Consider the following 69074-nt stretch of genomic DNA (forward strand, 5'->3'; position numbering starts at 1 on the left):
TCAAAAAACATGATATTCAAAAAAAATTTTAGTATAAAAAATATGATTCGATTATCCGGGCTGAACATAAAAATGAACAGTCCGGGCAATACCTTGTTGTTTTTGCGTTGTCTGCGCTGAGACGCACCACGTTTCGCAGGCACTGTGTTATCTATACCTATCATTATTACAAAATTCTTTCAGCGCAGAAACTCTTCAGTGGTATCACTTCGAAGGTTTAATTACGAAAATGGCCTATCAATTCACATGAAATGAATCTGGAGGAGAACTTTCAAAAACCTGGCAATAGGTCCCACTTGCCCCTGTAAATGGGTAAATGAGCCCTTCAAATTTGATTAAAAAGCATAAAATAACAGAAAATTGTGTAAGTTAATATACAGCAATGTTAAAGCATTGCAAGAAGCAATCAAAGACAATATTTGTACGAATGGTTCATCCAAAAATAGCGTAACAAAATCAGATCACAACGGATGACTTCATAATTTATATAAAACACAGATCGTGAGCAATTACGCTGTAATGCATTATTGTAATGAGATTTAGTTGAATATGTCACTGTTTCCAATTATTGCGAGAAATAATTTAGGATTAACCATTATTTAAAAGCTCGAAAATACGAGTATGATCTCTTTGTTTTACCAAGCCCAATTCGGTAGAGCTACTCACAAGAGATAGTAACGCTATAATAACAATAACACTTTATTGTTTCAATTCCAGTTGCAAATTTGCTTAATTATATCAAATTTGCCTTTCCAGATTCAATTAACATCGTTTAGGTGTATCCAAACTGTTTGTTCCCTCATAAGTTGTGCTAATGATCTTCTTTTTTGGGTGCTTTTGGTTTAGTACTTTTCAGTTTTATTTTAAAGCTTTACTGATAGAAATATTATGTAATTGAACTGAAAATGTTCGGTAGTACACTGAAGCCGTTTTTTACGCGGTTTGTTTTTTACGCGAATTTCGGAATTTGCGCGGTTTTTTTACGCGAATTTCGGAATTTACGTGGTTTTTTTTACGCGAATTTCGGAATTTACGCGGTTTTCTTTTACGCGATTTTCGGAATTTACGTCTATTTTTTAAAAACGTCTATTTTTTCGCGTAGTGTTGAAATCCAGTTTTTTATTACGCGAATTTTTGGTTTTTTTAACGCGACTTTTGGAATTTACGCGGTTTTTGTTAACGCAAATTTCGGAATTTACGCGGTTTTTTTACGCGAATTTCGGAATTTACGCGGGTTTTTTACGCGATTTTCGGAATTTACGCGAATTTTTTACGCGAATTTCGGAATTCACGCGGTTTTTTATACGATTTTCGGTATTTCGCGTAAAAAGCGACTTGAGTGTATTTTCATCTTTGCAATGGGAAATGACTTTTAAAATCGGTTAAAATTGTTAATCCATCAAAAACACATTAACTTACCCTACTACCTGCACTAAAGCAGGTAGTAGGGTAAGTTAACCTATATAGTAAACCCTCTACCTGTAATGGACCCTCGGATAAAATTTCAGTATTTAGAGTAACGAGGGGTAAAAGTGCGATGGGGGAAAAGTGCGATTCAATGATTTGTCGGTGCAGATTCCGAGTAAATTGACTACATTAGCATGGATGGGTGACTACTTTGACAGCTTGAATCTAATGTAAATTTTGATTGCTTTCGAAGCATAGTTGCTGAGTTATGAGCAAATGTTATTTTAGGGCGGTTTTGATGTAATTTCGTTATTCTTTCGTTATTCTGCAAATACGATATCAACAAGAGGATAACACTTGTTGAAAATTTGTAGCTATGTTTTACATCAGTCATATATCTGTTTTGAAAATACGGTGAAAAGAATTTACAAAATATATTTCGCTTTTCCAGAATTTAATCAAACCCCGTCAAACGCCTAGCGGGGTAAAAGTTCAATTCACGGACGGGGTAAAAGTGCGATTCATGAACGAGGCAAAAATGTATAGCATATTATATACAGCTTTAGGCACTATATTACAGATACTAGAAATGGAAGATCTGCAGTAAACTGTGTGCTCTACAGATGTTGGCCGAAGGAAAACAATGTTTTCCGCTAATGAAACAAAAACAAACGACGGAGGCTGCTATATACCAGCGCAAAATAGGAAAGGTGCAAATTGAGAATATTCCTTACCGAAACATACCGCAGATTAAAGATAATATAGTTTTGTTAGCTACTGCTGTGCTAATTTCATGGATTCGAGCTTCGCACTTTTGCCCCGCGGTATTCGTACTTTTGCCCCGCTAGTGGGGTAAAAGTGCGAATCGGCACTTGATCAAAAGAATGAAGAATTTATTTTGCATAGCACTATTATTCCAGATGATTTATAGTTGAATGTGAAGATATTGAGTTAATGCATCACTACGAAATATATTTTGTTGTTGTCCTTCTTTATATCTCACGAAAATTGATGACAACTTCAAACATCGCACTTATGCCCCGCCCTACTCTATTAGCTTATACTTCTTATTTCTGAGGATATATGACATGAAACAGAATATACTAAACATAACACACATTTGAGTTTATAAAATTTTAGCTGCATTTAATTATTAATGCTTTAAAATCGACATTTTCGACAAGTGAGGGTCCATTATACGGTTAACAATGCAAAAAATGTCCCCATTAGCGGACCCTCTCCCTGCAAAATACACTAGAATTCCTATAAAGGACCCGGTCCTTATTCTGTTGTAAACCACAAGGGTCCATAAAAGGAAAATGGACATTCCAATCTGTTAAAAAAAATAAGTAAAATGTAGAGATTTGCAGCACAAATTGCTATATTTAGGCTTATTCGAAAGTTACTAATATTGTAAGTTCCATCGGTTAGGTGTTTAGCGTTACGAGTTCAAAATAAGATAATAAAATAATACTAAATTACTCTTGATACACAGATTGTGATAATTTGTAGGATAATTTGGAGGTCGTGCGACTACCAATTTAGACTACATACTGAAAAAAATGTGTTTGAGTATTAAAAAAAAAATATAACTTGATTCCCGTAAGTCCTATAATTTTGGTATGTTCAGTAACTTTACGTAACTTTACAGGACAAACAACTTTTCTGAAGGCACAACATTTCTGAAGTCATTATTTAAAAAGTTAGACTTCAACGCCATCTATAGGAATAAAAATGCAACTACTTAGAATTTACAGAAAGCTGCGAAATTTTATAACAAACAATGTCGCTGAAGACAATAAAATTCTACGAAGTATATGGAAGAAGTTATGAGGTTTTGTCCGAGCGCCGGTCCAGCAAACCACAAATCGTATAATAATGTGTGAAAATCATCTTAAATATCGCTAAACAAACTCGAAATCGTACATCAAGCTTAATAAAGCGCACCCTAGTTTACATTTATTCGTACAAAATGATACCCGGTCAACATTGTTACATAACATTAACCAGATTGTTACGTAACTGTGTTATGATGTGACGTTGAAGTTACGTAACCTGAGAGTAACATAATGGTTGAAATTTCCCACTTTTTTACATAACATTGTTACATTACAATGTAACATTGCGATAATGTTTATGTAACATTGAAAAAACATTAAAGCAATGTAACGTTACGTTACATTAATGCCATTGTTATGTAACAATGCTATTATTTATGTTATGTTACAATATAACGACGTTTGTAACGTCACAAAAAATACTTAACTGTGACACCTCAATAATACTTGCCACCAGAATGTATGTACAGCCTCGAAAATACTATACGAATTGACTAACTGCTTGCAAGTGCATTTAAAAGCTGATCATAAACTCACGCAGTTTACGATTAGCTTGCAAGCGCATTTACTAGCAGTTGCATAGTCAATTCACCTAGTATTTTCGAGACTTTACATATATTCAGGCCTCCGTCATCAATCTTTGTTCTTTAAATAATTGACAAATAAAAAGTACATTTAGATTCCAAATCATTTATTGCGGAGTGTCCACCTATTTAGAGTCCCACGCGAAAATTATTAGCGTGGTTATTTTCTCCGTTTACCACAGATATTTGCAATTTAGCAATTTAAACCATCAGTTGTTCGTTATTGCCTCCCCACTGCACCCCTCCTTGCTTGACAAGCATAGTTTCAGTGTATTTAGGTACAGGATAATTATTATTAAAAAACGTATTTGCGTAGGACTCGTAAAATTGCTGCAAGGTACAATATTATTCGACTCCTTTTAATCCATGTAGGGTAGATGCTCGAGTAGTTGTGATAGTACCTATAGTGGTGGAAACTTTAAATATTCCGTTATTTTTGCAGATTTTGGTACAGTTTGACAAGTATCGAACTACCAGTACCAGTTTCATTTGGTAAGTATCACACGCAGTGCCTTGTAAGTCGCAAGGGCCTGCATAGTGTCGTCGTCCCGCCAGTAAAAATAAAGTTAGATTAAATAAACTTCTCGGTCGGTGGTTTTACAGTAGACGAAGGAAGAGGCACAGTTTGTGTCTAAAAATAACCTAACCCATGTCGCTAGCTTAATAAGGGGGGTTTGCAGTCTCCTTTTGCCCAGCACGTCTGTGGTAAACACACGGTGTTCAACAGTAACACAATGTTGCTGTTTACTACCACATAAGTAACATTGTAATGTTACAAGGTTATCAAAATTTGACGTAACATTTAAATAAAAAAATGGTAGCATTGTTACATTAAAATGTTACCTGTAGGTTATGTAACAATAACATTAAGTTTGTTACATTACAAACTTAACGTTCTTGTAACATAACCTACAGGTAACATTTTAACGTAACAATGCTACCATTTTTTCATTTAAATGTTACGTCAAATTTTGATAACTTTGTAACATTACACAAGGAAACTATATATAGTAATTACCCGGTCAACACTGAAAGTAACACAATGACGCTCTACTCCGTATCGCTACACGTCAGAAAACTTTACCTACAGTACAACCTGGCACTTAAAACCAACAGTTTTTGAATTCACGCAAGACAGCAAAAGGGACGGGTTTTATCATCACTGGCCGAGTCCAGTTTCTACCTAGAAATGACCGCAAAATGATTGAAGAGAGTCCTTGGCTGATTTCGGAGTCAGCCGCCCCAGTAGAAAGATACTCAAAAAACTAACAAGAAACGCAAACCGAACACATGAAAAATCCCTTCTAAGCCGACCGCATGGAGGTTCGTTTCATTGACTTAAACGCTTCTATCTTCCTACTGCAAAATAGCATTTTTCAATAATTCGCATTTACAACTGTGCCGTTTATTCACTCGAGATTTACAATACGTTTTCCCTAGGCCTAATCATTTCAATCTTTCCCATCTTTCTTCTGTGCTAGCTAGCGGTGTGTGCAAAAAAAGAACGTACGTTCGCTGTGCGGTGCGGTGGGTTGCTACCAACCGGCTGCTGTTGGTTTGGTTAGGGTCTCGGCCCTATTCAAGTCACATGCGCATAGACAACAATTCAAAAAAGAGTACTCACTCAATACCCGGGGTTTACTTGAGGTTTACCGTCGCTGCTTGGTGGTCCATGTGGTTTAACAAAATGGCGGGGTCGCCATCGCTATTCTGGGCAATACGCGATCTATCTGATCCGCGCCACGCGGATCCCGAAAATGTCTCTCCTGCTGCTGACGACGCACGGCGTGCGAAATTGGCTGGTTTTACTCGACGCTAGTAGTCTCACTCGATGCTAGCTGCTTGCTGTTGGTTGGATGCTGCCGATTGCTGTTCGGTCAGCCTATCCCGTACCGGGCGCAAAGTTGATGACGCTACCCTCGTCCGGCGTTGTAGCGGGCCGGAAAAACTTGGAGCTGACGGTGGGGTCAGAAGAAGTCGCTGACAATGTAGCAGGATGATAATCGCTTGTTCCGTGGCGAATCTACCAAAATATGAAAACCACACGAGGTAATTTTATGTACACCACCTTTTGGCAAGAATAGGTGTCATACCTCTCGCAGCACACTTGCTTGCATGAGCTACGGTCACACACGGAGAGCACTCTTAAAGCGGGTAACGTTTTGCACTGCCTATCTATGGGAAAGGAAACTATTTATGCTAACTAGAAAAGAATCTTCATGTGTTTCACCACCTGTTCGAAAGTACGAAGTTGCATTTTCGGTTAAAGTGATCTTCATCTAGCGCACGGCTTGCATCTTGCCAACCCGACCAACCCCCAAGGTTAGAGAGCAAAGTGAAACACTCTGCCGACTGCGGGCGGGTCATCAGCCTTTATCGACAGGTCAACCCCCTCGATCGAGTTAGCGATGATAGGCAAATTAGGCAACGTAAGCGAGCGTCTGGGATATCATTTGATAGCAGCACGTATGCAAATTTGATTTGATTTTGTGCGTCGGCGCGCGGTATTGCCGACCACAGATTTTTATTGAAAATTTACTAGGAAAAGTAGCGATATGAAAAATGAACTAATATTTAAATTTACAAATGATACTAACAATACTAATTATTGAATTTTGGCAAATATTAAATTAATTCTAATTACTATATATATATGTGAGTTCGTTACAAGGTATCGCATTCCAATTGTAGCCAAAGTTGCCCATTCTAAACGCACCTTTACATTAACTTTGCGTAGTCCTACGTTGAACATGCGGTCGTGTCTTGTACACAACCCCGCTGATTTTTTTCTTCACGCACTGGAGACTAAAAACTTTTTGCTCTGTATCCCAAAGATAATATCGGACAGGCATTTAGACGGCCTAAAACGATTTGCTTCGTTATCTTAAAAGTACGCATTCTGAAGTGCTCCGGCAGAAAAAGAAAGATGAAACAAACTTGTCGCTCATTGGGCTGCTGGGCAAACCATTCTATAAACAAAACTTCTGGAACTTCTGCGCTTTGCAGTAAAATCATTGAGAATTGGTCGGTGTTAAGTAAGACCGAATCAAGTGACAAAACTCTGATTTCGAGAAATGTCCCAGCTACCATTTCCAATTTGCCGAATTTCATTATCAGTTGTGGGAGTCGCGCAATAAGTCTTAGTGTGACTCAAGTACCCAATATATGGAAAATCCTAAATTTTCGCATATGTGCTCCTGTAGTCACATATATCATTTAGGCCGAGCAAGTTAATATTTTCCTGCTTGGCCAATGTCCCAGCTACCATTTCCAATTTGCCGAATTTCATTATCAGTTGTGGGAGTCGCGCAATAAGTCTTAGTGTGACTCAAGTACCCAATATATGGAAAATCCAAAATTTTCGCATATGTGCTCCTTTAGTCACATATATCATTTAGGCCGAGCAACTTAATATTTTCCTGCTTGGCCAATGTCCCAGCTACCATTTCCAATTCGCCGAATTTCATTATCAGTTGTGGGAGTCGCGCAATAAGTCTTAGTGTGACTCAAGTACCCAATATATGGAAAATCCTAAATTTTCGCATATGTGCTCCTGTAGTCACATATATCATTTAGGCCGAGCAAGTTAATATTTTCCTGCTTGGCCAATGTCCCAGCTACCATTTCCAATTCGCCGAATTTCATTATCAGTTGTGGGAGTCGCGCAATAAATCTTAGTGTGACTCAAGTACCCAATATATGGAAAATCCAAAATTTTCGCATATGTGCTCCTTTAGTCACATATATCATTTAGGCCGAGCAAGTTAATATTTTCCTGCTTGGCCAATGTCCCAGCTACCATTTCCAATTTGCCGAATTTCATTATCAGTTGTGGGAGTCGCGCAATAAGTCTTAGTGTGACTCAAGTACCCAATATATGGAAAATCCTAAATTTTCGCATATGTGCTCCTGTAGTCACATATATCATTTAGGCCGAGCAAGTTAATATTTTCCTGCTTGGCCAATGTCCCAGCTACCATTTCCAATTTGCCGAATTTCATTATCAGTTGTGGGAGTCGCGCAATAAGTCTTAGTGTGACTCAAGTACCCAATATATGGAAAATCCAAAATTTTCGCATATGTGCTCCTGTAGTCACATATATCATTTAGGCCGAGCAAGTTAATATTTTCCTGCTTGGCCAATGTCCCAGCTACCATTTCCAATTTGCCGAATTTCATTATCAGTTGTGGGAGTCGCGCAATAAGTCTTAGTGTGACTCAAGTACCCAATATATGGAAAATCCAAAATTTTCGCATATGTGCTCCTGTAGTCACATATATCATTTAGGCCGAGCAAGTTAATATTTTCCTGCTTGGCCAATGTCCCAGCTACCATTTCCAATTTGCCGAATTTCATTATCAGTTGTGGGAGTCGCGCAATAAGTCTTAGTGTGACTAAGTACCCAATATATGGAAAATCCTAAATTTTCGCATATGTGCTCCTGTAGTCACATATATCATTTAGGCCGAGCAAGTTAATACTTTCCTGCTTGGCCAATGTCCCAGCTACCATTTCCAATTTGCCGAATTTCATTATCAGTTGTGGGAGTCGCGCAATAAGTCTTAGTGTGACTAAGTACCCAATATATGGAAAATCCTAAATTTTCGCATATGTGCTCCTGTAGTCACATATATCATTTAGGCCGAGCAAGTTAATACTTTCCTGCTTGGCCAATGTCCCAGCTACCATTTCCAATTTGCCGAATTTCATTATCAGTTGTGGGAGTCGCGCAATAAGTCTTAGTGTGACTCAAGTACCCAATATATGGAAAATCCAAAATTTTCGCATATGTGCTCCTTTAGTCACATATATCATTTAGGCCGAGCAAGTTAATATTTTCCTGCTTGGCCAATGTCCCAGCTACCATTTCCAATTTGCCAAATTTCATTATCAGTTGTGGGAGTCGCGCAATAAGTCTTAGTGTGACTCAAGTACCCAATATATGGAAAATCCAAAATTTTCGCATATGTGCTCCTGTAGTCACATATATCATTTAGGCCGAGCAAGTTAATATTTTCCTGCTTGGCCAATGTCCCAGCTACCATTTCCAATTTGCCGAATTTCATTATCAGTTGTGGGAGTCGCGCAATAAGTCTTAGTGTGACTCAAGTACCCAATATATGGAAAATCCTAAATTTTCGCATATGTGCTCCTGTAGTCACATATATCATTTAGGCCGAGCAAGTTAATATTTTCCTGCTTGGCCAATGTCCCAGCTACCATTTCCAATTTGCCGAATTTCATTATCAGTTGTGGGAGTCGCGCAATAAGTCTTAGTGTGACTCAAGTACCCAATATATGGAAAATCCTAAATTTTCGCATATGTGCTCCTGTAGTCACATATATCATTTAGGCCGAGCAAGTTAATATTTTCCTGCTTGGCCAATGTCCCAGCTACCATTTCCAATTTGCCGAATTTCATTATCAGTTGTGGGAGTCGCGCAATAAGTCTTAGTGTGACTCAAGTACCCAATATATGGAAAATCCAAAATTTTCGCATATGTGCTCCTGTAGTCACATATATCATTTAGGCCGAGCAAGTTAATATTTTCCTGCTTGGCCAATGTCCCAGCTACCATTTCCAATTTGCCGAATTTCATTATCAGTTGTGGGAGTCGCGCAATAAGTCTTAGTGTGACTCAAGTACCCAATATATGGAAAAACCAAAATTTTCGCATATGTGCTCCTGTAGTCACATATATCATTTAGGCCGAGCAAGTTAATATTTTCCTGCTTGGCCAATGTCCCAGCTACCATTTCCAATTTGCCGAATTTCATTATCAGTTGTGGGAGTCGCGCAATAAGTCTTAGTGTGACTAAGTACCCAATATATGGAAAATCCTAAATTTTCGCATATGTGCTCCTGTAGTCACATATATCATTTAGGCCGAGCAAGTTAATACTTTCCTGCTTGGCCAATGTCCCAGCTACCATTTCCAATTTGCCGAATTTCATTATCAGTTGTGGGAGTCGCGCAATAAGTCTTAGTGTGACTCAAGTACCCAATATATGGAAAATCCAAAATTTTCGCATATGTGCTCCTTTAGTCACATATATCATTTAGGCCGAGCAAGTTAATATTTTCCTGCTTGGCCAATGTCCCAGCTACCATTTCCAATTTGCCGAATTTCATTATCAGTTGTGGGAGTCGCGCAATAAGTCTTAGTGTGACTCAAGTACCCAATATATGGAAAATCCAAAATTTTCGCATATGTGCTCCTGTAGTCACATATATCATTTAGGCCGAGCAAGTTAATATTTTCCTGCTTGGCCAATGTCCCAGCTACCATTTCCAATTTGCCGAATTTCATTATCAGTTGTGGGAGTCGCGCAATAAGTCTTAGTGTGACTCAAGTACCCAATATATGGAAAATCCAAAATTTTCGCATATGTGCTCCTGTAGTCACATATATCATTTAGGCCGAGCAAGTTAATATTTTCCTGCTTGGCCAATGTCCCAGCTACCATTTCCAATTCGCCGAATTTCATTATCAGTTGTGGGAGTCGCGCAATAAGTCTTAGTGTGACTCAAGTACCCAATATATGGAAAATCCAAAATTTGCGCATATGTGCTCCTTTAGTCACATATATCATTTAGGCCGAGCAAGTTTATATTTTCCTGCTTGGCCAATGTCCCAGCTACCATTTCCAATTTGCCGAATTTCATTATCAGTTGTGGGAGTCGCGCAATAAGTCTTAGTGTGACTAAGTACCCAATATATGGAAAATCCTAAATTTTCGCATATGTGCTCCTGTAGTCACATATATCATTTAGGCCGAGCAAGTTAATACTTTCCTGCTTGGCCAATGTCCCAGCTACCATTTCCAATTTGCCGAATTTCATTATCAGTTGTGGGAGTCGCGCAATAAGTCTTAGTGTGACTCAAGTACCCAATATATGGAAAATCCAAAATTTTCGCATATGTGCTCCTGTAGTCACATATATCATTTAGGCCGAGCAAGTTAATATTTTCCTGCTTGGCCAATGTCCCAGCTACCATTTCCAATTTGCCGAATTTCATTATCAGTTGTGGGAGTCGCGCAATAAGTCTTAGTGTGACTCAAGTACCCAATATATGGAAAATCCTAAATTTTCGCATATGTGCTCCTGTAGTCACATATATCATTTAGGCCGAGCAAGTTAATATTTTCCTGCTTGGCCAATGTCCCAGCTACCATTTCCAATTCGCCGAATTTCATTATCAGTTGTGGGAGTCGCGCAATAAGTCTTAGTGTGACTCAAGTACCCAATATATGGAAAATCCAAAATTTTCGCATATGTGCTCCTTTAGTCACATATATCATTTAGGCCGAGCAAGTTAATATTTTCCTGCTTGGCCAATGTCCCAGCTACCATTTCCAATTTGCCGAATTTCATTATCAGTTGTGGGAGTCGCGCAATAAGTCTTAGTGTGACTCAAGTACCCAATATATGGAAAATCCTAAATTTTCGCATATGTGCTCCTGTAGTCACATATATCATTTAGGCCGAGCAAGTTAATATTTTCCTGCTTGGCCAATGTCCCAGCTACCATTTCCAATTTGCCGAATTTCATTATCAGTTGTGGGAGTCGCGCAATAAGTCTTAGTGTGACTCAAGTACCCAATATATGGAAAATCCTAAATTTTCGCATATGTGCTCCTGTAGTCACATATATCATTTAGGCCGAGCAAGTTAATATTTTCCTGCTTGGCCAATGTCCCAGCTACCATTTCCAATTTGCCGAATTTCATTATCAGTTGTGGGAGTCGCGCAATAAGTCTTAGTGTGACTCAAGTACCCAATATATGGAAAATCCAAAATTTTCGCATATGTGCTCCTGTAGTCACATATATCATTTAGGCCGAGCAAGTTAATATTTTCCTGCTTGGCCAATGTCCCAGCTACCATTTCCAATTTGCCGAATTTCATTATCAGTTGTGGGAGTCGCGCAATAAGTCTTAGTGTGACTAAGTACCCAATATATGGAAAATCCTAAATTTTCGCATATGTGCTCCTGTAGTCACATATATCATTTAGGCCGAGCAAGTTAATACTTTCCTGCTTGGCCAATGTCCCAGCTACCATTTCCAATTTGCCGAATTTCATTATCAGTTGTGGGAGTCGCGCAATAAGTCTTAGTGTGACTAAGTACCCAATATATGGAAAATCCTAAATTTTCGCATATGTGCTCCTGTAGTCACATATATCATTTAGGCCGAGCAAGTTAATACTTTCCTGCTTGGCCAATGTCCCAGCTACCATTTCCAATTTGCCGAATTTCATTATCAGTTGTGGGAGTCGCGCAATAAGTCTTAGTGTGACTCAAGTACCCAATATATGGAAAATCCAAAATTTTCGCATATGTGCTCCTTTAGTCACATATATCATTTAGGCCGAGCAAGTTAATATTTTCCTGCTTGGCCAATGTCCCAGCTACCATTTCCAATTTGCCAAATTTCATTATCAGTTGTGGGAGTCGCGCAATAAGTCTTAGTGTGACTCAAGTACCCAATATATGGAAAATCCAAAATTTTCGCATATGTGCTCCTGTAGTCACATATATCATTTAGGCCGAGCAAGTTAATATTTTCCTGCTTGGCCAATGTCCCAGCTACCATTTCCAATTTGCCGAATTTCATTATCAGTTGTGGGAGTCGCGCAATAAGTCTTAGTGTGACTCAAGTACCCAATATATGGAAAATCCTAAATTTTCGCATATGTGCTCCTGTAGTCACATATATCATTTAGGCCGAGCAAGTTAATATTTTCCTGCTTGGCCAATGTCCCAGCTACCATTTCCAATTTGCCGAATTTCATTATCAGTTGTGGGAGTCGCGCAATAAGTCTTAGTGTGACTCAAGTACCCAATATATGGAAAATCCTAAATTTTCGCATATGTGCTCCTGTAGTCACATATATCATTTAGGCCGAGCAAGTTAATATTTTCCTGCTTGGCCAATGTCCCAGCTACCATTTCCAATTTGCCGAATTTCATTATCAGTTGTGGGAGTCGCGCAATAAGTCTTAGTGTGACTCAAGTACCCAATATATGGAAAATCCAAAATTTTCGCATATGTGCTCCTGTAGTCACATATATCATTTAGGCCGAGCAAGTTAATATTTTCCTGCTTGGCCAATGTCCCAGCTACCATTTCCAATTTGCCGAATTTCATTATCAGTTGTGGGAGTCGCGCAATAAGTCTTAGTGTGACTCAAGTACCCAATATATGGAAAAACCAAAATTTTCGCATATGTGCTCCTGTAGTCACATATATCATTTAGGCCGAGCAAGTTAATATTTTCCTGCTTGGCCAATGTCCCAGCTACCATTTCCAATTTGCCGAATTTCATTATCAGTTGTGGGAGTCGCGCAATAAGTCTTAGTGTGACTAAGTACCCAATATATGGAAAATCCTAAATTTTCGCATATGTGCTCCTGTAGTCACATATATCATTTAGGCCGAGCAAGTTAATACTTTCCTGCTTGGCCAATGTCCCAGCTACCATTTCCAATTTGCCGAATTTCATTATCAGTTGTGGGAGTCGCGCAATAAGTCTTAGTGTGACTCAAGTACCCAATATATGGAAAATCCAAAATTTTCGCATATGTGCTCCTTTAGTCACATATATCATTTAGGCCGAGCAAGTTAATATTTTCCTGCTTGGCCAATGTCCCAGCTACCATTTCCAATTTGCCGAATTTCATTATCAGTTGTGGGAGTCGCGCAATAAGTCTTAGTGTGACTCAAGTACCCAATATATGGAAAATCCAAAATTTTCGCATATGTGCTCCTGTAGTCACATATATCATTTAGGCCGAGCAAGTTAATATTTTCCTGCTTGGCCAATGTCCCAGCTACCATTTCCAATTTGCCGAATTTCATTATCAGTTGTGGGAGTCGCGCAATAAGTCTTAGTGTGACTCAAGTACCCAATATATGGAAAATCCTAAATTTTCGCATATGTGCTCCTGTAGTCACATATATCATTTAGGCCGAGCAAGTTAATATTTTCCTGCTTGGCCAATGTCCCAGCTACCATTTCCAATTCGCCGAATTTCATTATCAGTTGTGGGAGTCGCGCAATAAGTCTTAGTGTGACTCAAGTACCCAATATATGGAAAATCCAAAATTTTCGCATATGTGCTCCTTTAGTCACATATATCATTTAGGCCGAGCAAGTTTATATTTTCCTGCTTGGCCAATGTCCCAGCTACCATTTCCAATTTGCCGAATTTCATTATCAGTTGTGGGAGTCGCGCAATAAGTCTTAGTGTGACTAAGTACCCAATATATGGAAAATCCTAAATTTTCGCATATGTGCTCCTGTAGTCACATATATCATTTAGGCCGAGCAAGTTAATACTTTCCTGCTTGGCCAATGTCCCAGCTACCATTTCCAATTTGCCGAATTTCATTATCAGTTGTGGGAGTCGCGCAATAAGTCTTAGTGTGACTCAAGTACCCAATATATGGAAAATCCAAAATTTTCGCATATGTGCTCCTGTAGTCACATATATCATTTAGGCCGAGCAAGTTAATATTTTCCTGCTTGGCCAATGTCCCAGCTACCATTTCCAATTTGCCGAATTTCATTATCAGTTGTGGGAGTCGCGCAATAAGTCTTAGTGTGACTCAAGTACCCAATATATGGAAAATCCTAAATTTTCGCATATGTGCTCCTGTAGTCACATATATCATTTAGGCCGAGCAAGTTAATATTTTCCTGCTTGGCCAATGTCCCAGCTACCATTTCCAATTCGCCGAATTTCATTATCAGTTGTGGGAGTCGCGCAATAAGTCTTAGTGTGACTCAAGTACCCAATATATGGAAAATCCAAAATTTTCGCATATGTGCTCCTTTAGTCACATATATCATTTAGGCCGAGCAAGTTAATATTTTCCTGCTTGGCCAATGTCCCAGCTACCATTTCCAATTTGCCGAATTTCATTATCAGTTGTGGGAGTCGCGCAATAAGTCTTAGTGTGACTCAAGTACCCAATATATGGAAAATCCTAAATTTTCGCATATGTGCTCCTGTAGTCACATATATCATTTAGGCCGAGCAAGTTAATATTTTCCTGCTTGGCCAATGTCCCAGCTACCATTTCCAATTTGCCGAATTTCATTATCAGTTGTGGGAGTCGCGCAATAAGTCTTAGTGTGACTCAAGTACCCAATATATGGAAAATCCTAAATTTTCGCATATGTGCTCCTGTAGTCACATATATCATTTAGGCCGAGCAAGTTAATATTTTCCTGCTTGGCCAATGTCCCAGCTACCATTTCCAATTCGCCGAATTTCATTATCAGTTGTGGGAGTCGCGCAATAAGTCTTAGTGTGACTCAAGTACCCAATATATGGAAAATCCAAAATTTTCGCATATGTGCTCCTTTAGTCACATATATCATTTAGGCCGAGCAAGTTAATATTTTCCTGCTTGGCCAATGTCCCAGCTACCATTTCCAATTTGCCGAATTTCATTATCAGTTGTGGGAGTCGCGCAATAAGTCTTAGTGTGACTCAAGTACCCAATATATGGAAAATCCTAAATTTTCGCATATGTGCTCCTGTAGTCACATATATCATTTAGGCCGAGCAAGTTAATATTTTCCTGCTTGGCCAATGTCCCAGCTACCATTTCCAATTTGCCGAATTTCATTATCAGTTGTGGGAGTCGCGCAATAAGTCTTAGTGTGACTCAAGTACCCAATATATGGAAAATCCAAAATTTTCGCATATGTGCTCCTGTAGTCACATATATCATTTAGGCCGAGCAAGTTAATATTTTCCTGCTTGGCCAATGTCCCAGCTACCATTTTCAATTTGCCGAATTTCATTATCAGTTGTGGGAGTCGCGCAATAAGTCTTAGTGTGACTCAAGTACCCAATATATGGAAAATCCTAAATTTTCGCATATGTGCTCCTGTAGTCACATATATCATTTAGGCCGAGCAAGTTAATATTTTCCTGCTTGACCAATGTCCCAGCTACCATTTCCAATTTGCCGAATTTCATTATCAGTTGTGGGAGTCGCGCAATAAGTCTTAGTGTGACTAAGTACCCAATATATGGAAAATCCTAAATGTTCGCATATGTGCTCCTGTAGTCACATATATCATTTAGGCCGAGCAAGTTAATACTTTCCTGCTTGGCCAATGTCCCAGCTACCATTTCCAATTTGCCGAATTTCATTATCAGTTGTGGGAGTCGCGCAATAAGTCTTAGTGTGACTCAAGTACCCAATATATGGAAAATCCAAAATTTTCGCATATGTGCTCCTTTAGTCACATATATCATTTAGGCCGAGCAAGTTAATATTTTCCTGCTTGGCCAATGTCCCAGCTACCATTTCCAATTTGCCGAATTTCATTATCAGTTGTGGGAGTCGCGCAATAAGTCTTAGTGTGACTCAAGTACCCAATATATGGAAAATCCTAAATTTTCGCATATGTGCTCCTGTAGTCACATATATCATTTAGGCCGAGCAAGTTAATATTTTCCTGCTTGGCCAATGTCCCAGCTACCATTTCCAATTTGCCGAATTTCATTATCAGTTGTGGGAGTCGCGCAATAAGTCTTAGTGTGACTCAAGTACCCAATATATGGAAAATCCTAAATTTTCGCATATGTGCTCCTGTAGTCACATATATCATTTAGGCCGAGCAAGTTAATATTTTCCTGCTTGGCCAATGTCCCAGCTACCATTTCCAATTTGCCGAATTTCATTATCAGTTGTGGGAGTCGCGCAATAAGTCTTAGTGTGACTCAAGTACCCAATATATGGAAAATCCAAAATTTTCGCATATGTGCTCCTGTAGTCACATATATCATTTAGGCCGAGCAAGTTAATATTTTCCTGCTTGGCCAATGTCCCAGCTACCATTTCCAATTTGCCGAATTTCATTATCAGTTGTGGGAGTCGCGCAATAAGTCTTAGTGTGACTAAGTACCCAATATATGGAAAATCCTAAATTTTCGCATATGTGCTCCTGTAGTCACATATATCATTTAGGCCGAGCAAGTTAATACTTTCCTGCTTGGCCAATGTCCCAGCTACCATTTCCAATTTGCCGAATTTCATTATCAGTTGTGGGAGTCGCGCAATAAGTCTTAGTGTGACTCAAGTACCCAATATATGGAAAATCCAAAATTTTCGCATATGTGCTCCTTTAGTCACATATATCATTTAGGCCGAGCAAGTTAATATTTTCCTGCTTGGCCAATGTCCCAGCTACCATTTCCAATTTGCCGAATTTCATTATCAGTTGTGGGAGTCGCGCAATAAGTCTTAGTGTGACTCAAGTACCCAATATATGGAAAATCCAAAATTTTCGCATATGTGCTCCTGTAGTCACATATATCATTTAGGCCGAGCAAGTTAATATTTTCCTGCTTGGCCAATGTCCCAGCTACCATTTCCAATTTGCCGAATTTCATTATCAGTTGTGGGAGTCGCGCAATAAGTCTTAGTGTGACTCAAGTACCCAATATATGGAAAATCCAAAATTTTCGCATATGTGCTCCTGTAGTCACATATATCATTTAGGCCGAGCAAGTTAATATTTTCCTGCTTGGCCAATGTCCCAGCTACCATTTCCAATTTGCCGAATTTCATTATCAGTTGTGGGAGTCGCGCAATAAGTCTTAGTGTGACTCAAGTACCCAATATATGGAAAAACCAAAATTTTCGCATATGTGCTCCTGTAGTCACATATATCATTTAGGCCGAGCAAGTTAATATTTTCCTGCTTGGCCAATGTCCCAGCTACCATTTCCAATTTGCCGAATTTCATTATCAGTTGTGGGAGTCGCGCAATAAGTCTTAGTGTGACTAAGTACCCAATATATGGAAAATCCTAAATTTTCGCATATGTGCTCCTGTAGTCACATATATCATTTAGGCCGAGCAAGTTAATACTTTCCTGCTTGGCCAATGTCCCAGCTACCATTTCCAATTTGCCGAATTTCATTATCAGTTGTGGGAGTCGCGCAATAAGTCTTAGTGTGACTCAAGTACCCAATATATGGAAAATCCTAAATTTTCGCATATGTGCTCCTGTAGTCACATATATCATTTAGGCCGAGCAAGTTAATATTTTCCTGCTTGGCCAATGTCCCAGCTATTATTTCCAATTTGCCAAATTTCATTATCGGTTGCGGGAAATTTCGTTTGAGGTGGACAGTCTTGCATATTTGGTTTAGTTATTTGTACTCTTTCTGTGAGAAAATCATTTTGGTAGGTAAGTTCCGGATTTTAGTTTTAGTGTCCGCCACATCAAAGATTAGCGCTGTCAAATTAGTTCGTTTGTGAAATATTTCAACCCGCGAAATATTCCATTTTGGTAGGTCCGCGGTTGGGTAGGTAGTTTCCCTCAAGTTGTAGAGTGTGTAGGGTAGGGTATCCGTGATGACGCAGAGTCTATGTTGATGTAAACATAATCACAGCGATGACGGTGCTTCAGCTCTTTTTGTGTGTTTTTTGTAAGGAAAGGAAGGAGAGAAGTAGTTTAGCTTTTATTTTTACTACCATTTCGTTAGCAATTTAATGAGTTTATGCGGGAAAAGAGAGAGAGAGTAATATTTTCGGTTGTGTTTTGCCCTTTACTTGTATTTCGATAATTCATAATGGGATTTCCTGTAAGTACGAAAAGGTTTGGACATCTTCTTTTGCACCTACCAACACTAAAGTCACTAAAGTCCTATAATATAAGGTTTTGCACGGGCGAGCATAACCTCATTTCTTTGACGTCTATCAGTGGTTTATTTACATGGACTTGGAACATGGATTAACAAGTTGAAACTGAATATTGCTTAAGGCCTTAACGGCAAGTCAGAAAAGCACAAAAACTGCCATTCTGAGTAGTTTGGAGGGCGACACCACTGGATAATACGCTTTTAAAACGTTTAACTCCAATTTATGCATATCGCGTTCGCCTAACAAATAGTAAACAAACCACGAGTGGATGTCAAAGGCCCATACACGTACGTACATGTTGGCAGGAAATGTTGGTGATTCATGTTCGTCCAACACGCTCGCTTGTGTGTGAGTGCCACGAACCAAACTGGCAGAAGAAAATGTTCGGCTCGGCGCTCGGTCGGAATGAACCTCTAAAGGCCCCCATACACGTACGCATATGTTGGGTTGGAAATGAACAAAATGTTGGAGGTTCATTCCGACCGAGCGCCGAGCCAAACATTTTCTTCTGTCAGCTTGGTTCGTGGCACTCACACACAAGCGAGCGTGTTGGACGAACATGAATTCACCAACATTTTCGGCCAACATGTACGTACGTGTATGGGGGCCTTAACATTCTGTTCATTTCCAACCCAACATATGCGTACGTGTATGGGGGCCTTTAAGTCAAATGGGTGAATTGCGTTCATTCCGGTTCATTCGTGACGTCACCTTGCAAAACCTTATAAAGTGTAAGGTGAGCATACCCTCACTTCTTTGACGTCTATCAGTGGTTTGTTTACATGGACTTAGAACGTGGGTTAACATGTTGAAACTGAATATTGCTTAAAGGCCTTAACGGCAGCCAGAAAAGCACAAAAACTGCCATTCCGAGTAGTTTGGAGGGCGACACTGCTGGATAATACGCTTTTAAAACTACCTCTCCAATTTTTGCATATCGCGTTCACCTAACAAATAGTAAACAAACCACGAGCAGATCCCTGTCACGAGTCACGACAGTTATCAGCTGAAGCCGCCTCCGATAGCGGTGGTAATAGAGGTAGACAACAAATTTTGAAACAAAATTTAAACGAGACAACGCATGTATTTAATGCTGCGCAGTATGACGAAAGCAGCGTGTTGTTTCCCTTTTTTTGTTTATCGTAAAAAATAAGACTATCAAAAGTCAGAATTTTTCCTATCTTATGTTGCCAATAACACAAAAAAACGAACATCGTTCATTATCTACATCCTACATGCAACATATTTTCTGAACCATAAAACCCTATGATTGCGTAATTCTTACAGATGCTGTCAAAATCGAGCCAGCAAGCCTGGCTCAAACGGCTTCAAGAAAAATGTATGAGAATGACGTTCGTGCCAGGGATGTGAACACGAGTGGATGTCAAATGGGTGAATTGTGTTCATTCCGGTTCATTCGTGACCGGAATGAACGCAATTCACTCATTTGACATCCACTCGTGGTTTGTTTACTATTTGTTAGACGAACGCGATATGCATAAATTGAAGTTAAATGTTTTAAAAGCGTATTATCCAGCAGTGCTCCAGCCCTCCAAACTACCATGTACCCCCGCTGGAATGACCTTATTTAATCTGAACATTTTTAATCTGTACCCCGCTGGTATGAATGCATTCACATTAAAAATTGCTCAAGCGTCACACACAATTGGCGGTTAAGTTGACCGGGTAAATTGAAAAAAGCAAAAAAAGTTAATGCGTTAAAGCTTTGGCAATACAGCTCATATGCAACTTACCTCTCTTCAGCACCTAAAATAGACCATATTAGTTGAAACTGTCGAGCCAATTTCCTCTTCTACAATCCAGATGTGTAGAATTCGCGCATATTCGAAATGATTTCGAAACGTTTGTTTTCGTCAAACCAAAACAACTAGTTCATAGGGTGCGCACCTTGTGCGTATGTGAAAATGAATAGAGTTACCAAATATTCAGATTAAAAATGAATTCACCTAATCTGAACGTGGTGTTTTTCATATTAGCGGGGGTTGAGTGTAAACAAATAGTTGATAAAAATATTTGGAATATGACACTTTGGAAACAACACTAAATGATACCAATAGTCGAAATTTAATTTGTTTCGCCAAAATAGCTTATTTACTAATAGTGGAAATTACCATCGGCGTCAGATTTCTGCAAATAGTTTTTAGTTTTTCAATTTTTTTCACATTGGAAAGGTTATGATCACCACATATTGTCTCAAACAGCTTGGAATACTTCTAGGAGAAGAAAACTATGGATCTTGAACAGATTTTAATCGGTTTACTGGGAATTTGGCTGCCTGTTCATTTTACCCCCCCTGTTCATTTTACCCACAGTTCCCCTACACTTCAAACATGCTGCCACTAACCGATCGCCTATCGATAGCATTGTTGGCCCAGTCGGCATCCGTGTACACCTCTAAAACTTTCCTTTCATTTCGTCGGTACACAAGACTCAGAAACTTTCAAGTAACGCAGAGTCCGTTTCAAGTGTGTCCAGTGATTGTCCGACAACTTTGCTACTGACTGAAGAAGTTCACACTGGCTCCAGATCTGGTCGTGTTGTAAGGACGCGTGCAGTCACGATAGGGTTGTTTAGTGCGCTTCTCACCAACAAACATTTTTGTTGAATAACAGCTTGCGAACGCTTGTTACTTAGTAATTAGCTGTATAATGGTTGAACAAGCTACTATTAAAAAAAAATGTTTGGTTGACCCCTCGCCTTTCATCAGCTTCAGCCTATTTTCCATCGGCGTCAAATAGGGCTTGCAATCTTGCATGTTAAACTGTCAAAACATCTTGATCCGATCCATTCGTAGGACTCCCGGTTCACTTTCGTAATCGATCGATATCCCGAGAAAGCTCTTAATTTCTCCAATATCCGTCATCTCGAATTCACGTGAAAGTAAACTCTTCAAGCGTTCAAAGGCCTTTAATGTTGAACCCGCAATCATAATATCGTCTAAGTATAAATCGATAAAAATAATTCCAACGTTCGTTTTCTGTGTATAAAGACATTGATCGCTAAAGCTTCGTTTTAAGTCCATGGGCAAGTAGCCAAAACTTATATAGCGGTTGGCACTTTTAAACTACTAGGAATATGGGCAGAAGTAAATTTTAGAAAGCTTCGAAAATAGAAGTTGCAGTTTACAAAGGACCCTGAATATGAAGTTTCACTTTTCCGATTTTTTTGTTTTTCTTGAATATAGGGGAAAGGCGGTAAAGACGGACACCTTAAGGTTAAGACTCAATATCTACTCAAATATAACTGTATTGATCGCAATTGTCATACAAACTGAAAGTTTAACTTTCTGTCTAATATAGCTACAATATTTGCTAGTAAATTTCTTCCAAAATTTGTTCTTTTGAACGTCTTTGTTTACTATACTGGGACTGGGTAGCACTTTTGTGAAAACGAAAATAGAAGTGTAACGTTTGAATGAAAGATTTCAAATGGTAAGAACTACTAAACTGCTGAATGAAAGTGGACAATTTGGATGTCGTTGGATAGTTAAAAGAACCAGCAATTTTATGGAGGGGGTAAGAGAGCAATTTTATGGAGGGCGTAAGAGGGGGGGGGGGCTCCTATACAAATGAAATACAAATTTCCTCTATGACCTCATCAAGCAAATGGAACCAAATTTGGCATATGGGAGTTTTATATGGCAAGAGTTTTTTCTATGGTGTACTAAGACCCATCCGTCTTTTAACAGGGGGGGGGGGGGGGGCTCCTATATAAATGAAACACAAATTTCCTCAGAACGTGCTTTGGATTTAATGTTATTTGTGAATGTAATTGTGTATTTGTCAAGCTACGCATAATCATATTTAATACAATAATCTGTGGGCTGGTCATTCATTACTATTTTAACCTTTATGATGCACACAAATGATGTTTAATAGAAACCTCTATGTCTCAATGGTTGCAGGCGTTGTGTTTATGAATCCCCGTCCACGTATTTTCAAAACCACCATTGCATTCAATGCAGAATTGAATCTGAATATTTCGCTGTTCTCTTATAAGAACTGTTTATAAGAATCTGAGAGTGTCATTGTTTAAGTGAATATTTATTCACTTAAACAATGGCACTCTCAGATTCTTATAAACATCTTATAAACTTCACCCTTTTGTACAACCCTTAGGGCTGCATACCTTGTAGTTTTTTAATACCATACACATTGCGTATAAAAAAGAGTTTCTGCGCATGGCACATAAGAAGGGCTCCATATAAAGTAGCGGCCAAAATTGCCGAATGTCAAATTTCACATTTTAGCACATGCTTAAACGCGGTTTTGTAGTAAATTGTCTATATTTTTATGATTCGTGAATAAAATTTTGAAAGAAAAAAAATGTCATGTAGAAATAAGCCGTCAAAGTTGCCCATTTCAAAAGTTTGAAAAATGAGTCATTTTGAAAAAGTCAAAAAATTAAATAGTTATCGCGGATGTAAATATTATTGTTATATATTATTTTAAAACTGATATTTTAGCCTATTAAAAAATGAAATGAAAACAAATTTAAACTCAATGTGGTGCGCCATACGCTACTTATAATAAAAATGAAATTTTCACAAACTTTAATCAAAAAAACAACTCTTGTCGCCTCTTGTCGCCGCAGTTTCTAACAGTGCGTCTGAAAGCTCGAAGTATGTTGTATCAAAACATGAATTGAAAGTTTGCTATAATTTGACGTTTTCCGAAAAAAAATAATTTTAAAATTGTCATATTTTTAGCAAGTCTTTGAAATTTTAAGTACTCTTTCAACAAATTTGTTTATCTTTGTTACTAAATTTATTTAGTACCTGAAGAGAGTTTCAATGACAAAATGGGAGAATCCCCGCGAGAAAGAAAATTTTTTTTTGTCAAGCAAATATTTATATCGGTAACATTTGATCATTTTTCCCCAAATCACCCTAAATATGAGTTCTTATATGTTTAAATCATTTCTTTTGTTACAAATATAATCTAGATTCAATTTGAAACTAAAAAATAATTTTGGCCAAAAATCGCAATTTTTCGACTATTGTGCATGGGTGGGAAAGACGGAAACTTGATATGGAAAAGACGGACACTCGCAAAGAGGTGTTACGCCTGGTTAAATGATCAGTGTTACGATACCGCATATACGGCAACACTGCCCAACATCGCAGATGACGTTTATGTTGGCTAGAGGGGTAATGAAGAGTGAAGATAAATAAAAACTCCATCGCAAAGTGTTCTGAAAAGCTAAATAGAAAGTGTTTCGAGGCAAATCATTTCAATCAGTTACCATTTAACGTGCGTAATAGTACAGGGTTAGCAAAATAGCGCCTGATAAGTGGTAGAAGAAAGTGATTGAAGTGATACAGCAACTGTTGAAATCCACCAGTAGCCCGGGATACTTACCTGTACAGAATAATTACCGTAACCAACCGTAAATCCGTTGTAAGTAGCCTAAAACAAAATGTGTAATATTGTATACTTACCAGATTCAATCCGTATTTACAACCGCGAAAGTAAAGTAGGGTAGCGCACCCCAAGTTGACCCTAAGCAAAACGCACTTACCAAACCGTAAGTTGTAGTAAATATTAAGGCAAAATAAAATAAACGAAATTAGATATTAATAGGTATACTGCGATCGGCGTAGGATAGGAAGAAGGTGTAAACGATAAACAGTGAAACCACTTCTTGTAAGTCGAATGTATACATTTTCTGTATTTAATCTAACGCAAAAATACATTACAGTTTGAGCATTACCGAAAAATAATCGGTTGCTACAGAAAATTGGTTCGTATCCGAACATTCTCAAAAAGAAGTGACTAAAACCGGTCATAAGAGATGTCGGATGTACCCCGTGATGCACCTTCCGCTCCTAGAGCTCCATCGGAGAGCGAGTTTCTGGACTTAACTATGACCCCGTGCGAGATTTGCGGCCCGTCGACGTGTGACGAGTAAATGATTGACTGTGACAGTTGTGCGAAATGGTTCCATTCCCGATGTGTAGGAGTCGCGGAAGATTCGTTTCCGGAAAAGTGGTACTGCCAAAGTAAAGCTTGTCAGCAGGAGTACCAGAAGCAGCAAAAAGATGCCCAAAGGCAGACTCGTGGAAAAAAGACCGCCGTAGAGTCTGACAAACCCAGTGCCACCGTACGCAAGGGCACCTCCGACATCGAACAGAGGATGAAGGAGCTGGAGGAGAAGCGAAAGCGACAGGACAAAGAGCTGGAGGCGGAAATGCAGCTGCAGCAAATGGAAAGAAGAATGCAGCGCGACTTTGAGAGAAAAAAGTTGGAAATGGAGATCAGATTGCGGGACGAAGAAGAAGAAGAAAGGAGAGCTCTGCAAGAAGAGATTCTGCAGAAGAAGAGGATGCAGATCGAGCGAATGAAAGCAAGTCAGCGGTCATTCGAGCAACAGGTGGCCGAGCTCGACAGAGAATTGAAGGAGCTTTCTGTCATCAAAAACCCGATGGTGGTCGCCAAACAACCAAAAAGGGTCTCTCCAAGGGAAGGTAGAGGTGAAACGCTGAAGCAGGATCAGGCGAACGCCAATAAGTTGGCTAGAGACAAGGACGCAGTAGGGGAGTTCGATGACGATGAGTTTGATGAGGATTCGGAGTGCAGCCAGCACACCAATCCGTTCACTGGCAACAATACACCACAAAATTGTACGAACGTGGGTGTTGTCAGCCGAAACAGCCTGGGTCAACAAGTCGGGCCTACACGAGCACAGCTAGTGGCGAGAAGCGGTTTAACGACCAAGCTTCCGAAATTTTCGGGTCAACCAAGGCAGTGGCCATTGTTTTATGCTTCCTACAAAGCATCGAACGATGCATGTGGCTACATGAATCACGAAAATCTGGTTCGGCTGCAGGAGTGTTTGGAAGGTAGAGCATTGGAACTGGTGGCTGGTCAGCTGCTTCTCCCCGAGTCGGTTCCAAGAGTCATCGAAAAGCTACGGCGGCATTATGGGCGTCCGGAGCAACTGCTTCAAGAGTTCTTGGACCAAGTCAACGAGCTAGAACCACCAAAAACTGACAACTTGAAGAGTTTCATACCGTTTGGGAACACGGTGGAGCAGCTTTATGAGCATTTGGAAGCTGCGGGACTTCGACACCACCTCGTTAATCCATTGCTAATTAGGCAACTTGTGGCAAAGATTCCGGACCGCGAGAAACGGGAGTGGGTACACTACCAAAGGAGAAATGCCGGCGGAGAACCAACACTACGAACGCTTACGGATTTCCTAATGGAGATAGTCGACGATGCCTGCGATGCGAACGTCGACGTGCAAGATACACGCTATCAGTCCGAAGGTGTTCCATAGCCCAGAAGGGAAACGTCGGAAGGGAGAGGTGTGTTGCTTAGCCACAGTGAAGCTTGCAGTTCGGGTGATATTTCAAGCGAGCAAAGGGAGCTAAAACCTTGCAAAGTATGCCAGAGTACAGGACACCGCCTGCGTCACTGTGATCGTTTTGGTAGAATGCGGTATAGCGAACGTTTGAGGATGGTTAACCGGGAGAAACTATGCATTGTATGCCTAAACGAGCATGGCGGTCAGTGTAAGTTCCGAATAAGCTGCAACATTGGCTATTGTACAGAGCGTCACAATCCGCTAATGCACCCCGTTGAAAGTGCGGTAGGGATGAGCGCGCATATTCGCAATGATTCGGCCGTGATATTCAGAATAGTTCCCGTACAGCTGCACTGTGGCGAAAAGACGATAACAGTGCTTGCATTCCTGGATGAGGGTGCTTCGGTAACGTTGGTGGAGAAGAAATTGGCAGATCGGTTAGGTGTGGTTGGCGTTCAAGAAGGCCTGACCCTCAAGTGGACAGCCAATGTCAAGCGCGAGGAAAAAGATTCGCAACGGATGAATTTGTGGGCATCTGGTGTCGGTGATGGTACAAATAAGCTACTGTTGCGAGATGTCCGGACCGTTGGTAAGCTTATGTTGCCTCGCCAGAAGTTGGACAGAGAGAATCTTACCGCGAAATACGACCACTTGCGAGGGTTACCAATAGAGTCGTACAATGGTCAACCAGAATTACTGATCGGATTAAACAACATCCACTCGTTTGCGCCATTGGAAGCAAAGGCGGGTACAGCCGTAGAACCGATCGCAGTTCGATGCAAGCTCGGGTGGACTGTTTATGGAACGAATACTCTGGAAATTTCAAACCTAGAAACTAATAGGACTGCTGGTAATCTTGATAATTCTAACTCTTCAAGTCAGCGGACTGCTCCAAGAAATCTAAGCCCTGGAATATCCAACCAACAGGGTGTGCTAGGCCGCAGTCGACTGGCATCCGGTAGCGTTATTGCCTGTGTCACCACACCTATCAGTAATATCCTTCGAAAGGGCCAGGTCATTATCAAACAAGCTTTAGCTGAAAAGGCTGAGGAAAACGGCGAAAAAGATAAGGGCCCCGATAAAGATGAATTTATGAAGAAGTTTTCTTTGTTCGCTGCTGAAGTGATGCTGGACAGCCTGAAGCGACAAATCGATGAGAGGCGACATCAACAAAACCGAGATAGTTCGAAGTCAATGATTATTCCGACTGAGTCTCTGTTGGTACGTGAGTTTAGTGAACTAAAGGTGCCGAAAAAGCTCATACGTGGCTCAGTAAACAAAATTGTGAACGAAATAAAGGTCGAACTGTGGAAGCAAATTCAAGAAGATGTTAATCCACGGCAGTTCTACAATGGGATAAAGGAGAATGTGAACACCAACTGCAGCAGAGATCCCGGGTATTACCGGCAATAACGACGGTTTCTTCGAAGTACAGAAATCGTAAAAAGGTTGGTTAGACGTGTCAGATAGGCAGAAGTAAGGTGGTGGTAAAGTTAATATAGCGGTATTAGAGAATCGGTAAATCCGGAAATGCCAGATGTTACGGGCGGGGGTGTTACGATACCGCATATACGGCAACACTGCCCAACATCGCAGATGACGTTTATGTTGGCTAGAGGGGTAATGAAGAGTGAAGTATCCGAACAATCAGTATTGAGAAAGATTAAGATATTTCATCATTTATTTAGGAAAGAATCGGTTCGGGAAATACTTCCGGTTATTTTTAAATGTATAATATGTAGGTATCTGCATTATTAAATCGCTGAGATAGGCAAAAGAATTCTAAATCTTTGTGTTCGTCTCTCCCGACTTGGTTATTATCTTTTCAAACTTCAATAACTTTTTACTGAACATTTGAAAATTCACCCAAATATGGTTTTTAACGATTTACAGGCTATTCTTCGCACACAAAATTACATCGGCTAACGGCTTGCGGTGTCCGTCTTTACCGTCTATTTCAAACCCCAGATAGTTATAGTTATCCATTTGGCAGGGTGACACACGCCCTGATGTACCTGGAAATATCCTGATTTTCAAAACGAAATTCTGCTTTACGGAAGAAATTGAAATACCGTTCTGATTCAAACTTCGAACACTTAAGCTATGCTGAAACTTTGTTCAAAGAAAAATGCTCGAATTGTTTGTTATTTTACCCTCTCAAATGGTTTAACAGGATAGGTTTAACAGGTTTAAATGGACAATTGATTTATTTTCTTGGGAAAATGTTCAAAATGGCGATAAAGTGCATTGGGGACTAAAGCCCACGGTCGGCAAGGTCCATTTGCTAGGGGGGGGGGCTAAATCTCTCTTAGGGAGGGCTTAGCCCCCCCCATAGCTCCCCCTATTTCCGCCAATGATAAAATATAGTTTTACTTTTTTTTTTTGTTAGATTATAGTCACTTTAACAGCTTATGTCATTCGTGACTTCTGCGGGGTTGGGATTTGAACCCGGGTCCTCGGCGTGAGAGGCGTGAATGCTAACCACTACGCCGGGACTGACCCCGATATATAGTTTTACTTTGAAAAACACTAAAAAGGTACAATTCGGTTTTGATTCAAACTTCGAACACATTCCGGTAGCCAACTGGAAGGTGACATCGTTGAAAACAGCGGCAAACGCAGCGGCCCCATATTGCTGCCTTGTGGAACTCCAGATACGTTCGTAAATTGACAGGATATAAAAGAACCAAGCTTTACACCAAGTAATCTACCACGCAGGTAGGTGCTTAGCTCATCTCTTGACTTGCACTGAGACGAGAAAGTTTGCATAACCCCTAAGTAGATGCCTCCCGGCAACGTAATATAATTTGGTTTGTCACGTCACTCGCCCTGCAGAATAGATCTTGTTTTGGGTTTGTAGGCAGCATTAAAACGATATTGGACACATGGTTTTTCTTCAAATTTTATCTATCCCTTTTTCAAAGATATCTGGTGAAAATACCGAATTGCTTTCTGAAGGTACGTATATTTTTTCACAATTTTAAATTTTCTGGAGATATCAAAAAAGAAAACAACATTATGAGTAAATGCAAAACTGCAACACTTCGTACATGCAGGTTACTTGGCAAAATTGTTCATTTTACAAGTGCTGCACGTTATCACATTTTTTATTTATTTATTTTATTTGATACATTCATCTGACAATGTCTTAATGAAGGTCACACAAACTCTTACAAAGCATCAGTTCTTGACAATTTTTGAACAAAAATTCGAGTAGGCTCTCCAAATTCGTGCAGTTCTTCAACCCGAGTGAACATCCGGATGCATGACGTCACTGGTTCGTGGTACCCAAACGTGGTTCGGTGAAATTCCATGTGCAATAAGGCCGTAGTTCGCAGAGATCTTTGAGATGCTCAGAAATTCACTTTTGAAAGCAGCGTCGGCGAATCAATGTCGTTGTTCAAAATTTTTGCTACAAACGTTGCCTGCTGAACTTTTCTGCGCCGTTCTAGTGTGTCCAAACTGAGCAGAAGACAACGTTCACGATAAGGAGGGAGATTCTCTGGGTCTCTCCAAGGCAACTCTCTAAGGGCAATACGGATAAATCGTCTTTGGATGCGTTCGATTCTTAGAATCCAGGTGAGCTGATGTGGTTGCCAAATCACGCAGGCGTTTTCAAGCAAAGGACGAACTAGTGCACAGTATAAAGATTTCAAGCAGTGAGGGTCCTTAAAATCTCTTCCGATTTTGGAGATAAATCCTAGCTGTCGGGATGCTTTGGAAATAATATCAGAACGGTGAGCGTTAAACATAAGTTTGGAGTCGAGTAAGATGCCGAGGTCGCTAACTTGCTCTACCTTCCGGAGAGTATTTCCATTTATATTGTAGTCAAAGATGATAGAGCTTTGAGTGCGATGAAACGTTATAACGTCACATTTTGCTGTGCTCACTATCAAGTAGTTGATCTTACACCAATTCATGAAGCCATCTAACAATTTTTGGAGCCGACGGCAGTCGTCGATGGAGCGCACGGTAAGAAACAGTTTAAGATCGTCAGCGTAGATAAGTGCGCATCCAGTTTCTAGTACCATAACTACATCGTTAAAAAACAATATGAACAGCAAGGGCCCCATATTGCTTCCTTGAGGAACACCAGACTTATTTGTAAACACAGATGAAACAGTAGATTCTAACTTGACTTGCAAGACTCTATCGCGTAAATATGATTCAAGCCAAGCCAATAGCTGCTCTGAGGCTCCCAAACGATGCAATTTCCGCAGAAGGATGCAATGATCGATCCGGTCGAATGCAGCTTTTATGTCCGTGTAAACTGCGTCGACTTGTGCTTTTTCTTCAAGTTGCGTGATGCAGAAGGAGGTGAAGTCGAGTAGATTGGTGGAAACCGATCGGCCAGGCATGAATCCGTGCTGGTGGGCTGATATATAATATTTGGTATGGTTAAGCATGGCAGTGGCCACAATAATTTCAAAAAGTTTGGAAGCTGCAGACAAGCTGGTAATTCCTCTGTAGTTCCTAACATTCCGACGATCGCCACTCTTATGAACGGGAAACATAAAGGATCGTTTCCAAATACTAGGAAATTTTCCTTGTGCAAAAGACTTGTTGAAAATACAACAAAGTGGTACGGATAACTCAAATGCGCAGCGACAAAAAATAGCGGCTGGGATTCCATCGGGTCCGGGGGAATATGATCGCTTCAATCTACGAGCTGCTTCAACAATCATCACTGGAGTAATTTCGAAAGTGTCAAGGTCGACGAGTCCTTCGAGAACATTCATTGCAGCCAAACCAGCTTCTGCGTCGGAGGCGAACTCATTTGCAAATACCGAAGAGGAGAAGGATGCAAACATTTCGCAGGAGTCTGTAGTGGAGCACGATTCTGAGCCATCAAGATATACGTTGGCGGGAATAGAATTGCATTTGCGTTTCGAGTTTACAAAACTCCAAAAATCTTTCGGGTTTCTTCGCAGGTTAGTTTGCACTCGGAGAACATATGACTTATACAGGAAGGCGTTGAGCTGACGATACTCGTCACTGGTACGTTTATATTCTCGTTTTAATTCTGCGGATTTACGGCGTCGGTATTTACGTAAACAAGTATTGCGCGAACGTTTTAAGGCTCGTAAACGATTAGTACTCCAGGGCGGTGTGGAACGTTGCTTAACAAAAGGCAAATTTGATTGAAGCCACCGGTTAATAGCGTTACAGAATAAATTGGCCATGTCATCCACTTCGCTCATTTCAAGAAGATTCTCCCAGTCATAGTTAAGTAAATGTTCAGAGAGCAGGCCAAAATCTATTTTGCGGTAGTTTAATTTTCGTCGTTCATTTTCTGAAGGTGTATGAATCTCGAAGTGGTCATTTAAAGCGGGTAACGAAATCAACAATGGGGGGTGATGAGAGTCAACAGAAAGTAATGGTGCAACGCACTCGTCAACGGATACAACGTGGTCAGCAGAATAAAAAACTAGATCAAGCATGGAAATAACGAATTAGTTATTTTTCCCCAAGTTCAAAACATAAACAAACATGAATGTTGGAATGGTAAATAGTACCGCTAAGTTGGTTTCGAAATACGATGCTGGCCTTGAGCCAGTCGTCGTATGTTCGAACATCGGCTAGGCGCGCTGCTGCTATAGAGCCAGAAGGATTGTTGCACTAGCCCCGTAACTGTCCTGTACTCTAATAGCCGGCTCCCGGCTGTGAAGTCTGTCGATGAAGAAGAGTCAAGCCTTAGAAAGACGTTTAGGCCCAAGGCTTTGCCTTTTTAAACGTAGGACTACGTTTTTGTTTACTATATTGGGACTGGGTAGCACTTTGTGAAAACGAAAATAGAAGTGTAATGTTTGAATGAAAGATTTCAAATGCTAATAACTACTGAACTACTGAACGAAACTGAACAATTTAAAAATTTATATGTCTTTGGATAGATAAAACGCAATTGCAATACAATGCTATTTTATGGAGGGGGTAATTTTCCCCTTCCCCTTCTAAGAGGGGGAGACTCCAATACAAATGAAATTCAAATTTCCTCATAACTCGAGAACTAATCAAGAAAGTGGAACCAAATTTTGCGTATGGGGTTTTTTGGAGACATGAATTTAATTTATGACGGTTTGAGATCCCTTACTCCTGTGGTGGGAGGATAAGGACTATCATACAAATAAAACAGACATTAAGCTGTGTAAACTGTGAAATTAAATTAGTAAAACATTCTCGGAGCAAGAGACAGTGAATTGACGCCGCTAACTTACGTACATGTTGCCATTCATATCAAAAGAGAAGGACATTCGAATGGCACGTCATATTTGCGATGAACGTGCTTTGGCTTTGATGTTATTTGTAACCAATGGCCCTTTTAATGGCCACAAGCGAGTTAAAGTAAGGTTATTGAAACATGTCACATGTCTACGCATAATCTAAAGTGACCAGATTTTTTTTTGTTGAATGAGGGACATATTGAAAGGCTTATTTGCTAAATCGGTTCGGTAGTAAAGATGGGATTTAGAAATTTGGCACTTCATTTTGGCGATAGCGGCGCTCCTAGTGGCTGTGGATGCTAGCTCCTGTTAGCGTTGTATTATTTGTAACAGTTCTGCTCGGTATATTTTTTTCACAGTTTAAAGGTCGAAACCACGTTCGATCATCCATCATGCATGAGGAGAAATGGAAGTAATTGTGTGCGGTCACCTGCAGAATCCACCAGCGTCGGCTCGGGAGCTGGCAGGACTGACGAATTATCCTAAAAGAGCTGTGGTGTGCTGGTGTGAGTAATTGAGGGGTGCAAGGAAACTCTCAGGACTGTCCGCAAGGCGCAGGCCAGACGTTGGAGTTGAACTCTTGATCGTCAACTGCGGTTGAGGGTCATTTTAGAAGTCAAGACTGATCTCAGTATCACGGATTGTGCTTTGGCGAAAAAACTGAATACTCACCGCTGTACTGTATGGCGTATTCGTCTCGGAATGGCTACAAGTGTTACCGAGCAAGTGGGGAGCCCACAGAAGCCTCAAACAATAAACAAAGGCTAGAATGCGGTCTCGTGGGCTGTGCGGTCGGGTAGTGACGATGCATGTGTCTGACTCGATGATGAATAAGCTTTAGAGAAGACCGAGTTCAGCCAAACCCAGTCGTCGTCCTGAAAGTAAAAACACGTTAGATTAAAACTTCTCGGTCGGTGTTTTCTACAGTAGGTGGAGGAAGAGGCACAATTTGTGTCTAAAAATAGCCCAACCCAGTCGATATGGTTAATAAGGGGGGTTGTGCAGTCTTCTTTTGTCCAGCGCCTCTATGGTTCAAAGGTACACGAGTACCAGCGTGCCACACGCCCTGGCAGGTGGTGTGGGTTCAAATCCGGTTATAATCTCTGATTATAGCTTGGTTCGACCCATGCACTTTCCAGTATTGGACAAAAGATAGGAGTCACAATAACAACTTGTTAAGCATAGCTACCTATTACCCCCCCCCTTCCTTTCCACTCTTTCCCCTTCATTCCCTAAAAAATCCTTCTTCATTACTTTCCCTTACCGTCCCTTCATCAATTGTAGAATCATCGTTTCAAAAAAATATCAAACCCAGGGGTTAAATTCTTCATGCTCTGGCTTGCAGTAAGGTTTGTAGCAGATTCGAGATTGGTTTTGGGGATGGGTTCGTGGTAAAAGCTCATGACTTTGCAAGGGATCTGCTTCATTGGCATCCTTGTGAAAACCAGTGTTTTGTGATGGTTAAGAATTCGGAGATACACAGGGGAAGGTGACTCACCTGGCGGATTTTGCCTTTCAGTCCCATGATAACCTGCCGCAGTTTCAGCATGAATGCTACAATGGACAACAGGTTTTGTCTTAGGATGGCAAGCCACCTAAGTAAGTACGTAAGCTACAATGGACAATGGACTTCTGTTCATCTCAAAAGAGCTGAGTGCACCAAATTGTAATAAAGCGAAAGCTGCAGATGAAGAGAACCAGCTGACCAGCTGGTGCACCAGCTGACGAGTGGTGTCAGTAGTAGGTTTTTTCATGCAATGTAACATAATTTCGTATGTTTCATCCTTAGAAACGATTTCGATTAAAAAATTAATCAATGCGTGACACTTTCCGGGACGCTCAGTAATCCGGGATAAGTCATCCAAATCCGGGACAGTCCCGCATAATCCGGGACGTCTGGTCAGCCTAGCATAATCATATTTATTACAATAATCTGTGGGCTGGTCATTCATTACTATTTCAACCTTTGTGATACACACAAGTGATTTTTAAATGAAATCTATGTCTCAAAGGTTGCAGGCGTTGTACTTATGAACCCCCGTCCACGTATTTTCAAAACCACCATTGCATTCAATGAAGAGTTGAATCTGAATATTTCACTCTTCTCTTTGAAACATTCACTCAAACAATAGCGTTCACAGATTCTTATAAACAACATCTTTGATCTAATGATCTGATATAGTCCTACGTCACCCTTTCTTACAACCCTTAGGGCTGTATACCTTGTAGTTTTTTAATGCAACTACCTATTTGTTAGCTCATATGATACAATTTTGTATACAGGTACTAAATTAAAAATATGCATTTGTATTACCAAGCTACATACCACTTTGCACGTCCACTTTTTTAAGTCGAGTGTAAAACTACTATCGCAAATAGTTAAATGAAAACATAAAAAAGCAAATGCGTTTAAGCTATTAAAAAATGCAAAGCTGTTGCAAGTTACCCGTCGTTGCAAGTTACCCTGACCGATTCCCTGTATGCCTACCTATCGGATTTATTACGGAATTTACATGCTATCTGTAACTAAAAATTAGATAACATTAACAGTTGAACATTCCAAAAGTATGGCATGTATAAAGATAAAACGCTTAAAATCAATCATCCGAGTGTGATTGATTAACGTGTATCATGATTATATAATTATTCGTTTATTTATGTACTACGAGCTTCCGCTTCCAGGGGGAGAAATTATTCACTCAGCTCGATAGGAAACGGTGCCAGTCTTTTGCACACGGTTTTCTCTAATGAACTCTCGCCAAGCTTAGTGGTGACCTGGCCATAGGTGTAATATATTTAATATAAATCCGTATCCTCATAAGATGCCCCAGCGTTATGCACATTGTGGTGTGCATCGAATAAACTTTGTTCTATTTGAGTATATATGTCCGTTTGAACGGGAATGTGTGTGACATGATGTTGGAGTAACTATTGAATTCTATCAAACGAATAATATGAATACTAATTAGCAATTTATGGTTTACTGAGCAGAAAACATGAACCATTCATCTTCGGAACAAAACAGGTTTTTATGCTCCAATGCAATGGTTGAGAACTAATTGGTAATTAGCATTTGCTATAGCTTACGTACCCACGTAAACATATAGTAGAAGTCAAGTGTCAATTGAAGATATCTCAATAGAAATTCGATTCCCAACTTTTACCTTTATAGAATGCTCGCCGTACGGCTCGTGTTTGGCGTGGTGGAAATAATAAGCAGAAACTGGCATCAGCGAGAAAATTGCAGCCGCTGCTACAATTTTGTTACGTACTACAACTGATGCTGATATGGCAAGCTTGTAGGTGAGCATATTACTATGGAAACGGCAATTATGTATCCTATTCGCTCGAGAGAGTGATTTGTGCTAGTGACTGCATTTATTAGTTGGAATGCCATTTGCCAGAGATTAAAGAATAGTCATAGAAACAACTTATATATTGTTGTTGAGGTACATATATTGTGCTGATCGTGAAAACTTTTTTTTAAACTAACTTTAGACAACGATTAATTTCATCATTTGCAGTAGATCGTCCAATGACATTATGTTAAAAAATCTATGTTTATTTATTTAGGTATTTATTTATTTTGTTAATTCATCTGACTATAATGGTCTACATGAATATTAATTGCTATAAAAGATTGCTACTTCGTATTCTCTGCACAAGCTTATGCGATGGCTGTCCAAATTCGAACAGTTCTACTCTCGAAAACGTCCTGACGCAGGTAGTTACAGGTTCGTTACATCCAAAAGCAGTACAATGAAATGGTACCAGCAGTAAACTGGTCGATCTTAAATTACGTTGTGAAGCGCGGAAATCCATTAACGATAAAAGTTGTGGGGAATCGATTTCACCATTCATGGCTTTTTAGACTCAAACATCGCCTGCTGGATTTTACGTCGATACTACAGAGATTCGAGGTCAAGTAGGCGGTAACGATCCATGTACGGTGGAAGATCCACAGGATTACGCCACGGTAGATGTCGCAAAGCTATTCGGATAAATCTTCTCTGTACTCTCTCGATGCGCAAGTTCCAAGACGGTTGCTGTGGACACAATACTAAGCTGAAGTTCTCAAGCAGCAGTCGAACAAGGGCGCAATATAGCGATTTAAGGCAGTGCGGATCCTTGAAGTCCCGTCCGATTTTTGAAATAAATCCGAGTTGACGCGTTGCTTTAGAAATAATTGACTCGCGATGTGCGTGAAACGTTAACTTAGTATCAAGTAAAATGCCGTGGTCCGTAACACGTTCGACTCTGCGCTAATCAAGTCCATCATCAAAAGAATCGGATTTTTTGGCGGTAAAAGCTCATCACCTCGCATAGTGAACCAGTTTTGTTTACACCAAACAGTAAAAACGTCCGGTAAAGTTTGTAGGCGGCGACAATCATCAATTTTTTCAACCGCCTGAAACAATTTCAGGTCATCAGCATATACAAGTCTGCAATCAACCCCCAACAGGAAAGTGACGTCGTTGAAAAACAGCGAAAAAAGCAGCGGCCACATATTACTACCTTGCGGAACTTCAGAGATGTTCGTGAATTGCGAATAAATACAGGAACCAAGTTTCACACGCAGTATTCTACCGTGCAAATACGAGCTTAACCATTGTACCATCTGTTGAGATGCACCTAGCCGGGAAAGCTTGCGCAATAATATTACATGGTCAATTCGATCAAAAGCTGCTTTCCGTGTAAATTACGTCTACTTGCTTCTTGTTCTCCATTTGCAAAATGCAGGACGAAGTAAATTCCATCAAGTTCGTGCATACGGAACGATCAGGCATGAAACCATGCTGAGCCGTGGAAATATAATTCTTTGTGTGGCACAACATCACTCTACTCACGAATATCTCAAACAATTTTGACGCAGTCGAAAGGCTGGTAATTCCACAATAGTTCCTTACGTTTTGATGGTCGCCAGTTTTATATTCTGGGAACATAAATGATAGAATGCTTCAATTTCTTGGCAGCAGAAATCACCATGTCGGTAGTAATGTCAAATTCTTAAACTCAAGCCAATAGCCAACTAAGTCGGCCGGAACATGTGCAGCGGCTATATCTGTGTCCAAATCAGGAGCTGTTTTCTCGGCGAAGACTGATTTGAAGAAGTTTGCAAACAGCTCACAAGGCTCAGCAACAGTTTCAGATTCATTTCCGTCAAAGACGGCATGTTGAGGGATGGATGAACATTTCCTCTTTGAATTGACAAAATTCCAAAAGCTGTTAACTTTTCTGCGGAGATCGGTTTGCACACGCAACACATACAATTTGTACAAAACAGCATTCAAACGACGATATTCATCACTGCAGTGCTTAAACTTTCGCTGAGAGAGCAATGTTCTCGATTGGCGATGTTATTGGGTATACGGGAGGGTATTTTCAGCCTATTAAGCGATTGCTTCTATTTCTTCAGCCTAAGCCTTGTTCTAGTGGAAGAACAGATGGTTTTGATGTTCTTTTAATAAAAACAGCAGATTACTTACATTTTTGAGAAAATAGTTATATAAATCTATACCTATAAAAGAGGATTTCTGTCTGTCTGTCCCTATGTTCCTTTTAGAATCGAAAACTATTGAACCGATCGGAGAGAAAATTTGCATGTAGGGGTTTTTGGTGCCAGAGAAGGTTCTTATGATGGTTAGAGATCCCTCCCCCCACAAAGAGGGGGTGTTCCCATATAAATCTTCTATACCTATAAAAATGACTTTCTGTCTGTTTGCCCGAATGTTCCTTATAGATTCGAAAACTACTGAACCGATCAGCGTGAAAATTTCCATATAGGGGTTTCTGGGGCCAGGGAAGGTTCCTATGACGGTTAGAGACCCCTCCTCCCACTAAGAGGGGAGGCTCCCATACAAATGAAACACAAATTTCTGCATAACTCGAGAATTAATCAAGCAAATGGAACAAAATTTTACATATGGGTGTTTTTGGAGACAAGAATTTTTTCTATTGTGAATTGAGACCCCTCCCCACTTTAGGAGGAAGGGCTCCTATACAAATGAAATACGAATTTCCTCATAACTCTAGAATTAATTAATCAAATGGAACCATATTTGGCATGTGGGTGTTTTTGGAGGCATGAATTTTTTCTATGATGAATTAGGACCTCTTACCTTTCTAGGAGAGGGGGGCTCCCATACAAATGAAATACAAATTTCCTCATAACTCGAGAACTAATCAAGCAAATGGAACCAAATTTGGCATGTGGGGGGTTTTGGAGGCAGGATTTTTCTTAATGATGGTTTGAGACCCCTCACCCCTGTGGTAGAGGGATAAGGACTATCATACAAATAAAACAAAAATTTTTGCGTAACTCAAAAACTAATCGAACTAATCGAGAAATTTTAGACTTTTTCATAAAACACTAATCAATAAGACCACCAAAAACTGTCAATAGTAACATTAGATAATTCAGCGCGAGACGGCCACAGGCCGCGAGTATTGCCGGCGACCTGCCGTCGGATTCGCCGGCCACTGCGCAGAGACAGTCCCCCGTAGAGATCACCTCTGTCTAGGTTTATTTATTTTCCTAGATCTACTGACCTCTATTACTTTCCTTCAGTTGGGTCACCCCTGCGAAATGGTAGTTTCTACGAAAAGATTTTCCGTGAAATGGTACATCCCGCGTAAGGTTTTTCGCGAAATGGTATTCTGCGAAACAATATTTTCCGCGTTATGATCAACCAAGAATTGATGTTCCGCAAAATGGTATTCGGCGAAATGGTTTGCAATGATGGCGAATATTTAAATGCTATCCGCTTTATTTTATCAGGCTAAGCAATGGGGGGAGTTGTTTTCTACTTTACTGTGAGGAAAATTTGTATATTAAAACACCCATGAACTCCCCAGAAACTTGCAAAACTCAAGATTGTGACAAAGGTCATCCGAGATTCACGATTTATGTACAACACAGTATAATTTGTGGCAATACGAAGTTTGTTGGGTCAGCTAGTAATATATAAATATATGACATACAAATAACATATAAAAGTTGTATATCGGTTAAATATTTATTTAGCGAAAGAAAAGGAAAATAGACTGCACTCAAAAGTGGGCTAAAAATACCCTCCTGTGCCCTAATTGTCACTAGACTATTTTTTCGGCATGTTTTTTCGACCATTTCATTTCACCGGGATTTTAATATTACATGCATATGCTCATAACTGTGATGCATATAAACTTACTTTCAAGTTTTTATTTTATTATTATTAAAAGTTTTCTAATTATTTTTTTTTGTATGCCAGAAGGGCATTGGGTTAAAAGGCCACTGCGACAGTTTAATGATCGTCTTTTGTGGCAGGCCCCGTTTGCTGTACACAGTTTACGGAGCGCTCATACCCATTGATGGAGTTGAGCGGGATAGTTGTAATCCTATGCCCCAATTCGGTACTACATGGTTTATAAAGGCAATGACCATTTTGGGATTTAGGCTCCATACCTGATATGGAGTAAGAAGGAAACTTCCGAAGAAGTTGTGTCTTGAGCAAGAGCCCCGCAATTGCAGAGCAGATGCGCTGAACTTTCAGGTTCAGAGTTACAAAAGCGGCAGGTGTCGGATGATACCTTGCCGATATTCTTTAAATGATAAAGAGCGGGCTGTATCCTGTTGGGAGTCCCGTGATTGTGCGTAGTTCACTACGAGTTAAATGGAGTAGTTTTTTTGCTGCTGCAGGGTTTGGGTAGATTTCAGAAACATTCAGAAACATGTCGACTCTTCGCTCACTGATGCTAATTCCTTAAATCCCAACGCAGTCCATGTTTGGGGACTATAATCAACCTGGGCTAGTTTGGAACAGCACACGCTGTGGTCATGCCGTTCCCGATCCCGTCGAATCTACCTTCACACGGTCTAGTACTACGCTGCTGGATGGCATGTCTTTGTTGAACATGTCTACAGTTAAAAATTACCGGTATCGAATACTCGATCTTGTGTTTGTAAATGCAGAAGCTTCATCGCAATGCAGTTGTTTGGAAGCCTACGTTCCGCTTGTCGATATCGACACACAGCATCCACCGCTTTCAGTATTCCTTACATGTCCTCATCAAGTACTGTATGAAGATGTGTTTGAGGTAAAGGAGTTAACCTTTTCAAAAACGGATTTCTCTGGGCTCCAAGAAACACTTTCCCTCATTGGCTGGAATAATCTATTAGACAACACAACTGATGTTAACGCAGCAGTAGACATTTTCTCGAACACCTAATTCAGCAACTCACAACATTTGTTCCTCCCCCCCTGCCGTCGACCGAAACCGCCCTGGTCGAACAGTCGCTTACGGCAATTAAAGCGGCTGAGAGCTGCTGTACTTCGCAATTACACAAATCGGCGTGATCGCCTGACAAAGCGGGAGTTCGCTTTTTCCAGCAATAACTACAGAAGGTACAATCGATTTCTCTATTCTAAACACGCATTACGTACTCAATCAGATTTGAAACAAACCCCCAAAGGCTTCAGGTCTTTTGAAAACGAGAAGCGTAAAGAGAACGGGCTTCCTTGCAGCATGTTTCTAGCATACGAAACTTCCAGCAAACCGAGTGAGACTTGCAATCTTTTTGCTAAACACTTTTCGAGTGTATTTGCAACTGCTTCAGCTAATCCGACTCTGGTCGAAAATGCTATGCATGACGTTCCGAACAATGTGCTAAACCTTAGAAACATCCGCTTCTCAGACGAAGATATCTTTGCTGCACTGAAGAAATTGAAGTCTTCAACTTCAGCAGGGCCTGATGGAATTCCGTCAACAGTGTTAAAAAAATGTGCGAAAGCCCTATAGCACCCGTTGAAATTACTATTTAAACAGTCACTGTCGCAGGCGATATTCCCAACGCGCTGGAAAAATCGGTTATGTTTCCAATTTTAAAAAAAGGCGATAAACAAAACGTAGCAAATTATTGAGGAATTACGTCTTCATGGGTGGGCTCAAAGCTGTTTGAAATTTAACTGGTGGAGTGCTATTTCGAGAAGCTAAAGCATGCATCTCAACAGACCAACATGGATCCAGCCAGATCAACTACGATAAATTCAGCACAGTTTACTTCGTACTGCATTAATACTATGGAATGCGGAGCTCAAGTAGATGCCGTGTATACAGATATAAAAGCAGCATTTGATCGCGTAGACCACCTCATCCTATTGGCGAAAATCGAGCGTCTTGGCGCCTCTTCCAACATAATTGAATGGCTGAAATCATACTCAATTGGCCGCACCTTATCTGTAAAAATAGGCGGTCATGAATCACAATGCTTCACTTGTCGGGCGTACCACAAGGAAGTAATCTGGGACCATTTCTTTTTATTATTATTTTTCAACGACGTCTGTAAGATAATTCCATCAGGCGATATTTAATTTATGCTGATGATTTTTTTTCCGGAAGATTTGACCACTGCGACCATTATTTTGATCTATTGTGGTAATGCTGACGATCCAAAGCTTTATCTTATTGTACGCTCGACAGCTGATTGCATCGAACTTCAGTGACATCTGGACGACATTGGCGATTGGTGTGCTCGAAATTTGCTTACCCTGAGTGTGTCCAAGTGCTCTGTGATCTCTTGCTCACGGAAAAAGAACCCAATTCGCTGGAATTATTTTATATCTGGAGAACTCAGTAGATTCACGGTAGTCAAAGATCTAGGTGTTCTTCTGGATGATCAAATGTCCTTCAGGAATCACTATTCCCATGTCGTCTCAAAGGCAAATAGAAATTTGGGGTTTATTATTAGACTCGCCAAAGAATTCACTAATCCATAATATTTACGAGCATTATACTACTCCCTCGTTTGTTCCGTATTAGAAGCCTTAGCTGCCACTTGAAGCCCATACACAGCTATTTGGTCAAACAAGATCGAAGCTATTCAAGCAAGGTTCCTGCGTTACGCGTTAATAAATCTACCTTGGAGAAACCCACTGGAGTTACCTCCATATGTTGAGCGGTGCCGCTTGCTTGACATGAATACCTTGGCTAAAAGAAGAGATTTATGTAGAGCAGTTTTTGTGTCAACGCTGCTGATAGGCGAAATTGACGGCGAAACTTTAGGTCATGGGATTTTTTAAGACTGCAATATCAGCACACTGATTGCGGCAAAAACGAACCCATAAGGGTAATGTGTGACGTGTTCAATAAGTATTATGTGCATTTTGACTTTTCTCTGCCCATTGATGTGTTTAAAAATAATTTAAAGTACGTAAGATTTTTATTAAATGTTTAAAGTAGAACGTAAGTTAAATCCAAAATGTATTGCAAGCCCAGTAATGTATTATGTATTGATGTATTATGTATTCATTGTTAACCCTCAATTGATCAACCAAAAATTCAAATGCTCCGATTTTGCTCAAATTTTGCATGTTGGTTTGTTTTTTGAAAATTTATGACATAACTTTTTTATTTGGTGCTTAGGGATTCCCTTTCTGAGTTAGGGTGGTTCCAAAAATCATCATCCTTGCTATGAGATCTTTTTACCTTTGTTATACTATAACAATGGTTTAGAAATTAGTCGAAAAACACGAAGTTGATTCGAGGTCCGGAGGGTCGAGTCACATATACCAATCGATAAGGTTCGACGAATTGAGCATTGCTTGTGTATGTGTGTGTGTGTGTGTGTGTGTGTGTGTGTGTGTGTGTGTGTGTGTGTGTGTGTGTGTGTGTGTGTGTGTGTGTGTGTGTGTGTGTGTGTGCGTGTGCGTGTGCGTGGGTGCGTGTGTGTGTATGTGTGTATGTGTGTGTGTGTGTGTGTGTGTGTGTGCGTGGGTGCGTGTGTATGTATGTGTGTGTGTGTGTGTGCGTGTGTGTGTGTGTGTGTGTGTGTGTGTGTGTGTGTGTGTGTGTGTGTGTGTGTGTGTGCTTGTATGCGTCTAGAGCACAGAGACAGACAGTATTTTGTTGTGTGCTATAATGAAGAGCTAGGGTCTTTTTCTAATTCCCGTCGTAATAAGTAAAGCCATTCTAATTTTCATCATTTGTTGGGTGGATTTAATGAATACTCCAAAAGTTCTTGTGCTGGATTGACTAAAACACACTTACCTTCCGATCCGTGAACTTTCAAATCACTGAAAAGCGACTATTAAAGCATATTATTGAAATTACGCAACTAACTTTATTTCAAAAATTCGTCGTTCCGTTTTAAAATCCGTCCATCAAAATTTTTCATCGTCCGAAGTAAAAATCACAACAATGTTTATGAAGCTAACGCGCATGTATTTGTGTAGGACGGCATGACAAATGTTATTCTACAAAATTTCTGCAGGTCAGGCAGTTTTTCTGGCTGTAGAATAACGACAATGCCTTGCGTGAGTTATTTTCATTTATGAATGACGGAAATTAAAACGATTAGTCGACATTGTCTTCTTCGTCGCACGGAAAAACGTAGCTAGAAAAATTTGGCTGGTAGGAAAAAGGTGAGTTAAAATAGGTTTCTACATCTACATCTACATCTACATCTAGTTTTCACAGTTTGTAGAACAGAAGTGCGCGGAGCGATTGGTTAGCAACCATCGACGTTGTTTATCACATTCAACAGTTTCCGCTTTGAAAAATTCGGTGTAGTGATGTCCGAAATTTTCAATTATTCGAATACCGCACGCTATGTCCGAAGGCACTTATTATTTAACTTTCATGCACCTCAGATTTTTTTTCACGGGATGTTAGTATTGATCAAACGATTAATTTAAAAAACGTTTAAAAATATTCTATCTTGGGTTTTTTGAAAAATTCAATTTTTAAGTTTACTTAGGAGTCATTTCCTCTCAAGTGATTTTACCCGTTGTAATCAACCACCTCCGATTTCAACCAAATTTGGTATAATTACTCATTCCGACCCCACATTCAATTTCTCAAAGTTTTGTACGGATTGATCAATCCCCCTTGCAGTGCCGCTTCTCTATTTTTATCAGATTTTCAAAAAAACTCATATTTTACTGCATGTCACTGCAAGGGGGATTGATCAATCCGTAAAAAAAACTTTGGGAAATTAAATGTGGGGTTGGAATGAACAATTATACCAAATTTGGTTGAAATAGGAGGTGGACGATTACAACGGGTTAGATCACTTGAGAGGAAATGACTCCTAAGTAAACTTAAAAATTGAATTTTTCAAAAAACCCAAGATAGAATATTTTAAAACCTTTTTTAAAATAATCGTTTTGACCAATACTGACATCCCGTGAAGAAAAATCTGAGGTGCATGAAAGTTAAAAAATAGGTGTCTTCGGACATAGCGTGTACCGATTAATCGGCGAGCGTTGTCTGCACTAATCGATTAATTCAACTATTCGTACTAGTGGTATTCGATTAGAAATATTCGAATATTTTATTCATTAATTCGATTAATCGAACGATTATGAACGATTAGCGACCATTATTCGGGGATTATTCGCATTCATATTATTTCGTTTGAGCTATTCGATTAATTCAACTACTCGTGCTGGCATTATTCGATTAAAAATTATTCGAATATTTTTATAGTTATTCGATTAGTTGAATTAATCGAACGATTAACGGACATCACTAATTCGGTGATCGTCAAGAGTAACCCAGCGCACAGTGGGGCGATTCCATACAAATGCTGGCCAAGCAAAAAAATCTCTTTAAATCAACGATAATATGTGGTTCTTACGTAATTATGGGCTGCTGAACCCGAATTTCAGGTTTATTTTGCATTAGAATGTATATTTTTTGTATTTAGGGAGAATTTTCAACTATTTTTCAAGTATTTTTTAAGTATAATGACGTATAAGAAATGAGGCTCATTTGGAAAACTTTTGCAGATGGATTTTTACAGGATAAAACATTTTATAAAACAATACAAAGCAAGTATGTACTTTAATAAACAATACAAAATCACATATAAGTTAATATTAATCAAAAATCAAAGCTTTTCCCCCTATTAGTTTTTTTAATCTTCTTTATTTCCATCTTCTTCTTCTTGGTCTTGGTCTCCTTCTGCAGAATCTCTCGTTTCACATTTCGTGTTCAATAGCGTTCTCAAAAAAAATTTTCTAATTACATTTTTCCGTTTCGAAGAAGCTATAAACTTTATCCGGAGAAATAAGAAGACGAATAATTTTATCATGATTTGTATTTTCACACTCATTTTTGCGTGTAAAATATTGCCTTGTATTTTTATCACTATCATAAGGCAATAACCTTATTTTTGTGGGGGTCAATCCCGGTGTAGTGGTTAGAATTCACGCCTCTCATGCCAAACACCTGGGTTCAATTCTTAACCTCGCAGAAGTCACGAAAGACCCAAGCTATTAAAGAGACCATAATTAAATAAAAAAAACTTATTTTTGTACTTCTTCTGTCATTCGTCCCATCACCAATATAGTTGTCTAGATTCATTTATGACCGCGAATTAAAATTCTTTGCGTTGCAGTGGGCATATTATATGAGGAGTATACCCTGATATAAAGTTTTTTGGCATAGAAACAAAAAAATTCGAATTTTTCTGAAATAATGTGTTCAAGAACTTGCTATGAGAAAATTTCTCAATCTTTTAATAATTTTCATATCTATACCCGTGATTTCAGAACTAATACCAGGATTGGCAAAAGATCTTCGAGCTGTATTTCCGTCTTACTATTGCCGTATCCTCCAAATTTTCTCCAACCTCTAAAATCTAGTTAATATGCAATTTGGACCATGCATTCAAAGCAGCTTATCCAACCATGTAAAGGAGGTATCCCATAATTGAGATATCATACGTTTACTCTGAGTGTTTGCATTTTGTATAAATATTATTGAATTCCGATATAGTAGCCTTACAAGCGTAACATCTGTACTCTGCGTTAAATGACACTATATCCATTTGAAAGCTCATATTTTACGCTAACTTTTACTGGTAGTGTCAATAGTGGTGAACCTTGGCTTCAAAACTTTTAAACGTGTTTTATGCGAAAATATGGAACTATTTTAATGAAAATTGAACTTGTGGCATACTATGATAAAATTACTGCATACTCAATAAATGGGATTTATTCAGCACTATTTTTTGAAGAATTTTTCCTCAGACATCCTTGAACTCCGAGCTACCATGACACCTCTAGCATATTTTGAAATACTGCATTATTTTTGAAAAAAACGCTAAAACATGCTGATATATCATACTTTCAAGATTCATAGAAAATTCAAATTTTGTTATATTGATCTAAATTTTTGGATTTGAACACTTTAATAGTATAGAATCACAGGAAAAATACAACGGAGAGTCGAAATGAACTTTCATTTTTTGGCTGCAGCGCCAGCGATTCCCCACTGTGTAGCGGGGGTGATAAACAAATTTGAACACGACTCGACTCGACTAACCTTGGGTAGGACTTCTTTTATGATAAAAAGCATTTAAATAGATCTCAGCTCACTTTGATTGATCGCATGTGATAGACAACAAACTAAAATATTAGGGAATAACTAGTTTTGCATTGTGTGTCATAAAAATTCTGATATTTTTAATAATTTGTGTTGGATAGGACGGGAATAGGCAATTACGACGATCAACATACCCTAAATATAATGAATATAATCAACAGATAATGTTGGCTATCAACTTCAATGGCTGGTGTGTTCATATCTAGTTCTACGTAAAAGTGGCAAATAATCTCTCGATAATCAATTGATCATTTCTAAAATCATGTAGCATATATCTTGTTAATTTTACTTTGGATTTGTTTTCTTTCAATTTCTATTTAACTTAATATATGCGAGAATCTCGCTTCGCGAAGCAATCAAAATATATTTGTGATTCTCTTATTAACAAGAAAACACAACTCGCTCTCCGAACAATCAACATATCGTCCTCTTGGTACGGCATTCGGTAAATAATTATAGGCTTGAGATATAAAGATATATAAGCGAAAGCGCAATTTTCTGAAAATTGCCTAGAGCTTTTTAAGAATGTCTTTTCTAACGAAGAATTGTGGAAACAAGTTCATTCAGTTGATAAATACATGTAATTTTATATTAAGTTGCTTTTAAAGAAGTTTGTCGAGCAGTTTTCTGTTTCATAGCCATTCAATGTGTTCCGCGTTCAACTAAAAATAATCAGGTTACTTTTGTTTCAGACGATATATCGGTATGGTAAATAAAAATTTTTTGCTTTAAAAAAAATGATAAAACTTGTTTTCAATATATTTTAAATCGGGATACCTAATTCTTTCACTAAAGCGGCGATATCGAGTCTGTAGCGTTTTACCAATATATGTAAGTACCTATACCGTAAGTGAACAACCCGAATAACTATACTCGACTTAGCTTGTATTAGGCAGTGAAGAAAAGACAAACGTACGGAATTCGCAGAGGCGAGTTTAGATCCAACGATTCGCTCACGTATACGTGCACAGCGCGCAATAGTTTAATCTACTTCAGTTCGTTCAAAGTGCGTAGCGTATACGGTATTGATTAATTCGGAGGTTTATTCTCTGTAATTTTGGAAGATTTGCCAATTGCAATAACAATACATTCATTTCATTGATTACGGATTGTATAGAGAGCATTCCGAGAGCATCGATTTTCTACCGATTGGAACAGATTAAAATTTTCCAGGCAGGTGAGCATTTCTGTGGTACTACATATTAACCTACAATCGAGAAATCATCTGGTACAGACTGGTTGGTATGGTTCGCGATTTCGTACCTACTATGATGATCAAAGAACTATTTTTAGAGGTGCCCATATTTGAACGTTTCTTTGATGTGTGCTTGGCTGGTCGCTTGTGAATTTGTGCTGTATGCTCGGTGCTGGTTTGTTGTTGTAGATGCGTTTACGAGGTCGTAGGTGTGGGTGGGAGTTAAGCTAAGGTATATGGTGTGCGGTAGGGAAATACCTTTTCCGTACATTCATACGAGCGACAGCCGCTGAGATAAGCCAACTACAAGCCACAAGGTGTTGTGTATTCCCAGCGACTACCAAGTTTGACATATAATAATATTGTTCTGGCATTAAATGCTTTCTCGAACATTTATGTATATTTAATAAATCAATTTTTCTATCTATCTACAAGATAAAAAATTGTATTTATAATATCTCAAAACACAATATATGTACCTAAGAAAATGCAACATACATTTAAGATGCAAACCTGTACGGGTTTCGAAAAAATGCGGAATAAAATTGAAAAAATGGTCATCATGTCTGGCACCCTAGGGCTGTGAACCATTTCGCGAAATTTTTAACTTTTTGTTTAAAATTTGACAGTTCGATGGTTTTTCGAAAATAACCCTGCTCGGGAGCATGGTTAGTTTTGACCAAGGTTTTGACAGTTCGATGGTTCGCTTCAGAGCCAATGAGATATGCACAGGTGAGGAAGAGAGCTTCGACGTGTTTCACTGATTTTTCGTTGGAATTTTTTTGCATTGGTATGGATGCTTATTGCATAATAAATTTGTTCAAACAACCCGGGTTGAAATGAGATGAATTTTATCTATCAAATAAAAGCAAATCAACATCAAAAATTCATCCAATTTTAACTCGAACAGAATAAACAATATTTTCATCCTCACCTTATAGGCTCTCATTGAACAAAAAAACTATCAATACGTCAAATATGAAATGGTTCGCATTCTGAACTGATTTTTACCACTCGAGGAGAAATAACCATCAAACTGTCAAATTTTAACTAAAAAGTTAAAAATTTCGCGAAATGGTTCACAGCCTACACGTAGAAGAGCGCATTAGTGTAATAAATGAAACATATTTTTATTATCTTGATGTTCTCGTTGGCGTTTGTATTAGTTTTGCCTCATCGTATATTTTGTGGTTCAATAAAATTTATTCTAAACTGCGGCTTATACTGTTCATATGCGCGATTTCTATTTGATAATGAAATCATAAACCTTTGCACGGTGCCTAACCTCAACTCTGGTTTGACGTTTTTGTGTGTTTTGTTTTGATTCCCTTTGTAACCTAATTTTTTTGCTAGTGGGCTTATTACTTGTAATTTGTACCACTTGTTTGCGGAAACCGGAAATACCCGACTTTTCCGAGGCAGGAAAATGATAACAGTTCTGTACAACATATATTTTAGTCCTTTTTGCAGGTTTTTGGTTCTGGGTCTTGCGAATAAGTAATCAAAACAAACCCCACAACACTGTCAAACCTGGGACGAAAAAAAAACGCACTGACATCTGCGTGCAATGATTTATTGTCTGTGTTATGAATGCAATCTCATTTGACAAATAAATATTGCCATTGATTCTACATAAAAAAATGATTGCTTATTATTCAATGGGTATCACTATGATGAAAAGCAACACTAATAGTGTTGATTGGTTTTCAAGTGCTTTTGCAAAACCATTGTGGATAAGATTAACAAAATTGCTACATGAAATGATCAAACGGAATGTACAAAAGTCATATTTGAAACATGATTTTTGTCATTTATCGACTCAAATTTCCATTTCTCGAAATCGTAACGAGTTGCTTAGATTATTCAACTGATTTTTTCCAACTGTAATAATAATTTACTAATAATGAATTAAACGAAATTAACTAATAATGAATTAGTTTTCAAGGTGCGTTTGGGCTATGTTTGGACCTGCTTAATATGAATAATTTTAATCATGGTTTTACCTTACTAAATAGGGTAACTAACCTATTTTGGACCACACTTGCAGCTATTCATAATTTGTGAAAGTGTTTTTCATTTAAATTTGGTGTAAGTCTTCAAATTATACAGCCAGGCTTAGTTTTGCTCGTCCTAATCGATTCCATCTCAGCGTGACGGAAACGCAACTCTCGATTCTAATTAAGCCCAGGTTTGAGGGAACCGCTTGCACTTTAGGACAGCACTTTATAGGCGGCATTGAGAACGCTCGATAGTTCTCACAGTCCAACTTGTCGCCCTTTTTATAGAGCGGACAGATAAGCCAGGAACAGATCGGACAGGAATACCGAATGATATTCACAACGGCGGGCTATGGGCGCATCTTAACCATCACTAGGTAGTGCTCCGAGTCAACGTTAGCGTTTTGATAGGATCTGACGTCGTTAATTTCTGAGAAGTACCGATAGTCGATCAAAACGTCCATCTGCGATTCTGTCTGATATGGTGACCTCCAGGTGTACTTGTGTAGGAGTCTCTGTTGGAAGAAGGTACTCCCAACAAACACTGAAGCTGAATTAAAATGCTTCTGATTTGGTTACAGCTGATTTAACTCTGAAAACAGGTGGTAGACGCTGAATAAGTTTAAACAAAGGCCTCTGTATTCTATAACTGTTTAAGCAGCCAATGAATGCGCTGTTAATCAGCTGCTTTACATAAAAGTGTCACAAGCAAATTAGGCGCATCTTCAACCTCTTCACAACCTGTCAATATTCTCAATAATTGTGCTATACTAGCTGAATAAACGATTTGTCATCTTAATAAAAAGCCCTCCCAAGAACCATTTATGCGCTGATTAAACATTTTAGCAACCATTATTATTCAGCCATAGCAGAATATGCATCGAATAAAATTTATGTACAATTCTACAATACTTATTCAGTCGCAAATGGAGAACTTATACAACCTATTTCGTTTGAGGCAGAAAAAAAAACTTGTTAAGCAATTATATCGCCCTTTATATAACCTCTGTGCGGCTTGTTTCCAGCTTTGTGAAAATTTGTTATTTAAAAACACGTAAAGGCCTCTATTAAGCTCCATTGCAGCTTCGAAAGCAGCAATTAGCAAGACCGAAGCTTGATGAAATCACCAGATTTAGATGTTTAAGAGCTGAAAAACGTTTTTATTTCTAGAACTAAACCATAGTTAAGCCACAGCAAAAAAGCAAAGCCTAGGTGCTACATTCCGTTATCGAAACTTGACCTTCTGTTTTTATACGACAGACTTCGCAGCCAGCTCTTCGTGTGCAGGACAACTGCAGGGCCGATTGCTGTTTACGAGTTGGTTTAAGGCGATCCAAGCTGCATGAAGTAAGCACTCAAATGGTGTTTGCCTAAGCGATGTTTAAGCTACTTTTAGTTTTTTCAAACCAGCTTTCATCCAAAGCTGATAAACGAGCTTAATAGCGGATTTTTCTGCTAAACAACCGCTTCTAAACAGCCATAAACATGGTACCGTTTTACGGTTGCGTAAAGGTGTTAAAGTGGCTTTATAAACCAGTAGAAGCTTTCACTAGGCTCACAGCTTTCAAACTACTTTGAAGCTGCTTAAGGGTGTTACTGTGGCTTTACAAACTAATACCAAACTTTCATTCGATTCACAGCACACATACTGTCAGATCATAGAATTTCGCAATTTGGCTGGCAGCGAAAATATGTTTTTTTTGTTTAGATTATAGTCACTTTAACCAGTTTTGGGTCATTCGTGACTTCTGCGGGGTTGTGATTTGAACCCGGGTCCTCGGCGTGAGAGGCATGTATGCTAACCACTACGCCGGGACTGACCCCTGAAAATATATGTTAATTATCGACATTCATTATCGACTGCTCCAAGTGTAAAGATATTTTCACTGTCTGTTCTGCTGATGCAGATTGGGCGGATCATACAGTGAGTGCTTATGGATCAGAAGATGGCGGTTCAATTCCCGAAAGATGACGACATTCATTTTTAATTAGCTTGTATATACGAACTCAAGTAGCATACGACGCCATAGTAAAATAAATATGACGCTTGCTATTTTTTTTTAAATTTAAAAATAGATTATTTTTTGGCTCCATAAAGGTTGATGAGACGTTGATTATGCGACTGAAAAAGCATTGCAAAACTATTTTTCGTTCTAAAAATAGAATTGACAGCATTGCGCAAGTTGGTTATTTAAAAACACGCTCCAATACAGCTTTGAAAGCAGCTACCCAAGTAACAATTTCAAGCTGATCAAGCGTTTTTTAGCTGAATTTATTCAACCTGTGGCTGAACTTAGCTCTTAAACATCTAAGTCAAGCTTCGGGTTTGCTAATAGCTGCTTTGAAGCTGTAATGTAGCTTAATAGAGGATTTTGTGCGTTTTTAAATAACAAATTTGCGCAAAGCTGGAAACAAGGCGCACAGAGGCGATATAACTGCTTAACAAGCGTTTTTTCTGCCTCAAACGAAATAGGTTGTATAAGTTCTCCAATTTCGGCTGAATAAGTATTGTAGAATTAGACTAATCTCATGTTTTTAGTCTTGACCTTGAAATGCGGTCATACATATATATTAATATTTTTTGAAACGATGGTTCTACAATTGATGAAGGAACGGTAGGGGAAAGAAATGAAATTTTTTTGGTGAGGGAGGAGGAAGAACGGAAAGAAGAAGAGGGGGGGATATTGGTAGCTACGCTAAACAAGTAGTCGTTTTTTTTTGCAGTTCAACGATTTTACATCTATAAATTATCGAATATGTGTAAAATTAAAGCAACTATCCCGTTAGTATTGATCAACTTTCTTTCGCCAACTAACTTTTATGGTTCCTATTGCAAATCACAGGCGACTATTTTGCGTTTGTTCTTTCATTCCATTTTAATTCAACTTGTTTTAACAGAACCGAATTAGATTGAGGCAAAAATCAATCAAACAATATATGAGTGAAATTCTGTATCGCTGCTGACGGAGAAATTCCCAATTGCAGTTGGCGTCATAGGTACTAGATAAGATAGAAACACGACAAATTAGACAATCCGGAATATCAGCTCTTGAGTGCTTGAGGAGCTCCAAATTGGTCGTTTTATTCGGTAAAATGTCCAAGTACGTACCCTAATTTTGGATATTAGGAACGTAAAACACAGAGATACAGTTCTTTCCCATGAATTGGATGCATGCAGGAAGGATGTGACTGAACTGTTCGAAACTTTAAATTTACGAAACAATTTGCATCCTTAATATACAAAGGTGAACACGTTATTGTTGGAGAACAAGCATCAACAGAGGAATGAATGGCCTGATATTCATGACTAAAAGGTTGACCAATAAATAAGCGGTTTCAAACGTGAATATCTTCAGAGATTTGTTTTCTTAATACATGTCGGTAGCACAGTACATGTGTTTCAAGTAAAAAAGTGGTAGGGACCTAAACTGCCATTTTCACACTATGATCAAACTTGTTCATCTCTACCAGCACCAGGATCCTTACTTTATGTGCTAGGGTCGAAAAATATCAAAATCTTGGTTCGGTTTGAACTAAAATTTAAGTACTGTACAAAATATTTGTATTAAATTTTTAATAATATGGAAAAATATACGCTGGTTTCTTCTCTTTTGTTTAGTTATTGAAGGTTTGATGTTATTATTTTTTTCTTGGCAGCCCCCCCCCCCCCCTTCAACAATATTTTGAGACCAGGACATAAACTTTTTTCAAATTTGCTTAAGCCTTATGGCTGCTAAAATGGTTAATCAGCGCATAAATGTTTCTTGGGCTACGCCATGTTCTTGGAGGCGGCAAAGTCGATAAGTCTTATCAGCATCAGGTATCAGCATCTTTGGCTCGAGCAGCACGTTCCTCACAATCATGTGGAAGATTTGTGCCTTGCCCATCTTGCCCGTGTCATCATTTACCTGATGAGGACGGGAAGGAAAACAGGAGGAATAGGAAGGGGTGGATGAGGAATTTGGACAAACACAAACATATATATACCGAGAGATTTTTGTACCCCCGAAGGGATACTGCAATCCTTGGTAGTTAACTTATCAAAAGTACACCCCCTGGGGGGTATACTCATGATAAATAAGAGCTTATAGCTCAATACCGCTTTCGGTAAGGAACATCAAAATGTCTCGTAATTTTAGTTTCCTAAAATCCGATTCATTTAAGACGTAGGATCCAAAAATCCTATGACGCAATTGTGCTACTGCAGGACAGTTGCAAATTACGTGATATGGTGTACCGTAGTCGGATTCACATAAATTACAATGAAACGATTCAGCTCGCTGAATCGTAGCCATATGATAATTTAGTCTGCAGTGACCAGTCAGTGATCTGACAAGAATACTGCAATTTACCTTTGAGTGTTGCAAAAGAAATTTCGCAACCTTCTCACAAGGCTTAACAATGAAACTTTTCGTTTGACGACAAGTTTCAAGATTTTCCCAATAACGTACATGTTCAGATGAAAACCAAGATCGAATCTTTTGTTTTATCCAACATGCCGCAATTGGTAAAGCAGGTTCCGGTCCGAAAACCGACTTTTCTGCTCCAGATCTTGCTAGTTCATCAGCCCATTCATTTCCGGTTATACCAGAATGGCCAGGAACCCAAACCAGATGAACGGCATTTAGAATGCTTAGTTCTTCTAATTGGGTGTGGCAGGCGATGACTGTTTTAGATTTAGAATTAGCCGCACAAAGGGCTTTTATAGCGGCTTGACTGTCAGAACAGAAGTAGATAATCTTGCCTATCAGTTCTTTCTGAAGTGCAAACTGAGCTCCGCACATAATTGCAAAGATTTCAGCTTGAAAAACGGTGCAGTAACTACCCAACGAATAGGATTCCTCCAATTCTAGCTCACGGCAGTAAACACCAGCACCCGCGCGACCTTCGTACAAGGAACCATCGGTATAACAGACCACATAGTCGGAAATTTTCCTTTCCATGTAGCCTGACATCCAATCCTCTCTAGGAGGAAAGTCACTTGAGAAAGTCCTATACGGGAAAGTACGCATGAGCGTTACATCGCTAGGAGCAAGGGCAAACTTGTCCTCAGCAACAATTTGCGACAACAGTCGAGTATGACCAGTGGAACCGTCCACAGACTGCCAAAGGCCAATCGCGTGTAGTCGATAAGCACATATTAGTGCCTCTTGCTTCAGGTGGAAGTGTAGAGGTTTAATATTGAAAATAGCTTCTAGGGCGGCAGTAGGAGTTGTAGTAAATGCACCAGACATTGCCATTAAACACATCCTTTGAAGATGGTTTAGCTTTGTCTGGACAGTCACAACTTCCCCTCTCTGCCACCATACAAGACAACCATACGCCAGTATTGGTCTGACAACGACCGTGTATAACCAGTGTATGTATTTGGGTTTAAGCCCCCAAGAGTTGCCAATTGCTCGTCTACATTGCCCAAAGGCCATGCACGCTTTTTTAATTCGGAAATCAATATTTGTGGACCAGTCAAGCTTGGAGTTGAGAATCAACCCCACGTACTTCACTTCGTTCACAACATCAACATCCGAATCGTAAAAGCGCAGAGCGCGAGCTCCATTGGTATTTCTACGTCTTGAAAATAAGACGATAGATGTTTTGCTCGGATTTACCGAAAGTGCAGTTTCTCGGCACCACGTTTCTACGACACGTAGTGCCTGCTGCATTAAGTCAAATAATGTGCTTATGCACTTTCCAACTACTAGGATGAGATAGTCATCCGCAAAACCATATGACGGATAGCCTAGACCATTGAGTATCCTCAATAGGCCGTCCGCCACAAGGTTCCATAAAAGACGCGAGAGAACGCCACCTTGTGGACATCCACAAACACTTTGCTTCCAAATGCTTGCTTGCCGTAAGGACGAAAAAAGCAATCGGTTACTAAGCATTTGTTCTATCCACTTTATGATTATTGAAGGCACATTATGGTAACGAGCAGCCTCCAAAATGGAAGCGAAAGATACGTTATCAAACGCGCCTTCAATATCCAAAAAAGTTCCTAAGCAAGATTCCTTTTGTGAAAAAGCAACCTCAATTTTATCCACCACATCATGTAATAAAGTGGTTGTAGACTTGCCACTTTGATAAGCATGCTGTGCTGAATGAAGAGGAACTTCTACTAAGCTTGTTTCGCGGATGTGGTGATCAACAATCCGCTCAAGTGATTTAAGCAAGAAAGACGTTAGACTGATTGGTCTAAAACTTTTGGCTTGCTCGTATGTCGCGCGTCCACCTTTAGGAATAAACTTAATGGTTATTTCACGCCATTGAGTTGGGATGTACCCAATAGCAATACTACACACAAACATCCTTCTCAGAATGTGTTTGAAGTACTTGAATCCTTTTTGCAGTAGAATAGGGTATATTCCATCTGTTCCAGGAGATTTGTATGGAGAGAAGCTGTTCACGGCCCACTCAATCGCTTCAGTTGTGACAAGTCTCCGAGCAAAAGCCCATGAGTCTAAGCCACCTAAAACGATTTCTGGATCGTTTCGAACTTCAGGTTCCACACAGCCCGGAAAGTGACTATAAAAGAGACATTCCAGGATTTCATTGTCATTCGAACAGTATTCACCGTTCGAACTTCGAATGTTATTAACCTGATAATCTTTCGATTTTGACAGTATTTTATTAAGTCGACTTGCCTCGCCGAAACTGGAAACGTTGCTACAGAACCTGTGCCAGCTCGTGCGTGCTGAAGATCGTAAAGCCTTTGCATAGGCTTTCCGGGCCTGCTTGAAAGGCTCTACGCCATCCCTCCGACGTCTATTCCAGGCTCTCCTGCATCGTTTCTTTAGTTCCGCGAGATGAGAGTTCCACCATGGTGTTCCTCTAGTCGTTTTAATAGTTTTTAGTGGGCAAGCTACTTCAAAAGCTTCCGCAATAAAAGATGTTGTGACATCTACAGCCACATCCAAGTCGATCGATGACTCAATCGTCGGTTCGAATCCTTGAAATTTCGTCGCCAGTTCCTCCTCAAAGAGTTCCCAGTCAGAAAATCTCGGATTGCGAAATGTTGCAGCGTTCAAGGAGACACCCAAATGATCAAAATATATAAAGCAATGATCAGATATTGGTGTCTCATTTGAAACATGCCATTGTGCCAACTCATGACTGATCCTGTTAGAGCAGAGTGTTATATCTAACACTTCCTCTCTACCAGCTCGTATGAAAGTTGGACAATTGCCAATGTTGAGTATTCCAAGGTTGGTACTACTCAAATATTCCATCAAATCAGAGCCTCTCGGATTGATATCCGAGCTGCCCCAAATGATGTGATGGGCATTGGCATCACTGCCTACAATGAGCGGAAGCCCACTAGATTGGCAGTATCTCACCACATTTCTGAAATCGTCGCTGGGAGACGGTTCATCGTGTGGTAAGTATGCAGAACAGTAGACATAGCGCCTATGGACATCATCCACGACGAGTTCTACTGTGACTGCACAAATATCTCGAGTAGTCAACTCAGAGATAAGGCATGCACTAATTGACCTATGCAACAATATGCATGCCCTGGGCATCAAACGAGGATTTGTCATACCAGTTTTGCTGAAAACAGCAAAGTTCTGGTTTCCAATATCCGTCGAATGAAAGTACCCCTTGCGAAAATATGGCTCCTGGACCAATGCGATGGTGACAGAGCCATTAAAAAGTTTTTCGCATAAATACAAATTTGCTGCCCGTTTGTGTTGAAGATTTATTTGTGCGACTCTAACTATTTGACTAGCGGAGTATATGCACAAACAATCTCCAACACAGATCAGACAGCAAATTGTAAGCGAAGCCAATTAAGTTGGCCAGAACGCACTTGGCGTAAAACCCATAAGGGAAATTGGGCAGGACTACTATGCTGTTCCCACGAAACGCAAGGGACAACAAAGATCGACCATACCAGAGCCCCGCATGGCACAGTAGGGGCAAGATGCCCAAAGTACTCCGTTCGCGACTGGCATGTTTTCACCCCTCCAGCCATTCAGTCATCGGCACGGAGATAGACCTTGACTTAGGGGCACCTGATTTGCCGACTCCCGGCAGGAACAGGTCCCGTGGCTCAATTTTTGCCCAAACGTACAATTCGGCACCAACCGCCAAAGGGCGTAAGTGCAGATTGTGTAAAACAGACCGATTAAGAATCTCTCTCTCTCTGTGCTAAGCCAGCTGAGAAAATAACTCTCTCCCGGTGTGCTCACACCCCGCAGCCGCGCCCTCCGAAAATCCTGCGCCGAACTGCACGATTAGGTAGCCGGAAACCACACGGCGAGTGTTCCACCTTCTCTGTCTGCATACGACAACCAAAGTTGCGTACCACCAGGTGCGCAACTTTGGCTACCGTACCCCAGCCGGCATCTCGTGGAGGTAGAGATAGGAGTTAGAAAACAGAGGTGATATATTTGCACATGTTCACTCATTTGCCAGCCTAGGGTCGAAAAATATCAAAATCTTGGTTCGGTTTGAACTAAAATTTAAGTACTGTACAAAATATTTGTATTAAATTTTTAATAATATGGAAAAATATACGCTGGTTTCTTCTCTTTTGTTTAGTTATTGAAGGTTTGATGTTATTATTTTTTTCTTGGCAGCCCCCCCCCCCCCCCTTCAACAATATTTTGAGACCAGGACATAAACATAAACCACGAGCTCCTGGTCCTTTGAGACCAGGACATAAATTTGCTTAAGCCTTATGGCTGCTAAAATGGTTAATCAGCGCATAAATGTTTCTTGGGCTACGCCATGTTCTTGGAGGCGGCAAAGTCGATAAGTCTTAGGCCCATTTCATTGGTCAGCTGGTGTGCGCTGAACTCTCCAATCACCGGTTTGTTTTCCTCCTCGTGGCCTGCACGGTCAGCTGAGCATTGAAATCCCCAATGACGATCTTGATATCATGTTTTGGGCAGCGGTCGTATTCACTCTTCAACTATCCGTAGAATTCATCCTTGTCGTCATCGGTACTTCTGAGGTGAGGACTATGCATGTTGATGATGCTTATGTTGAAGAATCGGCCTTTGATTCTCAACCTGCACATTCGAGGATTGATTGGCCACCACCCAATCACCTGTTCCGCTACTCGCTGATCATCATGAAAGCTGTACCCAGCTCGTTTGTGTTACCGCTGCTCTGGTGGATGGTATGTTCATCTCTGAATGTAGTTACCGTTGAGCTCGTCCAGTTCACCTTTTGCAGTGCTACGACGTCGAACTTACGGTTCTTCAATACGTCGGAGAGCACTCGAGTGCTACCTTGGAAGTTGAGAGATCGGCAGTTCTATGTCTCGAGTTTCTAATCCATAGTCCTTTTCCGTCGCGTGGCTCTATTTCGATTGTTTCAGTTCGAATTTCCTTGTTCTTCCTTCATTGCTTTAGTTTTTTACCCTTTGTTTCGCCGGAGTACCAACGAAGCTCGAAAGTGCTTTCCTTCCCTGTCAGCATACGATCAGGACATAGACTTTTCCATTAAATTGGTATAAGCTTAAGCAACTTTATTTTAAATTTAATATTTAGTACTAGAAATAATTGACTAGGTCAGTTACTTAGTAGTCTAAATATTTCGGTAGCATTCCAAACTGAGTGGATTGTTTATTGCAAAATTTTCGTTTTCATTTTTACTCTCCTTGGCAAAGAGAGGAAAAAAGATAGTCTAAAAGAACATTGTGCAATGTCAGTAAATATTGTGTAATACGCCTCATTTTTTTTATTTACAGACGACCCCTGCAAAATGGCTGAACCACTGCTAAGCTCTTGTTGCCGCTGCTACTCTCTAAAGACTGGGTCGATTGTTTCTGGTGTTTTGGGAATTGTGCTGTCAGTAATTTCAATTATAGTAATTTTTACCACCAGAGTCGAGTTTAAAACTATTTTAATGGATTGGCTGCCCCAAAATGTGGTGAAAATCATATTTGTATTAAATCTGTGCATGACTATTCTAATTTCACTCATTATGATACTCGGAGTTCTCAAGGTAGGCTCACATAAATACACAATGAAAGTGACGTATTTTGATTCATTTTTATTGTAGAAAAACCATTTTCTAATGATGCCTTGGGTGATACTAGGAATTATGCTCGCGATAGGGTTGCTCATAAGCGTAATTTATACGGCTGTCGTTTATTTTATCGAAGGATTTGTATTAGGTGGCACACTTTGGATAATTATTGGTCTGGTATCTGTAGGTAAGTATTGTAGCACTTGCTCATCCTTCCTACATAAAGCACGTATCGCAGACTTTCTTTCTTCTCATATAGTAAACCAGAATTTTTTAAAGGGGATATTTAGGCTTGATAAAATATTCTGAAGTCATTCTCGCTAATGGTTATTTTGCATTGCCGAGTAGAATTCTATTCAAATTGAGGTTTTGTAGCTGTCCAGTTAGCTTTTGCTGTTATATGAGCTAATGCTCGGTTAATCGGTGCAGCTGGAATCGTGTATCCTTGTTTTGTATATTTAAAAAAATGCAAATATTTTTATATATCATTTTAAAATTATTAAGTCATTTTAAAAGTCATTTTAAAAATTTGATAGTCAGAAATTTAACAAAAACTAACAACAACATTCGATTGCGCGTCCAAAAATCTATATAAAAAGTGTATGGGTATAATTCTATCGCATATTGCTTTAGGAACATTTGATCGTGAAAATTATTTTTCGGAAAAGTAACGTCAATGAAATGAATTTTATTCGATTTGTTTTTCCTTCAAAATGGTTTGTTTATGTTTTACTTGATTAATAACATTTTTTTCAGTGGTCTATACCTACATGTGGGCGGTGGTGTACAGTCACTTTGTTGTACAGAAGAATGAAAATGAACGTGGAAGGTACTCCAAACAGCCATATCGACGATAAATATTCGGATGTTATTCGCAAAGGAAGAGGATCATACTTAAAATTAAGATTTTGTAACAACGCAATGCTGCATACATAATATTTATAGTTTATACTAATGTTTTATTATTTATTTGTAGATGTAATTTCTTTTATTTATTAAGTTTTATCGTTCGTTAATATTATTAATATACAAGTTATGTGAAGAAATTAACTCTCTAAAAATTAGAAGAATTTTAATAAAAAATTGAATCTCATATTTTATTATGCAATTTGGTTATCCTTCAAAAACGTAAAACGTGATTAACTGTAATAAAATGGTACTTGAAGTACCGAAGTACCACAAATAAATGTATTATTTATTAGAAACAAGATGACCCGGCAAACTTATTTATTTATTCATAGAAAAAGGACTGCACTCAAGTTATAAGTTAAATTTTGCAGTTTTTGAAGGAGTTCAGCGTTTGGTGTGGTCGATTAAACACCGATTTTTAGTGAGTTTCTATATCGAACAACTGTTGTTCCTCAGCTACTTGCAAATCTGTCTTTTTTTGGGTAATACCTATAAAGTGAGACAACACCATTTATACGTTTTTGAACCTCCCCCTTGCTAATGGCCACCTTATTCCCCTGTTTCAGAAATCCACTTTTGTGGTCCAACCACTGCATAATGGGCAGAATCGACCGAAAAATGGAACTTTTTGTTGCCGCTGTTTTCCAGGGGTAAAAAGTAACTTTTCATATGTAGAAATCACAAGCAATCGATTGGTGACGGTCTCAACCCGCAGAAATTACGAGAAGTAGCCCATTTTGCTCCGTTAACCTCCAATGTCTAATTAATAGTTTTGAAGAAATCATGTACAAACTCCCTCTATTTTGAGATTCTATGGTAAGAAAAGTAGTAGAATTTTAGGAAGAAACCCGAATTACTCCACCTAGCGGTGTGACCTTGCCTTTTTATTACAACAATAGTTATTTTTTAATTACTCAAGAACAGCTAAAATTAAGTTGACCATGTTTTCAAACATCAGTTCCTTATTCTTCAAAATCCTTATATAATAGTGAAATTCGCAAGTGCGTACTGCGTGTAATAATTATATTTTCTTTCCAAGGGTGCATAAATATTTCATTTGTAAGCGTCATTTGAAGCGTCGGAAGCGCCGCCCACTGAGGGGCAACAATAGTTATTTTTTAATTACTCAAGAACAGCTAAAATTAAGTTGACCATGTTTTCAAACATCAGTTCCTTATTCTTCAAAATCCTTATAGTGTAGTAGTATATATATATATATATATATATATATATATATATATATATATATATATATATATATATATATATATATATATATATATATATATATATATATATATATATATATATATATATATATATATATATATATATATATATATATATATATATATATAGCTGACCCGACAAACTTCGTATTGCCACAAATTAACCTGTGTTGTACATAAATCATGAATCTCGGATGATCTTTGTCACTTCGTATGTGGTTCTGAAGCCCGAAAGTTAAAAAGGTCTGTAGACCCGTTATATATATATATATATAGAAAATTAGAAATTAACTCTCTAACGGGTCTACAGACCTTTTTAACTTTCGGGCTTCAGAACCACATACGAAGTGACAAAGATCATCCGAGATTCATGATTTATGTACAACACAGGTTAATTTGTGGCAATACGAAGTTTGTCGGGTCAGCTATATATATATATATATATATATATATATATATATATATATATATATATATATATATATATATATATATATATATATATATATATATATATATACTAGCTGACCCGACAAACTTCGTATTGCCACAAATTAACCTGTGTTGTACATAAATCATGAATCTCGGATGATCTTTGTCACTTCTCGAGTTTTGCAAGCCCCTCAGTGGGCGGCGCTTCCGACGGCGGGTCACCGGCAACACTCGCGACCGGCTCGTCCTGAATGATCTAGTGTTACTATAGATAGTTTTTGTGGTCTTGTTATTGATTAATGTTTTATGGAAGAGTCTCGAATTTCTCGAGTTGGATTAGTTTTTGAGTTTCGCAAAAATTTCTGTTTTATTTGTATGAGAGTCCATATCCCCCTACCACAGGGGTGAGAGGTCTCTAACTATCATAAAATAAATTCAAGACTCAAAAATCTCCTACATGCTAAATTTGGTTCCATTTGCTTGATTAGTACTCAAATTATAAGGAAATTTGTATTTCGTTTGTATGGGAGCCCACCCTCTTAAAAGGGAAAGGGGTCGTAATACACCACAGAAAAAAATTCTGCTATCTAAAACTCTCACATGCCAAATTTGGTTCCATTTGCTTGATTAGTTCTAAAGTTATGAGCAAATTTGTATTTCGTTTGAATGGGAGCCCCCCCCCCCTCCTAAAAAGGTAAGAAGTCCTAATTCATCATGGGAAAAATGGTTGCCTCCAAAAACACCCACATGCCAAATATGGTTCCATTTGCTTGATTAGTTCTCGAATTATGAGGAAATTTGTATTTCATTTGTGTAGAAGCCCCCCCTCTTGAAGTGTGGAAGGATCCTAATTCACCGTAGAAAATATTTTTGCCTCCAAAAACCTCCACATGCCGAATTTGGTTCTATTTGCTTGATTAGTTCTCGAGTTATGGGAAAATTTGTATTTCATTTGTATTGGAGCCCCCCCCTCCTAATGTGGGAAGAGGTCCTAATTCATCACAGAAAAAATTCTTGCCTCCAAAAACACCTACACGCCAAATTTGGTTCCATTTGCTGGATTAGTTCTCGAGTTATGAGGAAATTTGTATTTCGTTTGTATAGGATTCCCAATTCATCATTGAAAAAAAAAATTGTCTCCAAAAACACACACATGCCAAATTTGGTTCAATTCGCTTGATTAGTTCTCGAGTTATGACGAAATTTGTATTTCATTTGTACAGGAGCCCCTCCTCTTAAAGTGGGGAGGGGTCCTAATTCACCATAGAAAATTTTCTTGCTCTCGAAAACCTTCACATGCCAAATTTGGTTCCATTTGCTTGATTAGTTCTCGAGTTATTAGGAAATTTGTATGGAAACCCCCCCTCTTAAAGGGGAGAGGAGTTATAATTCCCCTTATAAAGAGGGGAGGGGTCTCAAATTACCCTAGAATAAATTCTTGTCACCGAAAACACCCACATGCCAAATTTGGTTCTATTTGCTTGATTAGTTCTCGAGTTATGCAGAAATTTGTGTTTCATTTGTATGGGAGCCCCCCCTCTTAGTGGGGGGAGGGGTCTCTAACCATCACTAAAACCTTTCCTGGCCCCAAAAATCTCTACATGCAAATTTTCACGCCGATTTGTTCAGTAGTTTTTGATTCTATAAGGAACACAGGACAGACAGACAGACAGACAGACAGACAGAAATCCTTCTTTATAGGTATAGATATATATATATAGAAAATTAGAAATTAACTCTCTAACGGGTCTACAGACCTTTTTAACTTTCGGGCTTCAGAACCACATACGAAGCTAGTTTCGTATTAACAATATGAAAAATGTGTTCAAACCAATTTCTTGATATTTTGACATTAATACCATAATATTCTAATCATGCGTGCAAGAATTATGATCTTTCAAAAACAAAAATTCAGAAAATTCACAAAAAAAAAAATATAGCGCGAATATTTTCTTTTTCACTTCACGATTTCCTGCCTTACCCTTACATACAAACACCAACTTGGTTTTATTTTATTAAATAATAATAACTACTTAATAATTATCAGTTAATATTTTTTATTGTAATAGATATTTGAATTGAACTTTGGTATAGCTGTTTATCATTACGAAAACACCGTTCTGATTCAGAACAGTCTCAAACTTCGAACACTTCAAAATAAAATGCTTGTTAGTATCGCTAATCTGATAAAATATTATGCTTATTGTACACCACCGTGTTCCTTAGAATGTCCTTTATCCGGTGAGGTATGACATTGAACTGTAGGACTGCTTGTAAGAAATTAGCAGTCGTTGGAAAACGTGAGAACTCAGATTTTAACTTGGTTCGCATTGGGGCGATCCAACCAACGGTTGAAAGCCCTATCAAATAGTAAATAAATAAATAAATTACTTGGTTCGCATAATCTTAGTGTTTTGTGCAAAAGTAGCTGTTTTTTCGTTTGCATTATCTTAGGTACCAATTTTAGAACGTTTTCTTTCCCACTTCGCGATTACCTATTAGATAAGTGCAAGGTATGTATGTACTGAATCATAGTTAAAATACAATATTTCATGCATTATTTTAAAGTTAAGTATTAGATAAGCTAAAGTGTTCTAAAGTTTGCTAAAGTTTGAATCACGTTTTGAGGAGTGATTCAAACTTCGAACAGCCACGAATAATATCGGGTTTTTCCGGGGTTTCCTTTAGGAAAATGAATTATCTGCATTGTAGAGCTGTACAAAGTAAACTTGCTATATAGATGTACCACATCGGAGTTCGAAAATTGTAGCAATTGACTACGGAAGTATGGATTGAAACTAATGATCGTGTCAAAAATTTAAATCACACTGTCAGGTGTATTTAAAAAGACAGTTTTTAATAAAAGGATATAATTTCACTTATTTAAGTGGAATGACACTAAAAGCATTAATAATTATCAAAGTAATACAAGTGTTCGATGTCTGAGACTGAATTCGAGCTTTGAAAGTCAACCATGAAAGTCTTCAAAGTTTGAATCAAAACCGAACTGTTATGTTTTAGTATTTTTCAATGTAAAATAACATTTTATCCTCATTTTTAAAATTTTCCCCCGAAAAGAAATAAATTGTCATGTTATTAACGGGAATTTAGCAGTCATTAACTTTTCGTCGGAGTTAATTTCGGAAAGCAGTTTTAGAGCCCAAAAGCTGTTTATAAAAATGCGAAAATAAAAAGCGAATATATTTCCATGACCAGAATTTTTGTTTCAAACAAAAAAACTGCTTTTGAAATTGGCAGAATCGATGACGACTAATTTAATCTTGAACCATTTATTGGGATAGAATAAAGATGTTTACAAAACTTCACTTTGAAGAAAGTTTCAGCATAGCTTAAGTGTTCGAAGTTTGAATCAGAACGGTAGACTTTTAAAATCTTTCTTTAAATTAATTAATATTGTGATTGCTATAATTTTTCACTATGCCGAGTCCATGTACTCATATTAGCAGATGAGTACTTTAAAATAACGGTGCGCGTAGAGCACGAGTTTTTCCCCTGCTTTCCGGAAATCTCCGAAGTAAAAGCGTCATGGTAGCGGAAAATACAGCGTTGCCATGACAGCACGAAATCGACACCAGCCAGCGTTTAGAAAAAGGATTCCCGGTGGCACGAAATGGGTAGGCTGCATTGTAACATTCCCTTTTCATGATATGTTCGGATTCGTGTTTCGTGCTTGCAAGAGGCAGCATCGTTCCTAGTGAACAAAGTGATCATTATTACAGTTTCTCGGCTTGGTGTGTTAATGTTTTTTGAAGTACTAACGAACGTGAGGATAAATTGATACTAAACATAAAAAAGCATTTAATTTTGTTTGCGAGTGAAATTAAGTAAGCTTTAGACAAGTGGCAATAAATGTGGAGTACTCAAAAGAATACAAGTTATAGTATTTGGCATCAGTAACACGGTTCGCGAAGCACGTTCTTCGTTTTTATAAGGATGATGTCAACGTAAATGGCAAAAATAGTATTTAAGGATGGGAATATAAAGCAGGACATTCAATCTATTAAGCGGAACGTACCAATATTCTGGATGGCTGCAGTGAAAATTAATGGCGATTATACGTTTCAGCAATTAAGCAGTTAGTCAATAATATTAAATGAAGTGCGAGTGAAAGTGCATTCATCTTCAAAAAAGGAAAATTCATGGAATGAAAAACGTGTAGCCTGTAATCAGATTGAAAATACATGCTTTTTCTTTCTCTCTCTCATCACCTATGTGCTTTATCTTATTCTGTGGCTGTAGCTGTCCGTTTACATAACTGCAGATGAAAAAGGAGTATTGAACTTTAAAAAGGATTGCTCTCTGCAGTGCTTTGTATTTCCGCAGTGGATGAATTTTCCTTTGTTTTCCGAAGATCCAGACTGTGGTACTGTAGAATAATGTGATTTTGTTTCAATCTGCAGTTTTTATGTTCATTAGAGTGCATGGAAATCTGTCTTCGACTTCGCATTATGCATTGATAGAATCACTATAGGAAAATTTAAACCACCTCAAATAGTGAAACAGCGAATAGTTGGTAGTGAAAAAAGTACATTGGTGTTGTCTTCGAATATTTCAAACAATCAGCAGAGTTAAAACTTTTCCACCTTTTTTATAAGAAGACGTGTGTCGATCGATCACTGTATAAATCTGCGTTTTGATTTACAATCAAAAAATACGTCAAACATACGGATTGCACAAGTCAGCTTATGCGATTGAAATAAAAAAGATCATTACAGCTTTCTTTGTATAGTGAACTTTGTGAGTAGTAAACTACTAAGACATTATTTTTTGCTTTTTTTTGTTGAAATCAGTGGCAATATTCCTTTTATAGATCTTTGCACCTGCTACGGCTCTTATGGTACATGCCGGTCGAAAATTTAGCATATTTTTCAATTTCAGATAAACTTTTTGAGCCTATTTTACTAATTATACTAATTTTGTAACGATCCGCCAGAGAAAGCAGATGAAAATATTTATGCGCCCGCCCCACAAAACACACTTGACGCGTTACGACGCCGCTCCTATGAAAGCATGTTTGTCAAATTTCAGGTACCTTTTTCTCGGAAAATAAACAACACATTGGAACACACTTTTTACGTTTCTACTATATAAATATATAGTATAAAGGTATAGGAATCACTCGGAAAACCGAAAATGGAAAGAAAGTCTTCGATGCAGCCGAGAGCCGGGGTGGCTCTTGCCATGTCAAGAATTCCTTTCCATTGTACTCGATCGTGGACTTCTCATCGCCAATTCATGGCGCGTCTCGACACACGCAAGTCGGTTTCAAACTGGTCGAGCCATCTAGCACGTTGGGACTCTCTATTCCTGGTGCCGGCGGGGTTCTTGAAGAGAACGAATTTCAGTGCACAGTCGTCCGACATCTTTGCGATGTGGCCGGCCCACCGTAGTTTCAAAACATTCGGTAGGTGTACGAGAGATTCCTCAATGTAGTGGCTGCAACTCGTGGTTCATACGCCTGTGACACTCTCCGCTATCCGTTTGTACTGCGCCAAAAATAGTCCGCAACACCTTTTGTTCAAATACGGCAAGTGCACGTATGTCTTTCGTAAGCAAAGTTGCTGTCTCAAATCCGTAGCGGATTAACGGTCTGAATAGCGTTTTGTACATCGTCAGTTTTGTACGGCGGCGAATGCTCCTTGATCGAAGCGTCTTGCGGAAGGAAAAGTATGTTCGATTTGTTCGTATTATTGTCGGCGGTGACCAGAAATCCCAAATATACGAACTCATCAACCACTTGCAGTTCATCACCATCAATAGTCACTGTGCGTGGGAGGCAAACGTTGCTTTCTCTGGAGCCTCTTCCTACCATATATTTGGTTTTCGACGCATTGATTTGTAACCCTATCCTCCTAGCCTTCGTTTTTAGTCTGGCATAGATTGCCTCCGCCGTCCCAAGGTGTCTACCCAAGCTGCACACTTTTCGCACTTATGGTTGCACAAACTTATTTATGACTGAAATTAGTCACAAATCGGTTGCCACAACTGGCTTGTAACAACTGTGCTAGTAGGGTAGTAATGCTGTCGAGGTCGTCTGTGAAGGCCCGAAGTTGGTTATTCTTGCTGAAGATCGTTCCTCTCGTTTTTTTTTCCTTGTTGGGGACCTTGGACCACTGCGACCAGTTCTTTCCTCTCGTTCCGATGCCCGCTCGCCGGATCACACCTTCAATAGCGATATTGAATAACATACAGGACAGTCCATCCTCTTGCTGCAACCCTATGTGCGATTCGAAAGGATTCGAGAGCGCCTCCGAAACGCGCATGTAGCACATTACTCGCTCCTGGGAACCTTTGATCAACCGCGTCAGTTTGTCCGGAAAACCGTACTCGTGCCGTAGCTGTTCTCGTTCAACTGTATCATATGCTGCTCTGCTCCGCGAAAATATGACGCGTGGGCACGTTGTACGAATTTTCTTGCTATTGGGGATAGATGGCGTAACAAAATCTGCAAGAGTACCTTATTGTCGACGTTGACCAGCGTAATGCCACGGTAATTACAGCAATCTAGCAGAAGGTTCAGCGGGCCAAAAGTCAGGTACGATTTGACTCAGTTTCGAAAACTGAGCATTTTTTGTGTGTATATGTGTCATACTAACACAGCCAATTCGTGAAAGGATTCTGGAAAACGACGACTGCTTGAATCCATCATTTTCCTGGTAAACGGGCAGGCCCACTGGGAAGCATATATCGCACAGAGAATGGCAAGGAATCAAGTGGAACCAGAAATAATACCTGATTCACTTCAAATCCTTGAAATAATGGGGGGAGGAAGAAAACGTGGACCTTCCGTACCAAACGCTTGTTGTACAATTTGTTTACAACACAATCGTTGGGAGAACGTTGATCGTTGATAACGGTTAAGTGATACTCTGGAATCTCGGAAT

General features: G+C 39.2%; 1 protein-coding gene across 2 annotated transcripts; it reads left to right on the plus strand.

Moving 5' to 3' along the window:
- The first annotated feature begins 18300 nt into the window (after positions 1–18300).
- LOC128737077 (uncharacterized) lies at positions 18301–60694 on the plus strand. 2 transcript variants are annotated; one of them, XM_053831635.1, is made up of 4 exons: positions 18301–18454; positions 59319–59575; positions 59633–59786; positions 60356–60694. In XM_053831635.1, exons 2-4 carry the CDS (start codon positions 59333–59335, stop codon positions 60454–60456), a joined length of 498 nt encoding a protein of 165 aa, XP_053687610.1. In that variant the 5' UTR covers positions 18301–18454; positions 59319–59332; the 3' UTR covers positions 60457–60694. The 2 variants fall into 2 exon arrangements, with proteins under 2 accessions (XP_053687610.1, XP_053687609.1); XM_053831634.1 differs by lacking the exon at positions 18301–18454 and adding an exon at positions 47391–47606.
- The last annotated feature ends 8380 nt before the right edge of the window (positions 60695–69074 follow it).

This window comes from Sabethes cyaneus, chromosome 2 (assembly GCF_943734655.1).
Source record: "Sabethes cyaneus chromosome 2, idSabCyanKW18_F2, whole genome shotgun sequence".
Lineage (NCBI taxonomy): Eukaryota > Metazoa > Arthropoda > Insecta > Diptera > Culicidae > Sabethes > Sabethes cyaneus.

What these genes read in the sequence shown, in the direction of transcription:
- LOC128737077 (XM_053831635.1), top strand. Translation starts at nt 59,333, where the DNA reads ATGGCTGAACCACTGCTAAGCTCTTGTTGCCGCTGCTACTCTCTAAAG. An exon ending in TGATACTCGGAGTTCTCAAG is followed by an intron (nt 59,576 to 59,632) that starts GTAGGCTCACAT and finishes TTTTTATTGTAG; the next exon opens with AAAAACCATTTTCTAATGAT. An exon ending in TATTGGTCTGGTATCTGTAG is followed by an intron (nt 59,787 to 60,355) that starts GTAAGTATTGTA and finishes CATTTTTTTCAG; the next exon opens with TGGTCTATACCTACATGTGG.